At 44.9% G+C, this 71,875-nt stretch overlaps 1 protein-coding gene across 1 annotated transcript; it reads right to left on the reverse strand.

Annotated features, from left to right (window-relative positions):
- Positions 1-7,917: 7,917 nt before the first annotated feature.
- Positions 7,918-44,031, reverse strand: SYNGR2 (synaptogyrin 2). Its single transcript, XM_088475283.1, has 4 exons — positions 43,794-44,031; positions 37,997-38,234; positions 22,177-22,316; positions 7,918-9,380 (listed from the first exon to the last, which is right to left on the reverse strand). The coding sequence occupies exons 1-4, from the start codon at positions 43,890-43,892 to the stop codon at positions 9,186-9,188; spliced, it is 672 nt and encodes a 223-aa protein (XP_088331409.1). The 5' UTR covers positions 43,893-44,031; the 3' UTR covers positions 7,918-9,185.
- Between the last annotated feature and the right edge of the window lie 27,844 nt (positions 44,032-71,875).

The raw sequence follows: 71,875 nt of genomic DNA on the forward strand, positions 1-71,875 counted from the left end.
GAAGAAATTGCTCTTGGTACCATTCTTTATTCATGGCTGTGTTCTTAGGCAAAATTGTGAGTGATCCCACTCCCTTGGCTGAGAAGCTACCCCACACATGAATGGTCTCAGGATGCTTTACTGTTGGCATAACACAGGACGAAGACTTTTGGAGGATGGCCTAGTGTCAAGAAGGGCAGCAAAGAAGCCACTTCTCTCCAGGAAAAACATCAGGGACAGACTGATATTCTGCAAAAGGTACAGGGATTGGACTGCTGAGGATTGGGGTAAAGTTATTTTCTCTGATGAATCCCCTTTCAGATTGTTTGGGGCATCTGGAAAAATACTTGTCTGTTGAAGGAAAGGTGATGGCATGACACAGGACTGATGGTAGCAAACAGTAAAGCACTCTAAATTTTGCCTAAGAACACAGCCATGAATAAAGAATGGTACCAAAACATCCTCTAAGAGCAACTTCTCCCAACCATCCAAGAACAGTTTGGTGACTAACAATGCCTTTTCCAGCATGATAGATATCACTTTCGCCTAATGGCAAGGTGCTCCAAGTGGCTCGGGGAACAAAACATCGAAATTTTGGGCCCATGGCCAGGAAACACCCCAGACCTTTATTCCATTGAGAACTTGTGGTCAATCCTCAAGAGGCGGGTGGACAGACAAAAACCGAAACAAACTCCAGGCATTGATTAGGCAAGAATGGGCGGCCATCAGTCAGTATGTGGCCCAGAATTTGACAGTATGCCAGGGATAATTGCAGAGGTCTTGAAAAAGAAGGGTGAACGCTGCAAATATTGACTTTGCATAAACTTAATGTAATTGTCAAAAGCCTTTGACACTTATGAAATACCTGTAATTTTACTTCAGTACAGTATACCATAGTAACATCTGACAAAAAAATCTAAAAACACTGAAGCCGCAAACTTTGTGAAAACCAATACTTGTCATTCTCAAAACTTTTGGCCATGGCTGTACTAGCAATGCTGCTTCCCTTTTCTAATTAACGACTAGCCACACAATATATCTATATTGTATAGAGTCCTATTTTTACAGTTAACATACAGGCTTGCCTGCTTTTTTTTTTTTTTTAAATATATATAGATGCAGCCAACTTTTATTAACTTGCATTTGGCTTTTTCTTTGACCTGTATTTATTTTTTTTTTAGCTTGTTAATAAAATATGTATATAAACCCATAATGACCCTTTTTCAGTGTACATAATGCAAGTGTGTTTATTTCAACCTACAATGTATTGGGCAGATGTAGTGTGTGTGTGTGTGGAAAAATATAATTTTGGAGAGCTCTATTAGTGGGGGAGGGATTAACTTGAGAAAGTAAGTTGCCAGGGGGTCCATCTTATTTTAATAAGGAATATAAAACCTTTCAAGGCACCCAACAGTTAATGTTTTAGCGATATCCAGGGTTGAGCACAGTCGGTTAAATCAAATTGACTGAGGAACTAATTGATCCACCTGTGGTCAAGCATGGATATCCTTAAAGCCTGGACTGTTATGGTGCCTTGACCGAATTTGGGAACCTCTGCATTATCCGGTCCTAGACCTGATTTATAATTTCTTATTGCCACAAATGGACAAATTAAGAAATTATAGGATTGCCCAGATGTATTAATCATTGACAAGGACTCTGAAGTCCATCTATGATTCCTTCACTTTGGGAGTTGTGCGTACTACTGCACATGTGGTCTGCTGTTAAATGCATGTATGATTGGGGAGGGATCCTACGGATCCCTTTCCTGGTACTTTGAGATGAGTAGCCTATAGGCTACAACGTCTAACGTAATCTGGAAGTAGCGTTCATTATCAGGGCCATGCTTTGTAATGCATGGCATTCCAGAACTTTTCAAAAAAGCAGCCCCTATAGAAGCTTGTAGGCAAATATTAATTGATAAATATGCTCCTAAATCTTAAATGGTTTAATGTTTTATCTCTAAGGGGTATATTTACTCAAGTACAGGTTTTTAGAAGTGGAGTTGTTGCCTATAACAACCAATCAGATTCTAGCTATTCTCTTCTAGAACAGGGGTTCTCAAACTCTGTCCTCTGGACCCCACACAGTTCACATTTTCCAGGTCACCCAGCAGGTGCACAGGTGTATTCATTACTCACTGACACATTTTAAAAGATCCACATGTGGAACACAGGTTCTCAGGACCCCAAATAGTGCATTTTCCAGGTCTCACAGAATCACAGGTGAAATAATTAGCTCATCAGATCTTTTAAAATGTCAGAGTAATGAATATACCTGAGCACCTGCTGGGTGATCTGGAAAATGTGAACTGTGTGGGATCCTAAGACATATGAAACTGTCTGCAGCAAACCCATGTAGAAAATACTCACATCCTTTGTTTTTAAGTGCTGCAAACGTGATGTAGCTAATAGACTGGCGGATGCGATGCCGGTCTAATCCCAACCCGTCCTGCCCGACAAGGGACTAGGGCGTCGGCATTTCGACGCCCATCTTAATCCCGACTCCAGAAGACCGACCCCCGCCATCCCAATTATCCTCTAACGAATAAGTAGAACACTTAGCCTGGGGATGGCGGGTTAGGTTTAGGGAACCCTGGGGAAGGTTAGGCTAGGGGGGAGGTTAGGGTTAGGCACCCCCCTGGGAGGATTAGGTTTAGGGTGCAGAGAGGGGTTAGGCACCCCTGGGAGGTGAAGGGGTTGTATTTGATCCAGCGGCTGTTCATACCGATTCCCTGCAAACATGGACAAAGGCGGTGTGTACTGCAAAGATATGTATAACGCTGCATATGGGTGAGTACATGCATTTAGTTCTGTGCACACGATGCAGGAACAATTATAGATGATTATCATTCAACACCACATCAGGTCTGACATTTCCAGGGTTAGAGACTGCAGATGGAATAAAAACCACCTGCAAAGACTGCTGCTACAGTTACCCAACATGTGGCACGAATGTAATCCTAGACTGTTGCAACAGCATTTTTACATATGAGCTCTATGCACAGCCCCTACCCTCTATGGCACAGCCGGCCCCTCCCCCGCACGCCTCTCCAGCGGTTTGGCGATTGCAGGCAGCTCTTCTCCCTCTAACACGCCCCCTGTGAGTCCTCCGGTGGCCATTTTAATGTGCAGAAAACGCTAGTCTCACAGGGAGCTGCAGAGCCTGGGTCTCCCTACCTCCCCCTCCTCCAAGCAGGTCAGTGTATGTAGCACTATTCCTACTAGACACAAGGTCTAGTTAGTTGATTATAGTGCAGGTTTTCCTGGCATTGTACGAGTCTGTTGCTAGCGCTGTCTCTGTCAGCCATTTTAGCTATCCCTGTACTTTCACTAGCCCTTGCGGTGACAGTGCTGCTGAGGGATCAAATTACTTCCCAGTTCAGTGGTGAAGGCGGAGTCTAAGTTGAGCTGAGGAGTTTACACATACATTCATTATGTCTGGCAGTGATTCTGCTCAGGCTGGTATCCACCTTACACAGTCCTGCAACAGGTGCTTTGCTGGACAAAAGGAGGGAGAGATTATTGTGGGAGGATTATGTACTCTGTGGACCAGAAATGTAGGATCACCTGCTGGGCCCAAGCTCTTCTCAAGAGCCGCCCTGGGCTTGTTTTGCACAAGCACTAACTACCCTGATGGGTTGGCTTGCTGCACCTCCAGTGGCCCCACAATTGGGGTAAGCTCCCCAGGTTGCTATTCCATCTACATCACAGGGGATTCCCCGACAGTTGGTTGTGGCTCATAATATGTCCTTACAACCTATCAAGATGATGTGTCGATTGATGAAGGAAGTGAAAAGTTCAGCGATGGCTTTTCCCGTCGGATCAGCTAGTTGAACATCTGGAAGAAGCCTGGAAAACTCCAGGCAGGAGGTTTCACCTGCAGAAACGTTTGGAAGCCACTAATCCATTCGAGGAGAAGTATTTCTCTAATGTTTCGGACAGATAAGTGGAGGTGTGCCTAAAGTCCATTTATGCCCTCTCGGGGGGGGGGGGGGGGGGGTCAGTGTCAGTCACTAGGTAAGCTACGGCTATATACTGGGTGGCTAGGACCATGGAACATTGGGCAAATGCTTTGGAAGTGTCCTTGCCTGTAGGGGTACACCAGTGAACAAATTGAACTTGAAGGTTACCTCAGAGACTCTGCTACATATGTGAATGAGGCTACTTTGGATGTTAGTCTCCTAACATCTCGCATTTCATCAGCTGCAGTGTCGGCTAGATGCTCTTTGGTTGCGATCTTGGAGCGGATGCTGATTCCAAGAAAGGGTTAGAAGGTTTATCCTTTAATGGCCAGGTCTTATTTGGGCCAGATTTGGACAAAATCGTGGACACTTTGGCTGCTGCCAAGTCTGCCTGTTTACCTTCGGCCCCAATGCCATCAGGATCTGGAATTCAGTCCTTTCCCAGACCGTCAGGAGCTAAGAAGGTCACAAAGCGCAAGAAGCAGGCTTGGAGTACCAGGCATCCAGCTGCCAAGCCCGACGCTAAACCCTCAGGCAGACGGGGCGGGTCCCTGGGGGACCCCAAGGTGGGAGGCCGACTTCAGTTCGCCCAGTGTTGGTGGCATACCACAACAGACACTTGGGTAAGGGAAGTGGTCTCTCAAGGGTACGCCCTTTCCTTCCAATACAGACATCCTCATCAATTCTTCCCTACAGGACTTCAGATGGATCAGGAAAAGGCATTAGAACTGCAGAAAGTTATACGATCTATGCACCTACAGGGAGTTATAGTTCTGGTACCTACTCCTCAGAGGGGGATGGGCTATTATTCCACTGTCTTTTTGGGTTCAAAACCAAATGGTGCATACAGGCCTAAACCTCAAGTCCCTAAACAAGTTTCTCAGAGTGCCTCGGTTCAAAATGGAAACCCTGCGGTCAATTATACTGGCTATGGAACCTGGGGATTTTATGGTGTCTGTGGACATTGAGGATGCCTACCTGCATGTCCCAATAGCTTCGGCTCACCAGAGGTACCTCAGGTTTGCAGTGGTGCAACAACACTTCCAGTTTCAGGTCCTCCCGTTTGGTCTGTCCACGGCCCCCAGGGTGTTCACCAAACTTATGTCAGTGATGGCGGCCCAACTGCGGCTGCATGGGGTACGTCTGTTGCCCTACCTGGACAACCTACTATTGCTAGCCAGATATCTGGCATTACTTCTTCAGCATCTACAGCTGACAATAACAGTGCTACAAAGCCACGGTTGGTTGATCAACTGGAAGAAGTTCTCGCTGATGCCCTCACAGAGGATGCTACATCTTGGGGCATTTTTGGATTCTCAACAGAGGATTTTCTTGCCCAGGGACAAGAGAACCACACTGCAGCAGCGGGTTCGCAGCTGCCTGCAGTTGTTGGGTGTCGATTCACTCGGCAATGCAGTTACTAGGCTCCATGGTGTCAACCTTCGACATGGTGTAGTGTGGCCAATTCCGTTCCCGGCCTCTAGAGACACTCCTTTCCAGATGGGACGGATTTCCATGCCGGGTACGAACCCAGACACTGGTACTGTCTCCGGATGTACGTCTGTCTCTGACTTGGTGGCTCCACACAAGTCACCTTACCAAGGGCAGTCCTTTTTGGATCCCGGAGTGGGTCCCTCTGACAACGGATGCCTGTCCCCGGGGTTGGGATGCAGGTTCACACCTCTTCCAGGGAAGGTGGACAATAGAGGAGTCTGTGATTCCAATAAACATATTGGAACTCAGGGTAGTTTTAAGGGCTCTTCAGCAAGCAAGGCTCATACTTCACTGAAAGCCCGTGCAAGTCCAGTCAGACGACACCACAATGGCCTACATAAACCGCCAAAGAGGCACTTTAAGTCAGGCGGCACTAATGGAAGTGTCCCGCATCCTGACTTCGGCAGAGGAAAATGTCCCAGCCATATCGGCAGTGTTTATCCCGGCAGTCCTGAACTGGGAAGCGGACTTCCTAAGCCATCACGATGTACACCCAGGGGAATGGTCACTTCACCAGGATATATTTCAGCTTCTGGTGAACAAGTGGGGACTTCCCGAAGTAGATCTAATGGCATCTCGGCACAACCACAAGTTGCCAAGGTATGGCTCAAGAACAAGAGACGTGGGGGCTCTGCTGGTAGACGCTGTCGGTCAAATGGACCTTCCAGTTCGCATACCTGTTTCCTCCCTTCTGCCTCGGGTGATTCGGAAGTTCAAGCAAGAAGGAGGTATGCTACTGCTGGTAGCTCCAGCAGTAAGTCACTAGTACGCAAATCTTCGGAGTCTATCCATAAACGTCTGGACCTGTTGTCCCAAGGTCCTTACCCCTACCTGAGTAGTCTGTCTTTGACGGCGTGGCTCTTGAGACTGCCCTCTTGAGTTCCAGGGGTTTTTACAGCTCGGTGGCGAACACCATACTCTGAGCTCGCAAGCCTGCTTCTGCGAGAATTTATTACAGTGTGTGGCACACCTTCTTTGAATGGTGTCACCCCAGAGGTTATAATCCTCCAGACATTTGGATTATCCATGATTGGCATTCCTACAGGCAAGATCACGGTCTTCGCCTTGCTTCTCTGAAGTAGCAGGTTTCTGCCCTGTCAGTACTGTTTCACCATAGGATTGCTACTCTTCTGGATGTACACACCTTTATGCAAGGTGTGCTTCGCATCCAACCTCCCTTTATCCCACCGGTGGCTCCTTGGGATTTGACTGTGGTCCTTAGGGCTCTACAAGGACTGCCATTTGAACCACTGGGCTCAGTGGATTTAAAATGACTCACAATTAAAACTGTTTCTTCTAGCCATTGCTTTGGCCAGAAGGGTGTCGGATTTGGGGGCTCTTTCACGTCACCCTCCCTTTCTGATTTTTCATAGGGACAGGGCCGTTTTTCGTACTCTCCCTGGTTTCCTACCTAAGGTGGTATCCAGCTTCCACACTAATGAGGAAATGTAGTACCAGCTTTTAACTCCCCAGACCTTTCAGCTGGTGAGGTCTCTTTGGATGTGGTACGTGCTCTACAAACTTATGTGGACCGTACCAACTCATTTCGGAAGTCGGACTCTGTTTGTCCTTTTTTGGTTTCCGAAAGAAAGGATGGCCTGCCACTAAGCAGACTTTGGCAGGCTGGATTCGCCTGGCAATTTCAGAGGCTTACCTTCATGAGGGCCTTCCTCTACCATCCTCTGTTAAGTCTCATTCTACTCGGTCTGTGGGTCCTTCGTGGGCAGCTCGTCGTGGCGCCTCTGCTGTTCAGCTGTGCAAGGCGGCCATGTGGTCTACTGTCCATACATTCTTAAGGTATTATGCATTTGATACCTTTGCCTCTCAGGATGCTTCCTTCAGGCGGCGGATTCTCCTTTCTGTACAGGAGCGTCCCCACCCTTAAGGAGACTGCTTTGGGACATCCCCAAGGTCTCCTGTGGAGCCCTATGGACCTTGCAGTAGACAATAACAAAGGTAAGGTCTTACCATATCTCTTATCTCTATTTCTACGAAGTCCATAGGGATCCACAGGCCTCCCGCCCTATCCTGCAGATGGGCTGTGTTCTGGTCAGTGGTTTTCAGTCTCCTCTATGTGAGAATGTGATACTTGAGTGTTCCAGAATTTCTTCCTTGTCTCCTCCGGCCACTGGCTTGTTACGAAACGGAGGTGCCTTGGCATGGGGGCGGGGTATAGGAGAGGAGCCCGGTGCAAATGTAACTATTGAGGTGCTCGACGACTGATGTCATCAACCTATACCCCAAGGTCTCCTGGGGATCCCTATGAACTTCGTAGAAATAGAGATAACAAAGGTAAGGTCTTAACAGATCTCTTATTTTTTAATAAAGAACTACACCTAGAGGGCAACTGATACTGATGCAAAATAAACACTCAACCATGACCTTATTTGTTATGCAATATTTAACAATACTTTATAATAAAATGATTTTATGATGGGCTAATAGGTTTACAAGACTAAGTCAGATTTAAAGAATGTTACTATGGTGAATAAAAATCTTTATTGAAATTCCAACCTGTGCCATGCAGTAAGTGCAACTTGTTTTCAACCTCCCCAGCACCAGAATGTGATTACATCTCTAAACAATACAAAACAGAAAATAACAGCTTTAAATGTGAACAGCCACCTCTTGCAGCAAAGTGGTGTAGACACCATCCTTTCTGCACCAAATTGAGGCTCCCACACCAGTAATAGTTTGGCAGTATTTAAAAGGCAGTGGTTATATGAAAGTAAATATACTTTTCTATACAATGGTTTATGGCAGTGGTGCTCAAACTAGGCACCTGGGTTGGTGGTCCAGGACCAAAACAAATTATTTATGGTCAATGTGATTGGCAGCCACCACTGGTTTAGCCTATAGAGCAAGAAAGCGCAAACCTGTCCACCACCACATAACTGAACCTATGGATGACGGATAAGCACAATTTAATTATTTTTTGCTGAATTTCTCATTAAGAAACTTTGGCATAAGGCTGCTGTGAAAAAATGCAGTGTATTGTGCTGTAGGAAAGTTTGGGAACCACTGGTTTATTGGCAAACAAGGATAGAATAGTTAAGCTAGCAGTAACATTTTAGAAAATCATCCATATTCTAATCTTTCACTTCAATATACACAAGTGAATCCTACTTAAAGATTGTGTTGTTGTGCATATGGTTAATACAAAACTAATCTTTGGGAATTTAAAAAAAAAAAAAAACAATGTTAGAATATTTAACTATACTACAATTTATAATTGAAAACTGCACTTTAGTGCAATTTCCTAAGAATCCCACCACCATGCTTTGCTCTAGGTTACTGGAGTGGCTGCAATCTTATGAATTCTGGTTACAGCATGGTTGTGTGTCGACAGACGGTATAATATAAATATCCAGTGATCAATTGCAGGTTAAACCTAGCCACTAGTGCGAAGAGACCCCTATCTATAGCCATGTATAGAGTGAATCAAAAATGAAAACAAAATAGTTGAACATGCACTTAACATGTGTATGATCTCACACATACAGAGGTGTGGCAATGACACAAAACAGGAGGCAAGGTATCACCGTCTGCCATGAGAACAAACATCAGGCTGCTGGAACACTGCAGTGAATAAAAAAAAAAAAAAAAAAAAAAAAAAAAAAAGGGGCACACTGGAAACATGGAGCACAGCTAGGCTCCGTGGCCATTGATTTGACAGTCAGTGCCCGTAGCTTCTGGTGGAGCAGCCATATGATTGTGTCTATACAGCTCTGGATGGATTTGGGTCTACTCAGTATGTTGGTGGTTTATAGCCATCTTCTGTTTCTGGGTTTTGTGTGAATGGTGGTCGCTGGTAGTTATCAGTGACAGCGTCAGGGTAGCTGGAATATGGAGGTGCAGTGTCCAGACCGGGATCCGTGTAGTTTGTGTTGAAATCATCCACCCCCAGCTTGTACCTCTTAAAGGCTAAAGTTGCAAGTGGGAACTGTGAAAACAGGTTGGAAACAGTGTTACAGACAAGATCTTTTTCCTATTCCATATAAAAGCTCAAAACACTGACCGTTCAACTACATTATAAGCATTTCTCATTCCTTACTTGCACAAGCTTCTGTAAAAGGGACAAATGTCAGCCCTCCTATGAAACATATTTACATTACCAACCATGTAGAGCAGTGTTCTTACAGTAGACCAATACCCTACTATTGAGGCGATAGCTGAACCTATATTTATGTAAATAAATCAGGCAGGATTATAGGGAATGTCTCCACAGGGGACTTTAGCAGTGCACGACAGTGGGTGATCTGAAGGACAGATTAACAGCAGGGGGAAGGGGTGACAGATATTGCATTATTTTATACATATATTGAATAATTCAATAAATATCTTAAATAAATCCTACTGTACAACCCAATTTAGCAAGTTTAGACAACTTCCAAAATCTCCACATGTGCTACAACTGGGATGTAGTCATAATGAAGATACTTTCAATGTTGACAGTTATGATTTTGACATCGTTGAAGTGTGCTGACATTGAACATGTCAGCATCTGCAGTATATCAATATGCGAAATGTCGACATTCCATGGGGACTGGATGGTGAGCCTGCCGCCGCGAAAGTTTAGGGATATACTCACTGCCGGTAACTCTGCAGGATACACTGGACTGGAAGTCATCGCCGGACCTGGTAAGCCACCACTAGACCACCAGGGACCTTTTATCAGTGTTGACATGCTGTATATTGACGTGGTCCAAACATACCACACCCGATACAGCCTGCCCCATGCCTCAGTGATGGCATTAATTCCTTATGACCTAAACTGGATGCCTCCATGTGACAGGTGCATATTCAGGCTCTTTCTTCTTCAGGGTCCATAGGCTCCACAGGGAGACCTTGGGGTGTAGGTGATGGCTTGGACATCCAGGCACCACACAGTTAATTTTCAGATCCCAGGATGCACCGAGCCTCTCTCTCTATACCCCGAGCTAGAAACACCTTAGTTTCGATTGGTGCCCAGCCAAAGTCGGGTCACTGTAGATGCAGGGGGCTATCTAGCAGCCCTTCAACTTTTGATTTTTATTTATATTTTCTTTATACTGAGTGTACACCGCGTCTGCGCTGCACTCTGCCACCCCTTTGGGCCTCGACCCCATTACTGATCTGGGTCTCTCGGCGGACAGCTGGAGGTCATGGGGATACAGGTAAGATGGGTCACAGTGAGCGGCAGTCAATACCTCCGAGCTCAGGGGGTCAGACCAGAGGTCCCGGGGGTGGACGCAGGCGCCAGCCATTGCGCTCCACTGGACCACCAGGGACATAAACTGTGTGGGAACCGGCATCCCGGAGGTTAATAACCAGGCAGGGGAGGCAGCCTTCCCTGTTTTAGGAGCTCCTCCCCTCAGCTCAGTGAGCCTTTCCCAGGAGGTCTGATTTCACTGAGCTGCTCTCCTCTGGACATGCCCTCTCTGAGGTCTCCAGCAGCCACTTTACTTCAAGTGGCTAGTCGCAGGTCTCTCAGGACATTGCAAAATCCAGTCCCCCCTACATACCTCACCCCTTGGTCAGTGTATGTAGCACTATAGCCTACCAGACACTGAGTCTGTGTAGTTGATTTGTAGTGCCATAGTGCAGGTGTTTTCTAAACTACATGTGACTTGAACTAGCACTGTCTGTCTGTGCTTCTCTCTTATACTGTCAGCATATTACTATACCTTTTCTTTTTCTAAAATGCCCTAACAGTACAAGGTGTTGTCAGGGTGTTTCTAATACCTCACATTATTAATTATATATATTTGTGTGGTTTGTCACACACTGTGTGCGCTTGCACTTTGCCATATTTGAGCCTATGTTCCTGCAGCTTTCCTTAAAGCATTAGTCAGGAACTGTATTTTGTCTTCCTGCTGGTATCTGAAATAGTCAGGGGTTGCATTATACTCAGTATAAGAGAAATAAGCACACAAAATGGCACTATGGGCCTGATTCAGAGCTGCTCGTAAGCGGCCGCTTGTTCGTTCCGAGCGATGTTAGCCCAACTGCGCATGCGTACGGATCGTTATACGCATGCGCTAACCAGTCAGTGCAGCCGAAATTCATGTGCTCGCAAAATAGCGAATGCCTGCTATTTTGAGTGACAGAAAGAGGCGTATGTGGGTGGTAACAGGGGAAGGAGCTTGAAAACGGGGAGTGGAGATCAGAACGCAGGCGTGCTTAAAGGTCAAAACGGGCGTTTTATGGGTGTGCATATTTAAAACAGCAGCGTCATGGACCAAGTCACTGGGTTATTTTATAGTCAGAACTGCTCGCAAAATTGTGGTAGCAAACACCAACCCCAAGAATAGCGAGCAGTTCATACCCTTGTTGATGTACTCGATTAATCTAATAAATAGCGGACATGACGTAGGATGCGAGCGGCCAGGGGGTGTATTTTTCCAAAAAACGAACGCAAGTTTTGTTCGCTCGTTCAGACATAGAGACGTGAACAGACCGCAAACAGGTCATTTGAATAGCCACCCCTAGTTTTAGAACGAACGACCGCAAATAGCGAGTGGCTCTGAATGAGGGCCTATGTCTGTAAATGAGAATAATGTGCACATTTCTGCGCCCATCCTGCTGTCATGCACTGCAGGATTAATGGAGAGGGAGATGGTACAGGATGGAATTATGTGTTATAATCCTCCTGGCCCTTCTAATGTCTCGGTCACCATGCAGGAACCCCCTTGGCCTTCCTTTTCTCAGGTCCTGACATCCATTGTGGAACGTTTGGCGGTACTAGCGGTTTTCTCTCCTATGAGGTTTACTCAGCAGCCTGTTATTCCCTCACAGGGATTGCCTCAGCAGATTACAGCCATGCATGTGCCTCCACCCTGGGTAGATTCTCTGTACCTCAGTACAGATCCTGGCGGCCACCTCTACTGCACTCCAGGCCATGCTGCAGGGTGAAAAACCCCTTAAGCCATCCAAAACGTCATTGGCAGTCATCTCAGTCCACACTACGTACTGAGTCTGAAATGTCATCTGATGGGAAAATTGTGGATGCTTCTGACTCCCCTCCGCAGCAGGTGGAGACACGGTCTAAGGTTAATATTCCTGCTCTTATACGAGGTGTCCGTTCTGCCCTAGTCATTAAGGAAGAAGAACGGCCAGCTTCTCGGTCCAAACATGCTCTGTTCAAAGAAAAAGGAAATTCTGCAGAAGTAACCGTTATCAGATCAGTTAGTGGATCATATGGCGGCGGCATGACAATCGCCTGGTCTACTGTTACCCCTTTTCCAGAGGAACACTGTACTAAATGGGAATCACCCCCTGCGGTGGATTCTCATGTCACACGCTTAATTAAAGAGTGCTACATGCCCATGCCCTCCATATCTTCCCTAAAATATCCTATGGATAGGAAGGTGGAAGATTGTCTTAAATCGATTTATTCTCTGTCGGGAGCAGCCGCTCGGCAGTCTATGGCTAACTCATGGGTGGCCAAGGCTATGGAATTTTGGGCAGACACTTCTCCTACAAATGTTTCCAGAGATCAGGTAACGCTGGTTGGTAATCTCCATGATGCAGCAGCATATATTGGAGAAGCTGCTTTGGATGTCAGTCTCTTGACTTCCAAATTCTCAGCTGCTGTTGTGTCGGCTCGCCGTTCCTTGTGGCAACGCTCATGGAGAGCGGACGCTGATTCTAAGAAAGGATTAGAATGCTTACCTTACAATGGTGAAATCTTGTATGGGCCCAACTTGGACAAGATTGTGGACGTGTTAGCAGCCGCTAAGTCCGTGTTTCTGCCTTCAGCATCATCTGCTCCAAGGCCTCGGCCTAGTCTTTTCCAGTCCTTTCCTAGACAGTCAGTCCCAAAAAGACTGCCAATCCCGAAAAGCAGGCATGGAGTACCAGACGTCCTGCTTCCAAGTCCGAAGACAAGCCTTCAGCCTGACGGGACGGGCCTCCTTCTGGAAGATCCCAGGGTGGGAGACAGACTTCTTCAGTTTGCCCAGTGCTGGTGTCACACCACCACGGACACTTGGGTAAAAGAAGTGGTCTCTCATGGGTACACCCTCATTTCGCAAAAGGCCTCCCCACCAATTTTCTGCACAAGGACAAGGCCTTACATATCCAGAAAGTCATTTGGTCCTTGCTCCAAGCAGGGGTCATAGTACCGGTCCCTTTATCTCAGAGGGGGACAGGTTACTACTCTACTCTCTTTCTGGTTCAGAAGCCGAACGAATCCCATCGGCCTATCCTCAATCTGAAATCCCTGAACAAATTCCTCAGAGTACCTTGGTTCAGGATGGAAACCTGACGCTCCATCATACTGGCTATGGAACCTGGGAATTTTATGGTATCGCTGGATTTTCAGGATGCGTACCTACATGTACCGATCGCTTCCTTTCACCAGCGTTATCTCCGGTTTGCTCTTCAGCAACAACATTTCCAGTATCGGGCTCTACATTTTGGCCTCTGGTAAACACCTGTGGTGCAGTAGAAAGTTATGCTATTATGGCGGCCCATCAGCGGGCACAGGGTGTCCAACTGCTACCATACATGGATGACGACCCGTTGTTACCAAAGGTCTCTGGAGGTACTCCACCACCATCTGCAGCTAACGATTTCAGTTCTTCAGACACATGGATGGTTAAATCAATTAGAAAAAGTTGTCCCAGAGGATGCTCCATTTGGGTGACCTGTTGGATTCTCAACAGCAGAGGATCTTTCCAACAGCAGACAAAACTTCCAGTTTGCAGACGCGAGTACGCAAATGTCTCCACAGTCGCCGGGTGTCAAACTCAGCAATGCAGGTCCTGGGGTCTATGGTGTCGACATGGTGGAGTATGCTCAGTTTCATTCCAGACCTTTGGAAAGACTGATCCTCTACAGATGGGAAGGATTGCCTCATTGGATAAAAAGGCACAGACGATGGTGCTCTCCCCAGGAGGTGCGTCTGTCTATCCTGGTGGCTGCAGACAGATCATCTCACCAGAGGACGCCCCTTTTGGATCCCAGACTCGGTAATCCTGACAACAGATGCCAGTCTTCGGGGTGGGGCGCGGTATCCAGCCCGCACTCTTTTCAGGGTCATTGGACTCAGGAAGAATATGCTCTTCCAATCAACATATTGGAACTACAGGCTGTCTTCAGGGCCCTCCAGCTGACCAGTCACATATTTCACGGGAAACCCATGCAAGTTCAGTCAGTCAGACAACGCCACAACTGTGGCTTACATCAACCATCAAGGAGGTACACGAAGTCAGGCAGAGATGAAGGAGGTTTCACGCATTCTAACTTGAGCAGAAGGTAATCTCCAAGCCATTTCAGCGGTGTTCATACCAGGAGTGCTCAATTGGGAAGCAGACTTCCTCAGCCGTCACGACGTGCATCCCAGGGAATGGTCTCTTCACCAAGAAGTGTTTCAGCTCCGGTGGACCGGATGGCCTCCAGCCACAACCACAAGCTGCCTGTGTACAGGTACAGGACAAGAGTTGCCAAGACTCTCTTAGTAGACGAAAAAAGGGAGGCATTAGTTCTTAGAACTTCAACAAAGGAACTCTTTGTGGGTACACTCTAATAGCTGGAGTCACATGAATAAAACATAGGATCTCATTCAGAGGCGGTCGCAAGGAGCAATCGCTCTCGCTGAATGAGGGCGGGCGCTTGTTTTTTGGTGCAGTCTCCTGGTCGCAAGCTAAGCTGTGGGTTAGCACCCACAGCTTAGCTAGCGACCAGGGTGGTGGTTGCGATGGTGATGACCATTGCGACCATCGGGGCTTGCGACCAGACCCTAAGGTTGGGTCTGGGCATTCGCAAGCCCCAGGGAGCTTTCTGCTCTGATGGAGCAAGAAGTTCCCCACTGACATCACTGATGTCAGTGCGGCCACCCACAAAACGGTAGGCGTTCATTAAGGAACGCCTCCGTTTTGGAAACCACCCCCCCAGCCCGCCTACAAACAGGGGTGAGCTGTCGATCAACATCGACAGCTGCCCCTGTTGTAGCGAGCTCCGGAGCAAGAGAGTTTCTCTCTCGCTCCGGGGCTTGCGCATGCGCAGGGCTACCCATCGACCCGGTTGCGAGCACATCGGTGCTTGCAACCGGATCTGAATGACCCCCATAGTCTTTTTTTATACCTAGTTTATTGCAGATATTTAATAAAATGTTGACATACCAAAAAGACTGACAGAGATACCAATCTTTATCTGACAAAAAAGGGGGGTTTCGGTTGTAATAACCCAGATAAAGATTGGTATGTATGTCAGTCTTTTCTATACCTAGTTTATTGCAGATATTTAATAAATGTTATGGTTTATTCATGTGACTCCAGCTATTAGAGTGCACCCCAAGGAGTTCCTTGGTTGAAGTTCTAAGAACAAATACCTCCCTTTTTCTGATTCCTACATATTTACTCTGGGTAGCACCACCATCCTAATTACTATCAGCATTATTGTATTCAATTACCCTTTAGAGGTGGCTATAGCAACCACAATACATTATATTTATTCAGTTCTACTTAAGATCGGTGCAGTGAATTCCAACCCCCTCTTTTCCCTTCCCCGTTTTTCTCTCTTAGTAGACGCTCTGTCAGTCAAGTGGACATTCCAGTTTGCGAATCTGTTTCCTCCAGTTTCCCTTCTTCCTCGAGTTCTAAGGAAGTTCAAGCAAGACGGAGGCACGGTCCTGCTGGTGGCTCCAGCATGGCTTCGACGTCATTGGTACTCAGATCTTCGGAGTTTCTCCATAGAAGTTCCGTGGCTGTTGCCTCATTGTCCGGACCTGTTGTCTCAGGGTCCTTGCCTTTACCAGGCTCTGGGTCATCTGTCTTTGACGGTGTGGCTCTTGAGACATCCCTACTCAGGTCCAAAGGATTCTCCAGCTCTGTAGTGAACACTATGCTCAGAGCGCGGAAGCCAGCCTCTGCACAGATCTACCACAGAGAATTGCATACCTATTTTCAGTGGTGTCGTCCCAGAGGTTATGATCCTTTGGTGTTTTGGCTTTCCTCCAAGCGGGTTTGGATCTCGGTCTCCGCCTGGCCTCACTGAAGGTGCATGTCTCTGCCCTGTCAGTTTGGTTTCAATGGAGGATTGCGCCTTTATCGGACATTTGCACATTCATGCAGGGTATCCTTCGAATTCAGCCCCCCTTTCTCCCTCCAGTGGCTCCTTGGGATTTGGCTGTGGTCCTTCAGGCCCTCCATTTGAACCATTGGACCTCAAATGGTTGACAGCTAAGACTCTTTCCTGGCCATAGCTTCCGCCAGAAGAGTGTCAGATTTAGGGGCGCTCTGTTGCTCCCCCTTTCTGATTTTTCACCAGGACAGGGCAGCGCTTCAATTTCGCCCTGGGTTTCTTATGAAGGTTGTTTCTAGTTTCCAAATTAATGAGGAAATTGTAGTCCCGGCTTTACAATCGCCAGGCCTCTTGGCAGGTGAAGCCTTGTATGTGGTTCGTGCCCTCAGGATTTATGTGGACCGGACCAGCTCCCTTCCGCAATCAGACTCCTTGTTTGTACTGGCCAGCCAATAAACAGACATTGGCTAGATGGCTTCGTATGCCGATCTCGAAGGATTACACTCAGGAAGGCCTTCCTGTTCCGCCTTCTGTAACTGCTGGGAGACCTTGGGGATGTCTCAAAGCAGTCCTCTTAAGGGCTCCTGAGCTGAGAGGAGAATCCAGCGCCCAAAGGAAGCATCCTGGGAAGCAAAGGTATCAAAGACATAAGACCTCAGAAAGGTCTGGACAGAAGGCCACCTTGCAGAGCTGAACAGCCGAGGCGCCACGGCGAGCTGCCCACGAAGGACCCACAGACAGAGTAAAATGAGCACCTGTGAAGCCTATAGACCCTGAAGAGGAAAATGAGAGTTATGGTAAGAATTTACCTTTTGTTAACTCTTTGAAATCCATAGGGTCCACAGGGCACCCACCCTGACTCACCTGGCTTCAGATGGGCTTCGCTCTGATCACCGGTTTTCCGTCTCCTACTTTGTGAGAATGTGATTCTTGTGTGCTCCAGACTTCCTTCCATCTCTTATGCTCCTCCGGCCTTTGGCTTGTTACGAACTAAGGTGCCTCTGGCTCAAAGGCGGGGTATAGGTAGAGTGGCCGGGGTGCATCCTGGGAGCTGAAAATTAACTGCGTGGTGCCGAGATGTCCAAGCCATCACCTACACCCCAAGGTCTCCCGGTGGACCCTAGTTCTCACCATAAGTAATTTTTTGGGGATAGTAACAGTAATTATTCATGCAGTACCTACACACAGTATACTTTCCTACAAATATGTGCAGGAATAATGTTATACCATTTTGGAAAATAGGCAACTAACCACAGCAAAGGAGATAACCTCTGTGCTGATGTTGGTGTGATTGTGTAGATCTTGGCATTAGGAAACCCTATCTCTGGATTTCCTAATGCTTTCTGTGGTACATGATGTAATTTTCTGGAGATCACCGGGAGGGGGGAGAATCACTACATGTTAAGTATCCTCACAATTTTCTGGCTCTAATAGTATTTCTGTAGAGTAGGTTAATATTGTATGGTAATACCCAAGCTCACAAGCACTAATGTACCACATTATTTGAAAGGGGGGGGGGAACTTACCTCTTTCAAACAAGAGTGGCCCTGGGTTTGTGGGTGCCTGAATGTAGGAGACAGAGCACTTTTAATGATCTTTCCCTTATTTCCTGGCTTGATGGTCTGCATTGATTTTCCTAGAAGGCACAGGGCTTATGACATAACAGCCCCTACATGATGATATGATCAAACCCCACCCCCTACTCGGCCCAAACGACCACAATATAAAAGGGTGAGACTTAACAAATTTTCCCAGTTCCATTTAAACCCCTGCATTGCTTAGGACAAGTCCCACTGATACTTAGCAGCAATGATGTTCATAGAACAAATTTGTTTTGAGATGCATCTCCAATTAATCACAGGTGTCAGACAGTGACACCTTTAATTATAAACACTTTTGCCAGCCTTCACGGCTGAGAATTTTTCTGCTCTCAACTAGGACCAAGGGGCAAATTTATCTATATGTACCAAATTATGATTAGCTATTTATTTTTTGGTGTGTTGCATATTTTTCCAATCCATCAGCAAAATTGCCATGTTTTGAATATTCCTGCCTTACAACAGAATCTGTGTCAAATTTGGTAATTCACAAGTGGTCAAGTTTATTTAATATTGTGGCACAAAAGTCACAAGTGCTGTTATCCAGTTAATGTTTACTAAAAGTATGATAGAGGGACGGTGACACTCTCAGGCAACCAGCATTTCCCCATTCACTTCAATGGAGCGACCCTGTCTTTCGGTACAGGACTCTCCATAGAAACAGTATGTCATTTTGCCAAAATCCCGGGATGTCTACATGGGGTATCCGTTCATTAGGTCTACATTGTCTATCTAGACAATGGAAGATAGACAGGGTCTGAGGGTTGACTAGTAACAAGGTCGACAGGTATGAAAAAAAAAAGTCGACCTTTTGACTATGAGTGTCGACCTACTGCCAGTCAACCTTCTGACCAAGTCAACCTTTAGTGTGTCGACCTTCAGTCGCTGTCTATCTATTGCCTGTCTATCTTCCATTGACTACCCAAACATTGTCCATCTAGACAATGTAGACCTAATGATCCACACCCCCTTCATGGACCGAAGGGGACAATATTCCTGTATTTTGTGAATATTAAATTGGTGAAGGAGGACTGTGTGGGAGAGTTACTTTTTTAATAAAAGGTATACAGTACTCTAAGCTTCTCGTCTTTATTTTAATATTTTCATTACAGGTGGGACTACAGCCCCAGCGGGTCCTTAATGTCCAGGCATGCTAGCACTTGTGGTTCTAATAGTGCCATCATGCCAAGGCAGGCTTACTGGGACTTATTAAGCACTGAATTATTTTGTCACCTATCCAAAGCCCAAGGGGTGAGAGGAAGAACTTTCAGCCCAGGGTTGGTTGTCCCTCAGTATGGGGGACCCGACTTTCTGTGGGATTTCAGCCCCGGAGTGACCAGTTTGTGTTATCGTTATGGCAGCAGGACCCCACACTGTGCCTCCCTGCCTGATGCTGGTTATTGGAAAATGGGGGAACCCTCACACCATTTCCCCCCCCCCCATTTTACAATACCAGCCCAGGCTCAGAGGGCCACAGCTGATATTGGTGATGGGCTTTTTTTTTTTTTTTTACATTTTAAACTATTTATGGTCATATAGACATTCTAAATATATGCAGGTCTATATTTCGATTGTCTATTTTGATGGGGTCAGTGTCAACAATCAGTGTTGACATTTCGAGTGTAAATTTTCATATTACTTTGTTCATTCCCTCCTCCACACCTTGCTGGTCATTCATTAAGTTTTTGAAAAACCTGTCTCCGCCACCCTCTTGGAAAAGGCAACATTTCATCAATCTAGAACATGCTGTTATGAGCTGGAGTGGGTGTCAGACCTCAGTCTGCCTCTGGGTGAGTATACATGACAGGAGGTCAGGGAAAGAGTATACCACTTGATCTCAACACGTATCAACGTAAAATGCTTACTACATTTATGATCACTGTATTATACTCCAGATAGTCTGAACGTTTACTCAGTGGACCCGATCTGCTGGAGGGGAAGAGGCCACAAGGGAACATTCTATCATATTTGGTGGACATGTCCTAAAGTATCCCTATTTTGAGACAAAATCCAGACTTACAGAAGCTCAGATCCTTAAGGACCCATGGCCTTTTGAAGCACTCAACAAAATTGGTTCCTTATATCATAGCAGCTGCTGAATCAATGGCTGTGACCCCAGACCTCTCTTTTACCCATACCTCTTCCAAGAGTCCTGACACTGCAACCATTTTACTTACAAATAATCAGATCCCACCCCTTAACCAGGACTCAATTTGATGAACAGCCTCTGCTTCATATATTATTTCACACTTTACGCTATGTCCATTCTGTGATCCCTTCCACTTCTCCCCCTCCAGTTCCTACCCCTACCTTCAAGAACCTTCTCTGTGAGTTGTTACTGTCTGACCTCAACTACTCTACCAGTCAAAAGTTTTAAAAACACCCTAATTTTTCCAGTTTTAAGTAAAATGTAAGCAATTTAATACCAGTGAATAACCTGAAATGGTACCAAGGTAAGTGGTAATCTGCTAGTGGTTGAAATAAAATAAAACATTTTGGTTAGCAAAATCAAATAATGTAAATTTCACAGTTTAAAAAAAAAAAAAAAAAAAAAAAAAAAATGGTATTTTTTCATGGAAGTAGTAATGGGTTAAGAAATAACAGCTGTTCTGTAGCAATGAGAGAGAGGTTTGCCTGGGCCATGAAGGACTCCAGCAGACTACTGAAGACTGGAAGAAAGTCTTAGAAAGGACCTAAGAATTAAATTCTGAAATCTTTGGTTAATCACAGATGGTCTTTGTCCGCGAACAAGTAGGCGAAAGAGTGGCTCCTCAGTCTCAGTGGCGGCTTGTAATAATCACGCCAGTAATCAGCAGTTAAGTCCAAAATTTAAAAGGGCACTGCTTTTAATAGCAAAACACCCCATGTTTTGCTATTAAAAGCATAGCACTTGTAAATTTTGGTCTTAAACACGTCTGGAGGTCCGCTGCTTAGTAAATAAACTCCTGCAACACCAACTATCAAACATGGAGGAGGAACAGTGGTGATCTGGGGCTCTTTTGATGTGACATGCGCAGTCATTTGCACCCTGAACCAAAAAGAGTAACCACAACATTTTGCAGCACCATTAAATGACCACTGGGCTATGCTTAGTTGGTCAAAGGTTCATCCTACAGCAAGAAAATGACCTAAAACGTTACCGCCAGGCTATGTCAGAACTATATTCAAGGTAAAGAACAAGATGGTAGCAAGTGCTAAAGGGGTTATGTCTCTTCAATTTTCTAATTGGAGCCCATAAACCGTATTGAGTTGGTTTGGGATGATCTGTATAGAAGGGAGAAAGCAACCCACCACTACAGAACATTTTGCGGGAACTGCTGCAACAATGTTGGGAACAATTTCATGAATAATATTTGATTTCCATTGTAGAAATAATGCCACTAGTGTGTCTGTGGTTATATCTACAAAAGGTGGCTACGTTGAGGAGTCAAAATTCAGACAAAATTTTGTGAGACTGGAGAGGGTGGCGAGCTATCAATTTATTTTTTCTATGTCGTCTTTCTAATGATTTGTTGTACTATTCTAATTTACTTTATATGGCAATTATTTCATATATAAATAGAACCTACTGGTTCCCCTTTTTGCTGTTTAGATGATGTACAATAGTGCAAATGGTGTATAACTATTGTGATCATTGCTTTCCTTTTTTTTTTTTTATGAACATTTGTATTATTGTTCATTACGATGTCTGTAAATATGACACTTCTATAAAAAAAAAAAAAATTGTGAGACGAAAAGATTCTATAAATTTCCTTTTTTTAACTCCAATAGTTTATTGTCCTATGCTTTAATTTCTGAGTACACTAAGGCATCAAACTGTATTAATTTTAATAAAAACGAGGGAGTTCTAAAACTTCTGACTGGTATTGGAGGTTATACATTCTTCCCGCTTCTTCACTTAAAATGGTGGTCCTTGTACACACTGTCCTTCACTACATGTCTATACTTTGTATTTATCATTTGTGTTCTTTCAAAAATAAAATATTTAATAAAAGCAGGATACACTTTATTTTCTAATCTTTCACACACTTTTATGCTGCACTGCGCCAAGCTAGGCATTTGCTTCTTTTGAAGCATGGCATGCTAGACAATTCCTTGGAATGAGTGGACTTATGTATTCATGTCTTAACTTACCCAGGAGAGGATGGAAAAAAAGCTGAATGCAATGGCTGATCTGGCACTGTCGAAACCAGTCACAAATAGTTTAGTGTCGGTCCATGCCCACTGATTGGCCAGGAAGCAGAATCCCACAAACCACAAGAAACTCCAAATGCCTGAAGCAACACAGTAATGGAGAGTACATGTTAGAGAGCTCCCAATTACCATGTTGGACCTTAAAACAAGACAAATCCAGCAAGTAGTCGCATACATCAAGATGTAAATTAGGAGGACAGAAGATAACAGTTCTTTGCATAACGGGGAATCCATTAGTGGATGTGTGTACTGAGGGTTGAGGCATTAGCCTAAAGCGAATCTGCATAAATAAAATCTTTCTCCAATTCCAGAATGTAATATGGCCACAAGTTATTAATTTGGATTGTGTAAGGTGCACATCTGGATAACAGATTAAAATTTGAAAAAAAAAAAAAAAAAAAGGAAGATCTTCTATTAAATGGAGGCACTACTATTTCTATGTAGGAAAATCATACACAGTCAGGTGCATAAATATTGGGACATTGACAGAATTTTCATATTTTGGCCTCTATTTACCACCACAATGGCTTTGAAATGAAACAAAAAAGATGTGCTTTAACTGCAGACTTTCAGATTTCATTTGAGGGTAATTACATCCAAATCAGGTGAACAGTGTAGGAATTACAACGGTTTCTATATGTGCCTCCCACTTTTTAAGGGGCCAAAAGTAATGGGACAAACTAAACAATCCTAAATCTAACTTTCACTTTGTAATACTTTGCTGCAAATCCTTTGCAGACAATTACAGCCTGAAGTCTGGAATGCATAGATATCACCAAACGCTGGGTTTCATCCCTGGTGATGCTCTGCCAGGCCTCTACTGCAAATGTCTTCAGTTCCTGCTTGTTCTTGGGGCATTTTCCCTTCAGTTTTGTCTTCATCAAGTGAAATGCATGCTCAATCGGATTCAGGTCAGGGGATTGACTTGGCCATTGCATAACATTCCACTTTTTAGCCTTAAAAAACTCTTTGGTTGCTTTTGCAGTATGCTTCAGGTCATTGTCCATCTGCACTGTGAAGCGCCGTCTAATGAGTTCTAAAGCATTTGATTGAATATGAGCATATATTGCCCAAAACACTTCAGAATTCATTCTGCTGCTTTTGTCAGCAGTCACATCATCAATAAATACAAGGGAACCAGTTCCATTGGCAGCCATACATGCCCACGCCATGACACTACCACCACCATGCTTCACTGATGAGGTGGTATGTTTTGGATCATGAGCAGTTCCTTTCCTTCTCCATACTCTTCTCATCACTCTGGTACAAGTTGATCTTTGTCTCATCTGTCCATAGGATGTTGTTCCAGAACTGTAATGGCTTTTTTAGATGTTGTTTGGCAAACTCTAATCTTGTCTTCCTGTTTTTGTGGCTCACCAATGGTTCACATCTTGTGGTGAACCCTCTATATTCACTCTTGTGAAGTCTTCTCTTGATTGTTGACTTTGACACATATACACCTACCTCCTGGAGAGTGTTCTTGATTTGGCCAACTGTTGTGAAGGGGTTTTTCTTCACCAGGGAAATAATTCTTCTGTCATCCACCACAGTTGTTTTGCGTGGTCTTCCGAGTCTTTTGGTGTTGCTGAGCTCTCCGATGCTTTCCTTCTTTTTAAAATGTTCCAAACAGTTGATTTGGCCACACCTAATGTTTTTGCTATCTCTCTGATGGGTTTGTTTTGATTTTTTAGCCTAATGATGGCTTGCTTCACTGATAGTTGCTGTCGACTCTCAATATGAGATCCAAAGAGCTGTCACACCTAGAATCAACTCCAGACCTTTTACCTGCTTAATTGATAATGAAATAACGAGGTAATAGCCCACACCTGTCCATGAAATAGCTTTTGAGTTGATAGTCCCATTACTTTTGGCCCCTTAAAAAGTGGGAGGCACATATAGAAACCGTTGTAATTCCTACACCGTTCACCTGATTTAGATGTAATTACCCTCAAATTTAATCTGAAAGTCTGCAGTTAAAGCACATCTTGTTTGTTTCATTTCAAAGCCATTGTGGTGGTGAATAGAGGCCAAAATATGAAATTTCTGTCAATGTCCCAATATTTATGCACCTGACTGTATATAATTAATAAAACTGGAGAGTTGTCAAATATCGATATACATGGAGAGAGTATTAAAAATTAGCATAATATACTGTATCACTTTTATACAATTCTCTTAATACATTATCAAGCTGGAACTTAATATTTGAGTTTACTGAAGTTATAGGATATTTCTTCTACTCCAAATTGTAAAATATAGAGATTCTAATATCTAATAGCATAAGTTATAATTTCCAAGTGTATAAAGATCTGGGAATATCATGAATTGTTTTCATACATTCATGACAAATGAGTAAGGTCATCAAGATTATTGTGTGGGGGCAAAATTTGTTTTTTTTCTTAATTAAAGCGAGTTTTAAACTTTTTTTCCTGTATAAAACCTGAACCTCCCACACAGTATATAGACAGAAATTTCTAATGATTCTGTGTCTTTAAATGCAGAGAGTTTAAATGCAGTCTTCAGTTCCAATATAAAGGATTCATAAAGTCTGAAAAAAAGGATACATTTATTCGTTTTCTGCAATACACAATCTCATCAAGGGCGCTAGAAAGAAAGTGGACGGAGATAATGTACCAATCAGCTCCTGTCACTTTACAGGCTGTGAGCCGTATTCAATTAGCGGCGATAAGATTGGCCGATTTTAATCACACCAGCGATATTTTCTGCATTTTTATAGTGAGAAACAGGAGTTAAGTTTTCTCCATCTCGGACCTGGAGAAAACAACAAATGCAAAATCCCTATTTTTGCCTAAAAATATGGGGATTTCTTTCAGAGCCCTTTGGACCCCCCCTAATGATAAATTACCACAAAAATTTGCATACTTTGGCGGGGAAAAAAGTTGAAAACGGGTTTAAGTATTGGGTCTGGTTTTTCGGGGGGGGGGGGCAGTATGGTTGTGACAAGTATTTTAAACTTTGTAAGTTACCGCAGCAGGAATTTCTTTAACGGTTTTAAAAACAAACATAAAAAACAAACCAAGAGTCTCCCCGCACACCTTACCTGGAGCGGCATCCATGACTGAACCTGCACCGCCGACGAGGTGACCGGCTTCCCTGCTCGTGGACGCCGCAGGAACTCACAGCCGCGTCTCCATCCTCCCCCCTCGCCGTGTGCTGCAGCCGGCACCTGACGCTTCCGCGTCCGGGACTCCCGCTGCCCGCTCCTAGCTAACTCGCTGTGGTTTGCGGGCACATCGCCTCCTGCCCCCTACAGATCCTCCCGCTGGCGACACTCACCTCTGGTGGACCGGACTCCCTGCTGGGCCAGCTGACAGGGCCACTCTCCCCTTACAATCTCCGGACCATTGCCCGCTGACGGAGACTCCATGTGAGGCCGTATGTGTCCCCAAAGGGCCCCCTGAGATACCTGCGATCAATACCGCGGGAGGAAACCATTTTCCCTGCACATTTCCCCAGCCCAGTGGCGATTCTGTCCGGAGTTTGACCTCACGGGTGGCTGACTCACTCTTGGTGACTCTCAGTGGCTTTACTGCTGCAGTGCTGCTATTAGGTGAGGGTCAGGTGCTCTTACTGGTGCCCAGCTCGGGCTCACTCACTCACCCACCCCGGGATATTGGAGCTGAGGGCTATTCCACTCAAAGTGCCTCTCAGTCCATATTGCAGCCCTGCAAACCATGTGGTGCCCGTTTTGCAACCAATACTGATAAGCCCCACATAGGCTTTCATATTTGATGTCGCAGCTGATGTCCCCTGTGATCCTTCATACCACAGAGGTCTAAACAATCAGTCCCAATAGACTGCAGAATAAAAGCATTGTTCTTTTATTATATTGCTGGTCATATAATACAAACAAAAACCAAGAACAACTAACTAGACCATATTAAAACCCTCAGGAGAGGGGGAGGGAGAGAGATGAGAGAGAAAAGAGGGAGAAAAATAGAAAAAAAGTGCCTCAATTTACTGCTATATCGAAATCATTTGCTTCCATTACTGAGGTTCTGGCTCCCTCTTGTGGCAATTTGTTATAATCTCTCTATTTGTACAATTATGTCACTCTTTAACAGCTGCATTTGATATCTTCACACCTCGCTTATGGCTCCCTAAACACCAGATTTCATACCCTCTGAGAGTCTAATCACTGGCCTTATAACCTTAACCATCTCTCTGACCTCTCTCAGACGGTGAATTGCCTTAGCCTTTACCGCCATGAACAGATCCAATAAGAGAACCAAGAAACCAAGTGGCGATATCGCTCAACATTTCACGAAAAACGACAATGTCACAACCGCAAAATCCTACTTCTCCCTCACTTCCGTTTCAAGATGAAGATAGATCCTCTTCCCCTGCCCTCTCTACCAAGGACGATATCCTAACCCTAAGGTCACTAATTACTGATTTTAAAGATTCCTCGGAGACCAAACTTGACAAGGCAGTTTCATCTATTAAATCAAACATCTCCTCCCTGGCCTCTAGAATGTCTAAACTGGAATCACGTCAGGATCTTCTTCATAAAGCTCAGTCTGAGACCCACAAAGACCTAGATCATATAGCTCAAGAACTTTCTGATCTTCGCACGAAAAACGAAGATCTTGAGAACCGTGAAAGAAGAAATAATCTACGTATTTGTAATGTACCAGAATCAATAACCTCAGAATCTCTGGAGCCCTACCTAAATAAGATGTTCTCATTTATTCTCCCGGATTTAGGCTCTCGTCATATGCCTCTGGAACGAGCACACAGAGCACTCAGACCCAAACCTCGGGAGGGCGATTCCCCGAGAGATGTCATTATAAGATTTCTTAGTTTCAAAGATAAAGAATCTATCCTAACCCCAACCCGAGGCAAACCTCACATTCTATACGAGAATGCCAAACTTCATTTCTATCAAGACATTGCAACTACCACAATCAAACGAAGAGAACTAACAAGGGCTCTATGTGATCGTGGAATTCGATACCGCTGGCGGTTCCCTTTTAAGCTTATTATCGATCTACATGGCAAAACAATTGTCTGAGATCCTAGAGAGGGTAAAGACTTGCTGACTCACCTTGAAGAATCTGGACCCCCTCCTCATTCAACTAATGACAACACTTAAACCTTTCCTTCATCGAGAAAAAACAAATACTAGTCTCATAGATCTTGTTATTTTACATGAATCCTATTTAGTCATACCTATTGCCTTGGATCTTTGTCTCCCGCTCTTCTATCAATACCCAAAACGATCTATGTCCTTTTTGCTAATATAGACTATTATTATTTCAAAATTTATACGCCATGATGTTTTTGTTTCCCTACCTATATGTTGTTGTTTATCCACAGGTTGTTCATCGGTCATTTACCAAATATTCTGGAAAAAGTTATATAGCTCTTTTAAAATTACTCTAGCTTCCTTTCACAGCCAATATCTCATTTTATGGTTCTTGAAGTTCTTATTGTTGGATTATATATAATAATTGTATGTTTTTACTAATACAATATAGGCCTTACCATATATTCATTACTTTTAGAACACACCCAGAGGGTTCCATCTAAATTTAATTTTGTTCAGATTCACCTACATTTAACCAGTGAATATTTTGTATACTAAAATTCTCTATTGTCTGATTTCCTTTGTTTTTTTTTATGTTTATTATTTTCATATTTTCTAGAGGTTATAGAAATTTGGTTTCTTAAACCTCTCTGGACTCTTAAGTCCTAATCTCTGTGTGTGTTATCCTCCGCTGGACTCAGGGATTTCATAACCGGTCTTCTCCATTACCTGCCCCCTTTTGTTTTTTCTCTCCTCTTCTTCTTTTCTCCCCCCCCCCTACCCTTTAGGCGAGGCGGGACCCAACGTCCATTTACTTTCCCTCCAAACCTAGTCTTGTTTTTTAAAAATCCGTCGAAATGCCTCTGACCTTCGCTTCCATGAACGTCAAGGGTCTTAATACACCTCAGAAGCGATCATTATTATTTTGCTCAATTCGTGGCCTTAAAGCTGGCCTTATACTCCTACAGGAAACCCACTTTCGTGCCTCCTCTCACCCGTCTCTTCAATCTAAACATTTCTCAAATGTGTTTTATTCCTCCAGCTCGACTAAACACAACGGTGTAGCTGTACTAATCAACAATAAACTACCCTTTGTTCAAGACTCTGTCTTTACCGACACAGACGGCAGGTTCATTATTATAACAGGTAAATTGGGACATTTAGATTTAACGATAGCTAATATATATGCTCCTAACACAAACCAAATTTCCTTCTTCAATTCATTTTTTTCAACTCTAAACCTACTCATTGTAGGTGGGGACTTTAACGCTGTCCTCAATCCAGTCCTAGATAAATCGCACTCTCCAAACCGTCCCCAGACAAGTCAACTAAATAAATCTCTTAATAAACATTTACGAGAATCAGGACTTCGACGCTTGGCGTGCATTTAATCCCTCCTCTCACGACTACACACTTTTTTTTCCCCCCCCCTCATCAAACCTATTCTAGAATTGATCTATTTCTCTGTTGCACTCAATTTTCAGAACATCTAATCGATTCCTTTATTCTACCCAATACATGGTCGGACCATTCTATTCTTACAATTGCTCTCAATCTCTTAGATACACCTATATCTAAACATTCCTGGCGCTTAAATAAAACACTACTGAAGATATCCCAATTCCAAGAAAAATATTGGATCTGCACTGGCCGATTATTTTTCTATTATTAACCACTTAACTGACAAATTTTTTTTCCAAAAACCACTCCGAAATTGTAGTTTTTTTTTTTTTTTTTTTTTTTTTATGATTGAATTAGGTCAACAACATCTTTTTAAAACGAATGCAACACAATTTTTTTTTTGCAAACACCATATACCATAAAAATTTACATTTTTATGGTATACTGTAGTTCTGGTCATTGACAGCTGTACCATCGATGGCCGATTGTTTCTATCGATGGTTGAATCTATCGATTGACATCGGTTGGGGCTCCACACACACTATGTATGTATGCATACATATACACAGTATATGTATATATCCATGTGTGTATATATATATATATATATATATATATATATATATATATATATATATATATATATATATATATACACACACACACACACACACACACACACACCTAGGGCTTTGCTGTATTATAATATATATATATATATATATATATATATATATATATATATATATATTAGTGGGGCTCTGCTCTCCAGAGGTGGGAGAGAAGGACAGTGCTATCAGCGCTGCCTTCTCTGCCGCAGTCAGCAGCCGCCGGGCTGCTGTCGGGGGTGGGTGCGCCTTCGTTGGGCTGTCCGATCACTGCTAGCAGTGATCAGCCAGGCCACGGGGAGGGACAGTGTGCAGAGGGACCAGGAGGTCCCTCTGTGATTGGCTGCTGCTAGAAAATTATTTTCCAGCAGCTGCCCACAGAGCTTTCCTGACTGGTCGTATTAGATATGACCACGTCAGGGAAAGCCCAGTCTGGTATGGTCGTATCTGATACGACCATGCCAGGCAAGTGGTTAATAAAGCAAATTCCCCCTGTTCACCTTTGGTTTGGGAAGCCCACAAATCGGTCATACGCGGACGTATAATTAGCTATGCCTCCTATAGAAATAAGACTAATAAACTTCAATTAGCTCATTTGACTGAAGAAGAAGTTCAAAGATTAGAAACCTCTCACAAAAACAATCCTTCTTCCCGCATTTATAAAAAAAAAAAATTACCTCAGTTAAAAGCGATCTTAACGCCTTTCTGGCGGAAAAAAACTGAGAAATCCCTCCGCTGGCTTAATCAGCATTTCTATGAAAAAAGTAATAAGGCGGACTCTCTACTAGCCAATAGATTAAAATCCCGGAAAGCTAGATCTGCCATTCAAACCCTTAAGGATGACAATGGGGAATCTCAATACAACCCAGTTGCCATAAATGCTATTTTTAAGACCTATTATAGCCACTTATACAATCTTTCTGGATCGGCCAGCCCGACCCCAATGTTGAGTCTCAAACTGTAGATTTATCCTCATGTGATCTTCCCCGTATTGATCAACAAATGTCGGGAACACTTGGACTTCCCATTACAGAAGAGGAAACTTGTAATGCCCTGAAAACTCAAAAACCATCTATAGCACCTGGCCCTGATGGATTCCCATTATCCTATTACAAAACATTCCAAGCTTCTGTAATTCCACAACTCACTGAAATGTTTAACCAGATTTTGAATGGTGAAACTTTTCACCCCTCTACCACTAGAGCTACCATCACGGTCATTCCCAAACCAGATAAGGATCCACTCTTCACCTCTAATTATCGACCCATTTCATTACTCAATGCAGACTTAAAAATCTTCGCCAAGATCCGGGCAAACAGACTTAATCCCCTTTTACCCAACCTTATCCATCCAGATCAGGCGGCCTTTGTTCCGTCCAGGCAGGCACTTGATAATACTAGGCGAACAGTGGACATTATTCACTATATAAATAATCATCAACTTCCTTCTCTTGTGCCTGCTGTGGACGCAGAGAAAGTCTCTCTCTCTCTCTCTCTCAGCATGGGAGGCAGATTTGGTATACCCATTGGCCGATGACGTCTGGGAGACAATATATCTTACTATTTCTAAATGCTCCATTAGTGTGGCAATCAAAGAAAATTCATAACGTATTCACCAGATGGTATTTAGTCCCGGAACGCCTCCATCATATGTACCCCAACACCTCTAACTTGTGCTAGAGGCAATGTGGTCATGTCGGCACATTTTTCCATATTTGGTGGTCATGCCCAAAAATAGTACCATTCTGGAATATGGTCTGTTCCCTCATATCATCTGTTGTTACCCTGCCTATCTCCCTTTCCCCCGCCAACATTTTACTCTGTGTCCCGGTTGACCAGGTTTCCAAAGATGTTAACAAATTAATTATCCACATCTCCTGTGCAGCCAAATGCCAACTAGCAAGCAACTGGAAAAAATAATACCCCATCTGAACCAGAACTTTTAAATAGAATCTGGTTTGTTTCTAAAATGGAGTATACTACCAGCCTCTTAAATAACTCAGTGCATAAATTTCATTCAATCTGGTCACTCTGGTACTCCTCCCAGGCAATTCCTCTTCCAGATCTTTCATGAACCACACCCCCTTTATCTACTTCCGATGGTTTCATGTTTTCATTTATTATTTTACGCCATGTTGTCCCTACTCGCTTACATACTTCCCCCCTCCTCCTTTACCCTTTATACTTTCCCTTCATTCCAAATATCCTCTGATTGAACTTTTAATTTTTACCACATCTTACCAATGCTGTTATGAATACTTAATTTGAAATTGAGAAAATTATTATCTTAACTGAAGTATTTTTTCTATTGTGATGTCACCGGTATATTCTTTCTATACGACTATATATAATTGTTTTTGAATAATATATCTATTGTGACACCGGATTGTGCTGTTGTTTACCTCTAATTCTAATAAACGATTTAAAAAAAAAACAACCAAACCGCGCCTGCTTCGGCCACATACGATGTTTAAAACACTTAAACACTTGTCGCATCCATACGGCCCCCCCGAAAAACCAGACTCGATGCACTAACCCCATTTTCAACTTTTTTTTTGCCAAAAATTTGCACGGGGGTGAGGGGGTTGTGTATGTAGTTGGAGTAAGCCAGTGCACCAAACAGCTACAGCTTTCAAGCTTCCAGCATGCATAGGGTCTCCTCCCTATATACCCCACCCCCAGCCATTCAATTTGTAAACAAGCCTTACGGCAAGAGACGGCCAGTGGAGAAGGAAGTACAATGTACACAAGAAACTCAAAAATGAAGAGGGAAATCAGTGACACAAAAATAAAAGAACAGATCCCAACTGGAGGTCAGATGCGCCAGGGTGGGTGCCCTGTAGACCTCGAAGAACAAAAAAAAAAAAAAAAAAGTTAAAACTATAGGTTATACCATAACTCTTATTTTCTTAAGGGTCCATAGGAACTACCTTGGGGGATGTCCTAAAGCGGTTCTCTTAAGCGTAGGGACGCTCCTAAGCAGAAAGGAGAATCCGCCGCCCAAAGGAAGCATCCTGGGAGGCAAAAGTATCAAATGCATAGGATTTGATGAAAGTGTGGACCGAAGACCAAGTCGCTGCCTTGCACAATTGTTCTGCAGAGGCGCCATGTCTAAAACACCCACGATGGTCCCACAGAGAGAGTAGAATGTGCAGGTACCGTGTTTTGAAGAAATCGGTATGATTTACCGCCGGACCCATGTCCGGCGGTTTGAATCCCGACAGCAGCATCCCGTCAGAGGAGGAGATCCCGATCGTCCTAAGGTAAGTATTGACTAACCTATTTCTACCCCCTAACCCTCTCTTAGGAGTGCCCTAAACCTCACCTACTGGGGAGGTGCCTAGCCCCAAGTCCCCCCCCCCCGGGAACCCTAAACCTATCTCCCCCCGGCGGCTATCCACGCTCGGCGCCCCTGCGATCGGGATGCCAGGCGCCAGTCTCCCGGCGTCTGTAAAATGACGTGCATATAGATTTAGGTGCCTGTCATTTAACCCTCGCTGGGATTAAGCAGTCGAGAAGCCGGCTGTCGGGATTAGGTCCGCCAGCTTCCCGATTGCATACCGTTTGAAACAGGGAGATCAGCCTGAGTATACACATGAGAAATAGTCATCTGCAGCCACCGAGCTAGAGTCTGCTTGTTAGCTGGCCAACCTAGGTTTATGAAGGCAATAAAAAAAAAAAAAAAAAAAAAAAGGGGAGGGGTCTTCGCTGTCAACCATTTGAGTTCCACTGCGTCTAAGAGTCCTAAAGGGGGGAGCCTGCAGTGCTGGTGCCACCGAAGGGACAAACGGAGGTTGGAGACTGAGAACATCTGAAAAATGTTCTAAAGTTTGGCAATTCTGCGCTGGAACAAGAAAAAAGAAAAAGAAGAAGAACCAAACCCTGTGATAGATGCGGGCTGAATCGGGCTTCCTTGCCCTTAGCATCTTCTGGATCACGGAAGTAGAAAAACCTTTGGCCCTTAAGACAGAAGACTCAAAAGTCATGCCGTCAAAACCAGCCGAAGTAGATTCGGACATAGACAGGGACCCTGCACTAGCAAATCCGGCTATAGAGGAAGTGGACTGTCTATGGATAGATGTGTCAGATCGATGAATCAATGTATCCTGGGCCATGTAGGAGCTATTAGTATCATCCTGTCACCTTCTTGCTTGAATTTTCTGACAACCCTTGAGAGGAGAGAGATCGGAGGAAACAGGTATACCATACTGAAGTCCTGCCTCACCGCCAGAGCGTCCTCGAAGGCAGCTGAGAGGTTACTGGTTCTGGACCCGTACCTGGGGACCTTGTGATTGTGACGTGATGCCATGAGGTCTACGTTCGGTAGTCCCCACTTGTCCACCAGGCTCAGAAAAACGTCCGGATGAAGAGCCCATTCTCCGGCGTGTGTGTCCTGACGACTTAGTCTGCTTCCCAATTGAGGATTCCTGGGATGAATATTGCAGAGATTGCCATCTTCCAGCATTCTGCCCAAACTAGAATGTTCGCCACTTCCCTCATAGCTGCCGGACTTAGTGTGCCTCCCTGATGGAGGATCTGGACAGGCCTGCCGTGGAGGTCCTGCGCCCGAAAGAGCGCCCTGTGCACCGCAAGAAGCTTCAAAATATTTAAGGGCAGGTGACTTTCCTGAGCTGTCCTTCTTCCTTGAAAGATGTGATGACCTGTCACCGCGCCCCATCCTCACAGACTTGCATCTGTGGTGAGGAGCACCCAATCAGGGATTCATAAGTGCGACCCTTGTCTAAATGAGTCATCTGCAGCCACCACGCAAGGAAGAGGCGAACTTCTGGCAAGATGCGGATCAGACTTTATCAGATGATACCGACCATCTTAATGAGACGGAATCGATCATTGCAGGGTCCTGGAATGGAACTGGGCATAAGCCACCATGTTGAAGATGGATACCATGGACCCCAGCACCTGCATTGCTAAGTGAACTGACACTTTCTGATTGCGAAGCAGTTTGCGTACCCGTACTTTTAGGGCAGTAATCTTGTCCACCGGTAAAAGAATCCTTTGTCCCAGAGATTCCAGCAGCGCCCTCAAATGTACTATCTGCTGAGTTGGAGAAAGAAGACTTTTTCTAATTGATTATCCAGCCGTGCTCTTGTAGACAGGCAATGGTCATTTGGAGATGGTGTTATAAAACCTCCGGAGATTGAGGCAATATCAGGAGGTCGTCCAAGTATGGTAGTATCCTGACTCCTTGTCACCTGAGATGAACCGCCATGACTACCATAATCTTGGTGAATACCCGGAGGCCCTGTAGACAGACCGAAGGGTAGAGCCTGAAATTGACAATGTTCCTGACCCATCGCAAAACACAGAAACTTTTGGTGAGAACATGCAACTGGTACATGCAGATACGCATCCTGTCTGTCTAGGGAAACCATGAAATCTTAAGGCTCCATTGCTAGTCTATTTGACCGTAGGGTTTCCATACAGAACTTGGGTACATGGATGAATTTGTTGAGATACTTTAAATTCAGAATAGGGCGAGGAGACCCATTTGGTTTCAGAATCAGAATTTGAATAATAACCCCTTCCCTGTTGAGTCACAGGAATGGGGATTATAACCTATGACTTCAGGAGGACCAAGGCCTTGACTGGGTCTGAAGGAAGAGTTGTACAAAAAAAAAAAAAAAACTCAGAGGGGGATGCCCCAGGAACATGAGGGCGTACCCATGAGAGGCCACTACTCCAACCCAAGCATCAATAGTTGTCTGATGCCAGGGGTAAGAAAACTGGAGAAGTTGGCCTCCTACCCTGAGATCCCCCAGAGGGAGGCCCGCTCCACCGGGCAGTGGACATATGACTTATACTTAGGGGTAGATGTAGAGGGCAACCCAGCAGATTTAGATTCTGCCAGAGCAGTCACTATGTTATCCAATTCCGGCCCAAACAGTACCTTCCCGACAAAAGGTAAAGACTCCAGGGCTCTCCTGTACCTGCCTTCCAGGTTCTTAGCCACAGGGTCCTCCGAGGAACCACCGAAGTTGCTTATACTTTAGATCCTAGAAAACCTGCATCAATAACTGCTACCCCAACATACGCAGCTGCTTCTCGCATTTGGCAGAGATAAGACAGCTGTTCTCTGGTAGTATCTGGCATACTATCTTCCAGAGATGTCGTCCATTCTTCCATAGCCTTGGCCACCCAGGCTACAGCTATAGCCGGCCTGGTAATAGCTCCAGATAATGAAAAAAACTGATTTCAAATAGTTTTCTATCGGTAGCCTCCTTAAGTGAGGATGCGGCAAGGATAGGTAATGTAGAACTCCGGATCAATCTGGTCACATGAGCATCTACCGTTGGAGGAACTTCCCATTTGCTACATTCACCAGGTAAAAATGGGTACCGAGAAGTTAAATTCTTTGTCGCATGTAAACGCCTATCTGGATTATTCCATGCTTCAGACATGAGATCCGTCAGTTGTTCAGACTGATGGCAATAATCCTTTGCCACCTTCTGACGCCTAAAGGCCGAAGTCTTAGATTTAGGCGGAACCTCCTCTTCCTCTATACTTAGGACATACTTAACTGCTCTCACCAGAGAGTGGACATCTTCCAAGGATTGTTGGTCTTCCTCAACCGAGTAAGAACCGGAATGCGGAGTATCAAAGTCTGATGATGATGCAGTGTGAGGATCCTGAGGCAATGCCTGAAGGAATACTCCTATTTTTTTTCGTTTTATCACAACTGGACTAGTCGCTTGCATTACCTGCTGTGCGACTATAGACGGCAACATACTCGGACTAGAGTGAGCATAAGCATCAAACCAAAAAGGATTCATGGGAGACATATACATAGAAGGATGTAAATGTTGTGGGTACACCATAGAGGGATGCAGCACCGCTGCAGGAGCCTGTGAAGCTGCTGCACGGTCCACTAAATTCAACAAAACCTGAGACCAAGAGGCCACCCAAGGTGGTTCTTGTGCAGGTGCACCAGATTGGAGAAGACTATTTATAACAGGTTCTAACACAAACCATTTTGCACAAAATCGTGTTCTGACAAGCTTGTCGAATGGGATCTACATGATACCAGCGTAGAAGGCTCAACCTCCTTCTTTCCCGTGCTTTTAGACATAACAATGTATCACAGGTATAAATGCAATTTGACCGTCTTCACAAGTAAATGTGTAAGAATGAAAAACCCCACATACCTGTACAGAGGAATGAGGAGAAACACAGTGATAGATATATCTGACAGTTTAGAAATTAAAAGTGTGTCAATACAGCATCTAGCATTAAAGTCACATACAACGCAAATATAATTTCATATGCCAACGCAAATGGGCTCTGAATCAACTGACCAAACCCCGGGGGCTTGGTAGGATATAGAGCACTGCACACCTGACCCAAGGGAGAGGCGTACAAGGAGACTGACCCGCACCTCTGAGAACCAACAGCTTTCAGCAGCGCACCATAGGTGAACTGCGAGCGTCTCAATACACGAGGTGGTCATAAATAACAAACCAGACTCGGGAACCCACACAGGAAGTTGCGTCTTGGGGGGGGGGGGTGGGGTGGAGGAGCGGCTGGGAGAGTGCTGATCTCCCTTAAGCTGCAATTTTGATGGCCGGGTACGCTGGCCTCACAGTAGTAGACGCTTACTAGTGCATCTACTACCCATCCCCGGTGTCAGACGATAAGGCCCCAGCGGCCTTAGTGAGGCACTCCGACGAGCCCTTCACCCGCAGCAGCCTCCAATGTGCCTCCTAAACCGGAAGCCAGGACTGCAGCGCACGATTTCTCGCATGCGAGGAATTGCCTTAACATGTCACCTCCTTGGATCCGATTGCAGTCTGGGCCCCAGCGTCGCTGCTAGCTAAGCTCCGCCGAAATCCCCGAGCCCCGTTCAGGAGCTGGCGTTTCAGCATCAGTGGAGGTAGTAGGAGTTGTAGTACATGCGTCCCTTTGGACACTTAGTATTAAACTCAACTCAGTATATAAAAACTATGGTAAATCAAAAAATAAAAAAAGCCTAGGACTGCCTAAGCAGTCCTGCTGTTATAAGAGGTGCGTCTGGACACTTGCCGAGCACCAAACAAAACAATTGAATGCCTATTGCTGGGGGCGGAGTATATAGGGAGGAGGCCCTATGCATGCGAGCTTGAAAGCAGTAGCTGTTTGGTGCAATGGATTACTCCAACTACATACACACACACCCCCCCCCCCCCCCAGGTAGTTCCTGTGGACCCTATGGACCCTGGAGAAGAAAAAAATTGCTTATACCTATCATTTATCAAGTACATTCTTTAAAATGACAGCTAGAAGCTGAAGTCCTGTGTCCAATCTTCTAAACAACTCCTAGTGCAGGAGTATTCAGCTTGCAGCCCTTCAGTACACATTGCAGCATGCTCTGCCAGTTTTGCCTTTAAGGCATGCTAAAACTGTGGCAAGGCATGCTGGGATGTGTAGTTCAACAGCGGCTGGAGGGCCGCATGTTGATACCCCTGTCCTAGTGTCTTTTGCAGGTGCACAGACATAGGACTCTCACAGTTTTACTACCTATGTAAAGGAGTGTTATATGGAAAATATTGCCACATCCAGTACAAAGCAGATTATGTGATTCATCATGTATATATTTATGCAGATGATGTAAGTCAGACAAATAAGGTATTGAGGTATTGGCAAAGGATTAATTTAAAACAGTGACAAACCCAGATCTCCCTTCTCCAGAATAAAACAGGGGTACTTACTTGCAAAGCCCAAGTCAGACATTACAATGTACTTTCTGGTGTTGATGTTGCTGAGCGTTGGGAAGTAAGCATCTAATCCCAGAAATAGCAGTGACCCTATAAAGGCCAAAATTCCGATCCACTCCCCATAGTGACAAGCATCACTATTTTTATTAAAAATGCAGTATAATTTTGAGTCATGTGGAGGATTAACGTAGCCATCGGTTAAAATACAGGCAAAAACAATGAGTGCAAAAACCTATAAAAGGAAAAGGACAAAATTAAGAAAAAGAAAAAAACAGATTAAAAACCAACAATTCTACTTAAACTGCTGCAATTAATGTAAAGTGTGGTCACTGGACATAGCTTATAAGTATCCCAGACCTTTGCACAACAAGTTCATTCTGTATTTCCTTTTAGTTACTATTTTGGTGACTACTTAAGCTCATTATGCTTATTAAACCATAGCTGATCGGAAATAAGGCAGTTGTACATAATACAAGTCTTAGCTTATTGGTTGCTAGTACACATTTAAATAGAGGATCAGTGAAATAAAAACTAAAATAATCTGCAGCTTTTAGGAGACACATTGATTTATTTTTGTAGGTACCAACTGTGCTTTTCAGCAATGTATGTCTATTTTCCAACAGAGTTAATGAGATTTGTTTTTCTTTGATAGGTCATAAAACTGCTTTGTGGATACATTTGTACGCAATGCAGAAAGCAGAACAAAGCTTGTACTATCGTTCACAATTTCAGCAAGTGTGTATGCTAAAAACTAGCAGCGATGCACGCTCCCACTGTTACAATATCCCCTCCAGTCAGCTGTACAAGTAGCCCAATCTGGGGATATCGTGAGTGATGCCATGCTGCTGAATGCAAAATGGCCTTGCTCCCCGCCCCTGCAGTCGCTGGTCGGCATCGGCAAGTGTGTATACACTTGCTGATGCTGGCACCCCCGCCGATGACGATATCACCACATACACACACCGTCTAGTGTGTATGCAGCTTAATCCCACGAAGAGAAAACACTACCTCAAACACTGAAAATGCAAAAAAAAAAAAAAAAACAAACACACACACACACAGTTCCCAGAGCTATTCAATTGGCCACGCTGTTAACCCACAGTTAGAGGATTTCTGCATCACGGTATTCAATTACAAAAATTTGGTTTTAAAGTTTTTTTGCAGCCAAAAACCTACAAAAGGACAAAAAAGAAAAAAAAGGGGGATGCAATCACGGAACACCCGGGCACTTACCAATGTGTTCCTGCCGCTCCTGGTCTGCTGTGCCTGGCTGCCGTATGCCCCACACACCTGGGGGGTTTTTTTGGAAGGGGGGAGGGGGGGGTGGGGGCGGACACACACACACCCAGGGGCTCTCAGCATGACACAACAAACGACACCAAGCTGGAAGACATCACTTTAGCATCTTTAGGAATGCGGAGGAGGAGGACAGTGCTGCAGAAGGTAAGCAAATTTGGACTAATTAAGACAATTGGAAACTTCCCATTTTTTAATTAGTCATTGGGGGGAGGAGTGTCCTAAAGGTGCCCATCCAGTAGACGATTAAGTTCAGCGATTGAACGATAATGATTGTTCAATCCTTTGCAAAAATGTCTAAAACGACCAGCGATGGGTGTGCCCGCTGGTCATTTAGACATCTATCATCGTGCAAACATGCTGGTCAACCTGACGATAACGTCAGGTTGAGCATGTTTGCAGATGATTGATGAGCCTGCACTGAACGACTGCTCATTCATTGCAGGCTCATCACAGACTGACAAATGACTGCACGATTACAATGTCATAATTGTGCTGTTGTTTTCATGACTGCTAGGGGATGGGCACCTTAAGGTTTCCGAGCAAGCTCCTACAATTTCTCTTTAAGACAACAATTTAAGGAAAAATTAGACTTGCACTGGGGCTGCAAGAAAAAAGTTGTGGCGATTTCTATAGAAATCACAGCGGCTCATTTTCTCTCCTTCAACTGAATAGAGAAAACCCTGTAGCGCGACTTTTCCTATTATTTCGCCCCCAATTGAATATGTTGACAGTTATGATGCAGACACTGTTGAAATGCCGGCATCTGCAGAATGTCGAAAATGCTCAGTGTTGACATGTGAAATGTCAACATTCTGCACGGACTGGCAACTGAGGGTTAGGATTAGGCAATAGAGGGAGGGATAGGGGTAGCAATACTTACCACTGGAAGGACCCCCGTGTTCTGCCGGAACACATCATGCATCACCGCCACATCCATAGGACACAGCTGGAGTCGCCAGACCAGGTAAGTCACCACTAGACCACCAGGAACCTTTTGTCGACATGGTGCATGTCAACAAATATACCACACCAGATTTGCACACTGTACTGCCTGGACCCCTCAGCAATGTGGGTTCCCATTGCCACACTTCTGATTGACAGACAGGTAGGAGGTAGCAAATATTTAAACCAGGTCACACAGCACAATGCGAGGGGTTAGAGGTATATTATCGATGGTACCAGGTGGGTGAGACTAGAAGAATGTATGTTTGCAAGGTTTCAAAGGTCTTTTAATCCCACTAAAATGATTAACCTAATGCGTCTTCCATATGGTGGTATTGATGTTCACTGTAGACTAAGGAAAACAATGAAAGTGTTGTAAGACGATTTTCCAAGCTTACAGCACTATTCGAGGACGTTTTTTTCCCCCTTGGGCTCTCCACCCATTGTTGATGTAACCACTGTTTGGTTGCATGTTAGTAGGTTTCTGTGCTGCAATAACCCAGATGCCCATGAAAAGCACAATGCCACTGAAGGGACGTGTGGAAGTACAGTACAACTAGATGTATATAACCCCTGTACAATCAAAACTTGCATTTAGTACTAGTCTCTCAGCTGCAGTGTTTTACCAACTTACCTCATTAGGTTGTTATCCATTATTGTATGCTATTGTTACAATGTTTACCTTTCTCACTTCCATAAGGCATGTTAATCATTTCTAGGGAGCAGTTCAATAACTGAACCATCCGTATGTGCACAATGATCTTTCAGCACTTTCTTGTAGTAAGGGAGCCCTCCAGCTGCTTTAGAAGGGAAGACCAAGCTCAACAATCAACCACCATCACCAAGCATAGTGCCAGTATAGCAGATTTCTGAATAGTTTCTTAGATGCTCCCCAGGGGATATGGTCAAAATGGCGACCCCCGGTTTCCTGACTGTCTAATCCCGGCAGGGGTCTAATGACAGGCGTCGAAACCCTGATGCCATTCATTTTACCTACGCCGGGAGCGCGACGCCCGGCATTCCGATCGAAGGTAAGTCTGGCACGGACAACCACAGAGGAGGGTGGGTGTATTAGGTTTGGGCACCCCTAAGGGAGGGTTAGGGCTTAGGTTAATAATAGTTAATATACTTCCCTGTCGAGATCTTCACTGCCGGTTTTACGCCATCGGGATTAGAACCGCCGGACCTATAGGCTTGTATACAATAATGTATTTGCATCATAAACACACACACAATTTTATTCAGACTGCAGTCAGATGAAAGTAACAGGACAGCAACTAAGTGCAATGTGCAGTTTGATTACACTCAATGTGCAATCATTTCATGTGGCTCCGGCTCTGTATAAGGTCCACTGCTAGTAATAATATAAAACAAACATCTACAGATGAATACTGCAAAATAAATATCCATAACCAAGTTAGGGGTATATGCATCAATAATCGCGGTAGTGCAAAAAGATTACGTTTTATTTAAATTTTCTTCCTCTGTGTACTAACTTTAACTCGCAGAGACTGAGGTAGCGATAACCACTGTCCCTGTGAGTTACATCCCTAGAATATCAGAGAAGTCTTTTACATTTTCGATAGACTCCTCCTGAGAAAGTGAAATAGCACATTTGCAGCGTCAGTTATCGAAGCCGGACAAAGGCTGCAACGGAAAGTAGTCTCCGGCATTTGGGGTACTGGAGGTCAAAATACCAGCACCAGAATCCAGACAGCCAGCATCCCGACAGTATTAGGGTTATGGGCTAGGCACTAAGGAGAGGAGAAGGATTAGGGGATAGGCTGCAGGAGGGGAAGGTTAGGAGTTAGGGTACTTACCTAGTTTGATCAGGATTCTGATGGGATGCTGACGAAGGGATTCTGTACCCAACCTGCTGCAACTGTAAGCAGCTGCCTGTGATTGCATCCAATCATAAGATCCTTTTACTGCGAGAATGCCTCCATAGGCGTAAAGCAGTTTATGCCATCAGAGAATTTAGCAAAGCCACAGGGTCAAAATCTGAAAACCTTTTCTTTTCGGAGTTTGGTACATAGGGGTCAGACTGTAGTACCCATTTAGAATAATGGGAACTGATGAAATTAGCCTTTCTGTGAAATCTCCTGCATTAGGCTATTAGTACACAACAACTCAAATGTATACAGAAACTGGTTTGTACATAATTTTGTTTAAAATAATTTTGTTTAAAATATAAAAATAAAAAAAACCCTTGATGAATAGGCCCCTCAGTACTGCCATATTTTAGGGAAAGGTTACCGTTTGATTACTATGTTCTGAACGCAAAAAATGTACTAGAATATTTTTAAATGAAATCAGGTTTGTTTGTGTTTTCAGTCAAATCATGAAAAATTTACCATCTTTAATTAAATATTCTATTTGAGAAAATGCATAAGCCCTTGTATTTTTCAGCAGTCTGTCAGGTAGGAAGTCTCTGTTAACACAACCTTATTGGAAACATTTACAAACAATCTTTGTCATAGGTTTAGTTGTAATTACAGAGCACTCCAAGAATTATTAGCCTATAAAATAGTGTCTGCTACAAAAGGCCACTTCAACAGATTAATAACCATTGAACAGTTTCATTATGTCGGGGCAAAAAGACAAGACAGAAACACAGTGTAATGCTAGAAATGATAATAATGCTGTACTGTTGATATGTCTTCCATGTTACCTTCCAAATTACCCCCGATGCCTCATCCTCATTACTGGTAGAGAAACTTTCTATTTCCTTATACTAGCACACCTTTGCTAATTGTATTTTCACAGTGAGAATTGGTCTATGCAAACAATGGTGACTCTGTTCCAGATCTCCTACCAGGAGTGTACAAGTACAAATTAATGACTCATGATCTTCATCATTTCACACTTTTTATATTTTTGAGGGAATATGAAAAACTGAGCTTGCCCATAACACAAATTATTCACTGTTATATGTATGTATGTATGTATGTATGTATGTATATATATTTTACACACAAATATAAATTGAGGGTTTTGAGATATATGTAAGTATGTTCTCATTGCACATCCTGAGCCAGGGCACTTGGCCTTGAATAACAACCTAGAACATGCACCCCCCCTCATAATATAATCCTTGGGCTGTGTATGGAGGACCGGCCAGCAGCAGTGAGTCTCTCTCTCTCACCCCCCCCCCCTCCCTAATGTTATCCCCTGTAAGTAAACAGACCCCACGTGTCCAGCAATCACATGCCAGGATAATAATCTCAGCATATGACACAGGGTGGAGGAGTCACATGATGATGATATATATCCTGCTAATGGAGAATTCATGTGTGATATTATGCATTACAAGTTCCTTGTAACCCAATTGCTACTTTATTCTCCGATTGCGGCAATATGAGCTGCTACTTAATGACTAATCATGCTGCCTGTTAGAGACACGCTGTGCAGATCATGGGTCATGGGGTATTATTATACAGTGACGAGGCTGCTGCAGTGTGTTTAGGGGCGGCTAAAGTACAAGAACTGCCTTCAAAGTATCTACAGGTGTTTCCATAGGAGCAGGGAATATAAAAAGGAGTGTACTCACAGCACTAAAGATCCGCAATATCGTCTCAGGCCGCTTTAGAAAGTTCTCCATATTAAAGCTCCCCCCGGCCTTGGCCGCCCCGTATGCCCCGGTCTCCATGCTGCTGATGCGGCTGCTAGGCTGGGCTGGCTGCTGAAGCTACACAGGCACTTCCTGGAGAGAAGAGTTGTCGGATACGCCCATTTGCCAGAGTGACATGACGTGGCCACGCCCGTCCCAACCTGCACTCCACGAGTCCACGCCAGGCCCAGTAGCCGCCAGTGTGTGTATTAGGAGGGTAAAGGTCAGGAATTAGTATTCACTCCCCCTGCCCGCTCCCTTTTAGCGCCCCTGGGAATCAGGATGTTCCTAGTGACCAGACCGGACCTTTACCAGCTTAAACCAGTAACATAAGTAGTTCCTGACTAGTTCTCTGACAGAATAACGTCTGTACAGAAATAGGCATCATAGATAACACTTATTTACCTCTTACAAGCAGCTGCGTTTTTATAGACAACGCAGCTGCACAAAATATGCTAAGATCACCTGAGCATAAATACGCCCACTGCTGCCTTCTTACCTGCATAAATATCGGTACCATCGATGAACATCGGGGGCCATCTTGCCCTTGCGGCACATCTGACTACCCGCAGACTCAGGAGCTCTCCTCACGCAGAGGGATCTCATGCTGCATATGCACTCGCAGGGGCTAATTTATGCACACCCATGTAACAGCGTTTAAACGTACAGGCACGCCTGCATTTTTTCTGCCACACCCCCATCGCTCCCCCATGTATTCCAAAGTGCGTTTGTAATCGCAATGTGAACACAGCGCATGTGCAGTGAGGCTTGTATGCATGCACAATGGTAAACAATCGCTCGATCTGAGTACGTAATTGCCATTACGTTCATATCTGAATCAGGACCATTATCTAGTAGGCATTCAGGTGTCACTATCAGGGGTATTCAATTTGGAGCGAAAAGTCGGTGCTGGACTTTTTGCTCCACATCGGAGCTTTTCTGGGGATAAAGTATCAGGCACGAGCCCGATTTATCCCCGTATTCAATTAAAAAGTTATGACAACGGGAGTCGGTGAAAAAAAACGGGATTTATCTGGAATAAATTGTAGGACCTCCCTAAAGCTGTCCAGATATGGGGGATCACTATGGGTACCCCCGTTTAGCCTGCAAAAGAAAGTCGGGGTTTTAAATAGCTGCGGCAGGTGTTTTTTTCCCAACATTGAAGAAGTGATGCAGAAGAGCACTTAGGTTATTTTTTTAAGTGGTCCCATCAAATTTGGGGTACATGAAAATGGATACTAGCATATTTTTAAGTCCCTAAAGTGTTTTTTAAAAAATTCTGCAAAAATGCACCTGCCGCTAATAATCTATTCTATAAAACACCTGCCGCATACTTACAGAATACCCCTGAACCTATTTCCCTATTTTTAAACACTTTTTTTATATTCTATTTTTTTTTCACCCCAAATTTTTTAATTATTTTTTTGGGGTGTCCCTATTTTTTTTAAAACTTTTTTTGACAATTATTATTTAAATGTCATTCCCTGGGGAGCAGGCTATTTTTATTTAAGCCTGCACCCCTAAACCCCAATTCTGCACTTTTTTTCGCCATGTAAAACATGGTGAAAAGTTATCCCCGTTTTTTTTCAAAGACTTTTCGCACCTACGAAAAGTCTTTGAAATTGAATACGGGGATAATTGAAATCGGCGCTCCAAATTGAATACCACTGTAAGACTTTAGAGCTATAGACCACACATTTTAATTGTTCTTTTATTTATATACACTACCATTCAAAAGTTTGGGGTCACTTAGAAATTTCCTTATTTTTGAAAGAAAAGCAGTTTTTTTCAATGAAGATAACATTAAGGGACTGATTCAGAGCCACTCGTAAGCGGCAGCTCGTTCGCTCCGAGCGATGTTTGCCCAACTGCGCATGCGTACGGATCGTTATACGTATGTGCGAACCAGTCAGTGCGGCCGAAATTCATGTGCTCGCAAAATAGCGAATGCCTGATAATTTGAGTGACATAATGAGGCGTATGTGGGGTGGTAACAGGGGAAGGTGCTTGAAAACGGGGAGTGGAGATCCGATCGCAGGCGTGCTTAAAGGTCAAAACGGGCGTTTTATGGGTGTGCATACTTAAAACAGCAGCATCATTGACCATGTCACTGGGTTTTTTTTAAGCCAGAACTGCTCGCAAAATTGTGGTAGCAAAAACCAACCACAAGAATAGCGAGCAGTTCATACCCTGTTCGATGTACTCGATTGATCTAATAAATAGCGGACATGACGTAGGATGCGAGCGGCCAGGGGGCGTAGTTTCACAAAAAATGACCGCAAGTTTTGTACGCTCGTTCAGACCTAGAGGCGTGAACAGACCGCAAACAGCGAACGGTTCATTTGAATAGCCACCCCTATTTTCTGGACAAGCGAGCGCAAATAGCGTCCGGCTCTGAATCAGGCCCTAAGTTCATAAGAAATACACTCTATACATTGTTAATGTGGTAAATGACTATACTAGCTGCAAACGTCTGTTTTTTAAGGTATGCAGTCGGGAAACCGGCTGCCTTAATACCAACAGCCGGCTTCCCGGCTGCTTTATCTCGGAGAGGGATAAATGACCGGCGTCTATATCTAGACGCCTGTCATTTACCCGACGACGGGAGACCAGCACCCGGCATCCCGATCGAAGGGATGCCGGGCGCCGCGTGCGGACAGCCGCAGGGGGGGAGGGTTAGGTTTAGGGCACCCGGGGGGGACTTAGGGTTAGGAACCCCCTGGGAGGGTTTAGGTTAGTCTAGGGGAAGGGGGGGTTAGGGTTAGGCACCCCCCGGGGGACTTAGGTTTAGGCAGCAGGGAGGATGGGGGGGTTAGGCACCCCTAAGGAGGGTTAGGGGGTTAGGTTAGTTTATACTTAACTTAGGGACGATCGGGATTTCCAGCGCCTTCGGGCTTCCGCTGCCAGGCTCTGCTGATCTGTCAGGCTGCCGGGAATCGAACTGCCAGCCATGCGGCAGCCGGGATTCCAAACCGATTCCGTTTTTTAAAGGAATATCTACATAGGTGTATAGAGGCCCATTTCCAGCAACCATCACTCCAGTTTTCTAATGGTACATTGTGTTTGCTAAGCATGTTAGAAGTAGGGATGTGCAGGCTCGGTTCCGTTCGTTTTTTTTTACCGAATCTTATTGGCTATCCAAAACTCGTGACAGCTGATACCCAATAAGACTCGGTAAAAAAAAACGAACGGAACCGAGTAGAACCGAGCCTGCACATCCCTAGTTAGAAGACTAATGGATGATTAGAAACCCTTGTGCAAATTATGTTAGCACAACTGAAAACAGGTTTGCTCGTTAGAGAAGCTATAAAACTGGCCTTCCTTTGAGCTAGTTGAGTATCTGGATCATCGGTTCGATTATACTCTACAAATGTCCAGAAAAAGAGAACTTTCATGTGAAACTTGACAGTCTATTCTTGTTCTTAGAAATTAAGGCTATTCCATTTGAGAAATTGAACATTTCCTACAGCGATGTGTACTACTCTCTTCAGAGAACAGCACACAGACTCTAACCAGAGTAGAAAGAGAAGTGGGAGGCCCCCGATGCACAACTGTGCAAGAAGACAAGTACATTAGAGTCTCTAGTTTGAGAAATAGACGCCTCACAAGTCCTCAACTGGCAGCTTCATGAAATGGTACCCGCAAAACGCCAGTGTCTACGTCTACAGTGAAGAGGCGACTCCGGGATGCTGGCCTTCTAGGCAGAGTGGCAAAGAAAAAGCCATATCTGAGACTGGCCAATAAAAGGAAAAGATTAATACGGACAAAAGAACACAGACATTGGACAGAGGAAGATTGGAAAAAAGTGTTATGGACAGACGAATCGAAGTTTGAGGTGTTTGAATCACTTAGAAGAACATTTGTGAGATGCAGAACAAGTGAAAAGATGCTGGAAGAGTGCCTGACGCCATCTCTCAAGCATGGTGGAGGTAATGTGATGGTCTGGGGCTGCTTTGGTGCTGGTAAAGTGGGAGATTTGTACATGGTAAAAGGGATTTTGAATAAGGAAGGCTATCACTCCATTTTGCCATGCCATACCCTGTGGACAGCACTTGATTGGAGCCAATTTCCACCTCCAACAGGACAATGACCCAAAGCACACCTCCAAATTATGCAAGAACTATTTAGGGAAGAAGCAGGCAGCTGGTATTCTGTCTGTAATGGAGTGGCCAGCGCAGTCACCAGATCTCAACCCCATTGAGCGGTTGTGGGAGCAGCTTGACCGTATGGTACGCAAGAAGTGCCCATCAAGCCAATCCAACTTGTGGGAGGTGCTTCAGGAAGCGTGGGGTGAAATTTCTTCAGATTACCTCAACAAATTAATAGCTAGAATACCAAAGGTCTGCAATACTGTAATTGCTGCAAAAGGAGCATTCTTTGACGAAAGTACAAAATTATTATTTCAAATAAAAATCATTATTTCTAACCTTGCCAATGTCTTGACTATATGTTCTAGTAATTTTGCAGCTCATTTGATAAATAAAAGTCAGTTTTCATGTAAAACACGAAATTGGGTGACCCCAAACTTTTGAACAGTAGCGTATGTCAGAGGTAATCAACATTCTTCTGCTTGGGTGTCAGACTTCCCCACTACAAGCCAAAACAATATCGAGAGTGCTAGCACTCTATTCTGATATATATATAAAAATCTGTGTTACTCCTGTTTGTCTGCCCCCTCCCCTTTAGAATGTAAGCTCTCACGAGCAGGGCCCTTTTCCCTCACGTGTTTCTCCTTCACTTACTCCTACCTTAATTTACAACAGCACCTAACCCTTGGTTGCTGACACCATGCTTCTTATTTAAGTTAAGCAGCAATGTATAAATCATGTATTTGTCATGCATTGTTTGTACTGTTTTTCTGGTTTTCTTGTGTGCTCATTTGTTTATGTACCTTGTAAGGCACTGTGGAACCCTTGTGGCACCATATAAATAAAGGATAATAATATTTTAAAATATACATTTACAAGAGTAGTAGCTCGGTAATAAAAGTAATTAAGTGCGGCTATATCGCTTCGTGCTTCGCCTCTTTACTGAGGCGAAGCAGGAAGCACTACCGATAAGATGTATGAACATTTCATCGGCCGGAGCGAGGGAGTGTTAACTCCCCCCCTTTGGCAATCCCCGCTAGAGACCACAGCACATCAGTCTAGTGCTGATGCGCTGTGTCTCAGTCCCGGCTGGCTCCACTGAGCATGCGCGGGATATCGCAAGATCGCGCATGCAGCCCTGGAGCCGGCAGCCACCGCAGCATTTCCCTGCTGTGGGGATAGGGCATCGCCAGGCTGTAGCTGTTGATAGTGACAGCTGCAGCAGGCAGAACGGTAAGGCAAACTGACTGTTCATATATGGCCCAGGCTATTGGCGCTGTTATCTTGTAGATAGCAGCGCAGATAATGACAGGGGCGCATAGCGTACCTGTCATCTACCGCCAAACCCCCCGATCATCCATCAGGAAGGAACTATCAGCGCACATAACGTGCGCTGATACCGCTTCAGCACTTCTTACATCTCCCCCATTGGCTAACTGCATGCGGCATCGACATTGTGTGTGACCCAAACTATGGCCCAGGCTTCACTTGTTATGTAGGACACGCTTGGGTCCTCCATGAAGATGGACATCGGATACCCATTGGTTAACAATCAATGTTCTTGATCCAATGGAAATGATTTTTTCCATCGAATACTTTGTTTTCCATGGTGGGCATCCATCAGATGCTGCTCTCTGATGCCCGTCCATTGGCTGACTGTTTTTATTCTGATGCGGACACTTAGAAGTGGAACATGTGCACATGTGTGACGCTCTGAGTTTAGGTGGTTTGAGCCAGGACCTCTTCAAAGTTTTTATTGAACAGCAGGTTGGAATGGAACTGAATATATACTACTGAATGAATTAGCAGAATCGGATTGGGGCTGATGATGCTGGATCATTTTGAGACCAATGTTCATGATTTGAAGAACTTGATGGAATTGAATCCAAAGTTGAAGAATTGATTAAGTTGATTGGTTTGAATCCGATGTTGAAGAATTGAAGAACGTAATTGATATGAGTCCGATATTAATGAATTGATGAAAGTGATTGGTTGGGACCGATGTTGATGTATAGAGGAACTTAATTGGTTGGGACCGATGTTGATTAATTTATGAACTTGATCGGTTGGGACCGAAGTTGATAAATTAAGGAACTTGATCGATTCGGACCGATGTTGATGAATTGAGGAAATTAATTTATGTGTTCGATGTTGGAAGCATCGGATGAGACTGATGGACGGAGGTATCGGCTGGAACCGATGGTTGCTGGTTGAACAAGTCTCAGTGGTAAAACCAGACTAGTGTGCAAGATGGTATAGGAGAGTTGTTTACCAGGTCTAGGAACTGGATATAACAGACCGGGACCGTTCAAATACGGAGTACCTGGGAGCTCAGTACTGAACTGTAGCTTCAGCAAGAAGCGATGTTGTAATGGAACTAGGGATGGGAATCATTTGATGTTTCATCGGAAACATCAGTCAGATGGTTTCGATGTTTGACCCTGCAATGTTTAGGAACTAATGTTTCATTACCATCGCTAGATCTCTCCCCCAATGTTTTTCCCTGCTTTTCCAATGGTTTTTTTTTTGTGACAATGTGTGGTGCAGTCACTGCTTTGGGCTGCCAGCAGGCTCTCTCATGTTTTTTAGTCAATCACAAATTAAGATAATAGTGTACAAAACACACTGACTAGGCTACTATTGGTGGGGGTGGTGGCTGACAGAGTGAAAGACATTCTGGTTAGCCAATTAGCAGCAGCACATATGATGGTCTCACCCCTGGCTCACTGTCACTGGTGCTACTCAGTGAACACTGATTGTGTGCTGGGGTGTCTGGCTGCTGCAGCTATTGGCAATATGGTAAGCAGCAGTGAGATGTTTAATTAACTTTTTCATTAGTTAATGCATCACATTTTATTTCTTCAAGAACAAGTTTGATTCACCATGGTGTCACCTTTTGAGAAAGTCATGTGAACGTGACGAAACGCGTTAAAGGCTGCACGGAACTATCCTTTCATCTCTTGCCCGATCCCGCTAACTGCACTGCAGCCGCCGGTGGAGGTATTGCCCAGCACAGTCTCCGAGGATGCTCGGACAGACTTGCTACACATCTGTGTTCACATTAACAGGTTCTCCCTCCCCGCTACAACAACCGCCGGATTACTCAATTCCGTGAGTGGGACTCCAGAGACAGACGGAGGGGATAAAAACTGTGAGTCTCTAATTACTTGTTTTAACAAGTCTGCCTATTAAAATTGGAACCTCAGATCTTTACGGAGGAATTATATACCTATTGCCATTTGCTGCTAATAGAGAGACTTTCTTACTCATATCCACAGTTTTAATCCATTTATACTTCAGTCCAGATACATTGGAATATATGTATATCAATGCCGCTGATGGGGCAATGACACCCTGCTTATTTTTTGACTCATGAGCACTTGAACTTTTTTTTTTTTTCAGGATATCCCTAGTTTAGCAGACTGCTGGTATTTAAAAATTTTTTATTTATTTTTATTTTTTCATACCTTCTTGAGATGTCTATATAATTTTATTTTAGATTGTATGTTATTTATTTGATAACTTTTCTTTTTTCTGTTTATTAAATTAATATATTTATGAGACACTTCTGTTTATGTGAATTTCCTATGCGCAGGCCTTATATTTCCTTCTGTTGTTTTTGAGAGTCCAATATGGCTGCATTCATAGTGTTGTTCTGGAGGGAACTCTGGCATGTAGTATGTATACCATAATGCTGGAAAAACACGCTGTGAGCAAGTGACTGTGGAGAGCCATCTCCATGCTCAGTGACAGGACACTGAGCAAATGGGGCAGGAGTAGACCTCAGCACCAGCCAGGAGCGATGTGCAACATGAGCGGACCTCTGTCCTATCTGGGAGTGATGCACTGTGTGAGTGGACCTCAGCACTAGCCTGGACAGGCACCAGAGAGGTAAAAAGGTGGTTTTAAGTGTCCGGAGCTTGACAGCACCTCCCCATGACGGGTGGCCCCAGGACAACTCTTAGGCTTTCGTGGAAACTTGCCATGGAACACTCGGATCAACTGAGGAGCATGGATGTCAGAGGAAAAAGTCCAGGAACGTTCTTTTAGGCCGTAGCCCTTCCAGTCAAGTAAGTATTTCAGATGTCCATAACGGATTCTAGAGTCCCCAGTGTTTGCCACTTCGTATTCAACTCCACAATAAGTCTGGACTTTGGGTTCCTTTGTAAGTGTTGAATGAAACCGGTTGAGTATGAGTGGTTTCAATAAAGAAATATGGAAGGAATTTGGTATCCTCAGGAAGGAAGATAGCTTGAGTTCAAATGAAACTGGGTTGATTACACATTCAGTGACGAATGGCCCAATATAGCGGGATGCAAATTTCATGGATGGCAGATTTTGTGTAGAGAACCAACTCGATCATATTCCTTGTGACTGGGAACTGCTCTTTTCTTCCTGTCATCAAACTTCTTGTACCGCTCAGAAGCCTTCACAAGGGAGGAACGGATCTCTTTCCAAATCTTAGAGAAGTGCTGCAAGGTGCAGTCAGCAGCTGGAACCTGTAAGGCAGGAAGAGACTAACACTCAGGAACTCGAGGGTGAAGACCATAGATGGCATAAAAAGGCATGGAACCAGATGAAGAATGGTATTGATTGTTGTGACAAAATTCAGCCCAAAGAAGCAGTTCAGCCCAGATGTCCTGAGAGGAGGATACAAATAAACAAAGAAAAGCCTGAAGGTCTTGGTTGAGTCTTTCCGTCTGACCATTGGACTGGGGGTGATAGGCAGTGGAGAAATTGAGTTTGACTTGAAGTGAAGAACACAAGGAACGTCAAAACTTGGCGACAAACTGTATTTCCCGGTCAGTCCATAGAGTGTGAAGATTGAATAATTAAGCCAACTTGGGAGCTGACAGAAGACCGGAGAGGGGTATGAAGTGAGCCATCTTGATGAACCGGTGAACTACCACTCAGATGGTGTTGAACTTGTTTGAAACCGGAAGTTTGGTAATGAAGTCCATCGACAGATGTGGAACAGAGAGAGGAAGTAACTGCCCAGCTGGAAACTGTCAAGGCACTTTATGCTGGGCGCACCTGTTACAAGAGGCAATGAAGTCTTGAACGTCTTTTCTAAAAGAGAGGGCCACCAGTAAGATCTGGAAATTAACTTTTGTATGCTTGCATGACTTGCGAAGTGGGAAGCACTAGTCCAATGTAGCAGTTTCTTGCGTAATGCAGGCTTGACAAGAGTTTTCCCAACAGGTGGTGAGGATTCTACTAGGACTGCAGAGAAGGCTACTGGATCAATGATGAGATGCTTCTCAGAGGATGTAGTCTCATTTTCCTGCTCCATGGAGCAAAAGAGGGCATCTGCCTTTCGGTTCTGGACCCCTGGACCAAAAGACAATTTTAAGTTAAATCATGAGAATAAGAGAGCCCATCTGGCTTGCATCGGATTCAGACAATGGGCTGTTTTAAGATACGAAAGGTTTTTATGGTCTGTGAGAATGGAAATGGGATGCACAGCTCCTTCCAAGAGATAGCGCCACTCCTCTAAGGCTAACTTAATAGTGAGAAGTTCTTGACCCCCAATAGAGTAGTTACACTCAGCCAGATTGAATTTTCTGGAGAAAAATCTGCAGGGGTGGAGAAGACCATCTGGAGCGGGTTGAGAGAGCACAGCTCCGACTCCTATGGCAGAAGCATCAACTTCCAAGATGAATGGCTGTGAGAGATCAGGTTGACGAAGAACAGAAGCTAAAATTAACTTCTGTTTGATTTCTTGGAAGGCTTCCTTTGCTTCATCTGACCAGCTGGATCGATTAGCACCTTTCCGGGTGAGCACAGTGATAGGTGCAATGATGGTGGAAAACTTCTTTATGAATTTGCAATAGTAGTTCACAAACTCAAGGAAGCGCTGTACGGTCCTCAGAGTATTAGGAAGCGCCCATTCCTGAATTGCTTGGAGTTTTTCTGGGTCCATTTTGAGATCAGAACCTCAAATGATATATCCCAGGAAGGGAATAGACTTGACCTCGAATACACACTTCTCCAATTTGCAGTAGAGATGATAGGAACGGAGAGGTATCAAAACCACTTTTACTTGCCGGCGATGTTCTTTCAGATCATTGACAAATATAAGAATATTGTCAAGATAGAAAACAACATGTTTGTACAACAGATCGCAGAAGATCTCATTGACATAGTGCTGGAATAATGCGGGAGCATTGCTGAGACCGAAGGGCATAAGAAGGTACTCGTAATGACCATCGCGGGTGTTAAATGTGATTTTCCACTCGTCTTCCTCCCAAATTCGGGATGAGATTATATGTTCCTCGCAAGTCCAATTTGGTGAAGATGGTGGCTCCAAATGGAAGGAATTTGGTATCCTCAGGAAGGAAGGTAGCTTGAGTTCAAATGAAACTGGGTTGATTACACATTCAATGGCAAATGGCCCAATATAGCGGGATGCAAATTTCATGGATGGCAGATTTCGTGTAGAAAACCAAACTCGATCACCTTCCTTGAGACTGGGAACTGCACTTACCTGTAGTTAATGCAGGGGTGTAGATCTCCATCCTTTTTTTTTTTTACGAAAAAGAAGCCCGCACCAGCAGGAGAGGTGGAACGGTGGATGAATCCTTTTTCCAAATTCTCTTGGATATAGTCAGTCATGGCTTTTGTTTCTGGGAGCGATAGCGAATAAGTTCGCCCTCTGGGAAGAGATATCCCAGGCATTAGTTCAATTGGACAATCCCATTCACGGTGAGGAGGAAGAATATTCTCACCAGCTTTACTGAAAACATCAGTTAATTCTTCATAAGGAGGAGGAAGGGTATCGGTTCTCCAGTCAATTTGAGGATTATGCAGACAGGGCCAGCCCAGAACTATGGACTATGTGAGTGCAGAGAACCAATCTTAACTCGCAGAGGTCAAGTCTGAAGTGTAATGGTACCCCCTAGGATGCAGATAGGATGAAGTAGACTGTTGGTTGGTAATGCCCATCGCTGGACCAATTCAGATGTGATGAAGTTACCAGCTGCGCCTGAATCCAACAGCACAGAGACTTTCTTGAAGCACATGGCTACTTGAAGAGAAACCACCGGTTTTCTTTGGAGAGGAATGAACTACTAACTTAGCCTCTCCTTGCTGAGTTATTAGCGGAACTTTCCCAGACGTTTGGGACAATTGTTGAGCTGATGAGAAGGAGCAGCACATTATAAAAAGATTCTCGGACTGTCACCTTTGGTGTTCTCCCTGTGACAGGTGGGAACAGTTGATTTTCATCGGTTCCTCTTTGGGATGAAAAACTGAGACAAGACAAGACTGTCGCTGAGGCTTGGAATTAATGAATCTCCCTCTCTCGTAAGACCACCTTGGTGCACAGGGAGATCAAGTCCTATAATTTGTCCGGGAGATCACGAGTAACAAGAACATCTTTAAGCCGTTCCAGAAGGCTGCATAGAATGTTTCATCATGCCAAGAGAGTTTGCCAGTATTTGAAACTGCACCAGATACTGACCTACATAATTTGAACCCTGACGTAGACGTTGAAGGTCTGAAGATGCAGATGACACTCTCCCAGGCTCGTCGAAGATTCTGCGGAATGCCGTGACAAATTCTTTGTAAGATGTTAGGATGGGATCCGATCTTTCCCAAAAGGGTGAAGCCCAGTCTAAGGCGGATTCAGATAAAAGGGAGATGATATATGCCACTTGGGTACGGTCTGTAGGAAAATTGCTGGGTTTCCAAACTATTTCAGTTTGATTTAGGAAACCCCTACAATTTTTGGGGTTCCCATCAAATTTTGCAGAAGTAGGAATGTGCAGGCGAGGTGCCACTGTGGAAACTGGAACCAGGGAAATTGGAATAGATAAAGTGGCAACTCCTTGGCCTCTCAGGGTGGATTGGATGTTATCTAGCCAGTTAGTCAGTTCTTGGAGGAACTGTACCACCTGACCCTGCGTCGCCTCTTGGTGTTCTAGGCAAGCAACAAGATCAGGTGTAAACCCAGCAGCTTGTGCCTGATTCTCGGCTGGATTATTATTATTATCATTTATTTATATGGCGCCACAAGTGTTCCACAGCGCCTTACAAAGTACATAAATAAATTGTAGACAAGTGACTTACAGAATACAATACAGGACATGGATAATATATATTGCTACATTAGCGACCATATCACCCAGATAAGCAACAGAGCATAAGCAACCAAGTGTTAGGTGCCCTAGTGGTGAGTAAGAAGTAAATTACATTATAGTAAGGAGAAGCACAAGAGGGTAGATGGCCCTGCTCGTGAGAGCTTACATTCCAATAAAGGTGGGGGAAGACAAACTGGGTTGACACAGATGGGGCAGATGGAGACGAAGGAGCATGTAGCAAGGAGTTAGAATGATAGCTAGAAGGCTTTGATGAAGTAGTGGGTCTTGAGAGCCCGTTTGAAGGATCGCAAACAGGTGGAGAGTCTGATGGGGAGTGGGAGAGAGTTCCAGAGGTGGGGAGCAGTGCAGGCAAAATCTTGGAGGCGGGAGTGGGAGGAAGTAATCAGCTGGCATGAAAGGCGGCGTGCATTAGTAGAACGAAGAGGGCGGAGAGGAGCGTGAAGGGAGATGAGATCAGAGATGTATATGGGAGAAGATTGGGTGAGGGCTTTGTGAACGAGCGTAAGAACCTTAAATTGGGTTCTAAAAGGGAAGGGGAGCCAGTGGAGGGCTTGTACGAGAGGGGAGGCAGATGTAGAGCATTTGGAGAGCAAAATAAGTCGTGCAGCAGCATTAAGGATAGACTGGAGAGGAGAGAGATGGGATTTGGGGAGGCCAGATAGGAGGAGGTTACAATAGTCCAATCTGGAGATGACCAGTGAGTGTATGAGTGTTTTAGTAGCATCCTGGGTGAGATAGGGTCTGATCTTAGAAATATTTTTGAGATGGAAACGACAGGACTGTGAAAGGTTTTGGATATGTGGTTTGAAGGAGAGGGATGAGTCCAGGATAACTCCAAGACAGCACACCTTAGGACTAGATGAGATAGTTATTCCATCAATTGATAAAGAAAAAGTGGGAAGGGAGGTGATGTGGGAGGGTGGGAAGACGATCAGCTCTGTCTAAGACATATTAAGTTTAAGAAATCGCTGGGACATCCAGGAAGAGATAGTAGAGAGACAGTTGGAGATACGACTCAGAAGAGAGGGGGAGAGATCAGGGGAGGAAAGGTAGATTTGAGTATCATCAGCATAGAGATAATGGAGGTCAAAAGAGCTGATGAGTTCACCTAGAGAGGAAGTATAGAGGGAGCATAGGAGAGGACCAAGAACAGAACCTTGGGGAACACCTACTGTAAGAGGCTGTGGGGGGGGGAAGAGGAGTCGTGAGAGGAAACTGAGAAAGATCGGTCAGAGAGGTAGGACGACAGCCAGGAGAGGGCAGTTTCACGTAGACCAAGGGAGTGAAGGATATTCAGCAGGAGAGGGTGGTCCACAGTGTCAAAAGCAGCAGAGAGATCAAGGAGAATGAGAAGAGAGTAGTGGCCTTGGGATTTGGCAGCAAGGAGGTCATTGCTGACTTTTGTGAGGGCAGTTTCAGTGGAGTGGAGAGAACGGTAGCCAGACTGAAAAGGGTCAAGTAGGGAGTGGGAGGAAAGAAAAGTGGTAAGGTGGTTGTAGGCAATCCGCTCAAGGAGTTTGGAGGCAAAGGGGAGGAGAGAGATGGGTCGGTAGTTAGAAAGAAGGTTAGGATCAAGGGTAGATTTTATAAGAATGGGGGAGACAAGGGCATGTTTGAATGCAGAAGGAACAGTGCCTGATGAGAGGGAGAGGTTAATGAGGTGGGCAAGATGAGAGCAGGCAGAGAGAGAGAGGAAGCGGAGGAGGCGGGAGGGATCAAGGGGGGAGGTGGAAGGGGGGGAGGACAGGATGAGGGCCATGATTTCCTCTCCAGATACAGAGGAGAAGGATGTTAGAGTTGGTAAAGTTGATGGGGAGGGGTGATTTGGGAAAGGAGAAGGTGGAGAGCTGGGGGACTGGTTGGAAATTATGTCATGATGTATGGAATCAATTTTAGATGTAAAGTAGGTAGCAAAGTCAAGGGCAGTGAGCAAGGAGGGGAGACGAGGAGGGGGGGGGGGGGGGCGAAGGAGGGAGTTGAAAGTGGTGAAGAGACGCTGGGGATTAGAGGACTGAGAGGAGATGAGGTTCTTAAAGTATGACTGTTTAGAGAGGGAGAGCGCAGCACTATAGGATGAGAGCGTAAATTTGAAATGGAGAAAATCTGCCTTAGAGCGTGATCTTCTCCACTGTCGTTCGGCAGTTCGAGAACACTTTTGCAGGTATCTGGTGCATTTGGAATGCCAGGGTTGAGGAGTAGATCTGCGAGTGTGAGTAGTGATTGCCAGAGCGACAGAGTCCAGAGCAGAAGTAAGGGAGGCGTTGTATAGGGAAGTGGCTTGTTCAGGGCAGGAGAGAGAGAGGATAGGGGAGAGAAGTGAGTCAAGCAGGGAAGAAAAGGAACCTGTGTCGATAGCATCAATGTTACGCTTAGTAATGGAGGCTCTTGGAGGTAGAGGAGGGGAAGGAAAGAGGGACAGGTTAAAAGAGAGAAGGTGATGGTCAGAAAGTGGGAATGGGGATTGAGGTGGTCAGAAATATCACAACGGTGAGTGAAGACCAGATCAAGCACATGGCCATTCACATGGGAGGGTGAGGAGGTCCATTGGGAGAGACCAAGTGATGATGTGAGGGAGAGGAGTTTGGAGGCAGAGGATTCTGTGGTGATATCAATTGGAATATTGAAGTCACCTAGGATAATGGAGGGAAGGTCTGAGGAGAGAAAGAGAGGGAGCCAGGAAGCAAAGTTGTCAAGGAACTTGGAGGGAGGGCCAGGGGGACGGTAAATGACAGCTACTTGGAGGTGTACTGCGTGGAAGAGGCGTATAGCATGGACTTCAAATGAAGAGAATGTGAGGGATGGTTCAGAGGGAATGGGTTGGTATGAGTAACCAGGAGATAGAAGGACCCCAACACCACCACCATGGTGACCCCCAGGTCGTGGGGTGTGGGAAAAGGGGAGGCCCCCAGAGGAGAGAGCTGCAGGAGAAGTGGTGTCAGAGGGTAAAATCCAGGTTTCAGTAATGGCTAGGAGATTCAGGGAGTTGGAGATGAAAAGGTCAATTGGCCAGTACAAACTGTCATGCTTGAGGGTTGGATTTGGGTTGGAACAGGCGTGGAGACTTGAGAGGTGTGGATGAACTTAGTTTACTCAGTTTTAAGCCTCCCAGACAGCTTTTTCTGTTTCAGTTAATGACTGTGCTTCAACCTACACATGAAAATAATGATCATTATTACCTGTTTGGTACTATTGTTCTACAGTATCCCTGACATTGTGCAAGTGTACCTTGGACAACTGATGCTGTTTTGATGTCAAAGGGTGGTCACACCAAAAATGTATTTGATTTAGAATTCTCCTCTGTTTATTCACTTTGCATTTTGTTAATTGCTAAAACTAAGCTATTAACACTTCTATTTTTGAAAGCATTCTTCCCAGTATTTTTTCCTCACCTCCCTAAAACATTTGCACAGTACTATGTATGTGTGTGTGTATATATATATATTAGGGATGTGCAGGCTCGGTTCTACTCGGTTCCGTTCGGTTCTTTTTACCGAATCTTATTGGCTATCCAAAACTCGTGACAGCTGAAACCCAATAAGATCCGGTAAAAAGAACCGAACGGAACCGAGTAGAACCGAGCCTGCACATCCCTAATATATATATATATATATATATATACTGTGTGTGTATATATATATATATATATATATATATAAAACCAGAATGTCTTTAAAGGGAAAGGATTAATACGGCCGTAGAGTAACTGGAGACACATGAGTTTATTACACAATACTCTAATTTTGTTAGTTGTGACAGGCATTTATGTAGCTTCATTGGCTATCTTATAATTTCTGAGCATGCATTTCTGAGCATGCATAATCGTTACTTAACAGTTTGATTAAAGTCATGTATACACTGCAAATTTCTATTTGTATTAACAACAGGGGGCAGCATTGTATTAATAAGCAAATAACTACTAATATCTAGCCTTTGTTCATGAGAAAGGTACAGTGAAATCCCATTGCAGCATTGTATATATATATTTGCAATTGCAAACAATAAGCACACAGAAATTCTTGGTGAGAATGTGAAATCTCCTGTATCTCCATGTCAGCATATATTTGAACAAACCAATGTTCAGAGTTTAACTCTACCAGCCCCCTCTTTTTGTTCAAATTACTATATTCTAAATAACCTGCCTTTCCCAACATCGATTGGCCCCCATAGTGAACCATATGTCACGGCTTAGGAATGAATTCCAAGCAGTGGTATCAAGGATGTCGTTTGCTCCCATACATTACCAGATCTTCATTTCAACCAGCCAGATTGGACAGATATCTAGATTGTAAGCTCCTGGGAGCAGGGTCCTCCTCCCCACTGTCTCACAGCCTTCTTCTCTAGAATTTCTATGACAGCCTTCACCTTTAGAGCTGTATTATATATGGAGAATTGTGTTGCTAACTGTTACTTGTGTTCTGTTTATATTTTAGTTACTGTATTGTAATGTAATGTTCTGTGTACCCTTTACTGTATGTACGGCACTGCGGACCACTTGTGGCACCCTATAAATAAAATGTAATAATAATAATATCTGTATAGTGTATGCCCAGCATTAGTGATGGTCTTCTTGATACTTGGTTATTGTGCACGCATAATGAATACTAATTTTGATGAGGCTAGTTAAATAATAAAATCAATTAATCTACATAGAAAGACTTGTTCAAAGGCATTTCATTTCCCTATCAATCTGTGCAAATGAGTACGGTATGTGTGTATGACATTTAAATGAGAAATATTATAATTTATCAATTCCAATATAAATTTTACTCTTAATTAATATTAACTTTAATTTTCTTTTTATTTTATTGTTTACAATTTGTGTGTATTATGGCTGTGCAGAATGTACCTGTGTAAACTCACACAGCCTCTTTGATGCCTCTGCTGCAGGTTTGTGGCCTCGTAATTCAGCCAGCCTGAGTAAGCAGAGGCTTACTCAGCTGCCTGGAGTGGTGGCACCATCCTCCATTTCAACCAGCATTTGTCACAATGGTTATCCCAGCATGTGACTTTGGTTGCATTGCTGGGTTAACAAATGCAGCAGGGGTTGTTATGCACCTTCTGGTGTATTTTCATATTCCCCAGGAATAGCAAAGCTGCCTGCATGCAGTTTTTAAATAACTTCAACTGACAAATCACACACACACTAATTACAAAAAAAAGCATTTAAAATATATATATATATATTTGCCTTTTATCACATTTAAATCAAAAACACAAAAAAATTTAAGAAAAATAAAGGCACACATGAAGTTATACAATATGGTCCTTGCAAATATGCAAATGCAGCAGAAGGTGTCTGACACTCATTCCTGCATTTGGGAGGTCAGCACTGTGAGCAAGGTCACAGGCTGGGTTTACATTAGCAATGTTTGGGTCACAATGGTGGAGTCAGGCTGTCAGTCAGCTGATCAAGCTTCACCTTACTCAGGCTGGACAGCTTGCAAGACCAAGAATCAGGGTCCATCGACACAGTTCCAGGCCTTGGCACTCCATGTAAATGGGGTGTAAAGTCACCCATTTGCTGCCACAGGCCACACCCCCACCCCACCCTTTCAATGCCTCTACCTATCAATCAGCCAGACACATTGAAGAGGCTGCGTGCACTTAGCCAGGAACCATTCTGTTCACTTGCTGAATAGGTCCTGTGCAGATTCCCCTTAATTTTTAATTTTCATTCAGCATTGCAATAATTACTTAATAACTATACTAAGCTGTGTCAAGGTTTGGTTCAGTGTCTCATACACCTGGGGAGAACAGACAGTGATAAACTCGGGAGTGCTGTGTTTGTGCCTATGTTTTGTGGTGAGGCAATAGGCCCTGCCACTTTGAGAGAGGAAGTAATTTGTTTAGTTAGTGCCCAGACGGTCTAGGATTTATTTTTATGTTTTGTTTATTTTATCTATATTGCACAATAAAAACTGGTTCGGACCAGCTTGCACAAAAACCCTGGACTGGTGTGCTGTTTCCTGGCTGCTGTGTATAAGGAGGGGTCCATCTACCCCAAGATAGGGACCCCCTACACCAATCATATCATAAGTGGTGGAGAATGTGGGCAAAATCACCCTGAAAATTGCAGCAAGAGGAAAGGGTCTACATTTGATATTTAAAGTGATAGACACCAATTTGTTGTGTTGGATATCAACTCGTGGTCTGTACAATCCATGAAGGTGGCGTCAACAGATGCTTAGGGAAGCCAGATTCTGCTTCCAACCTGCACCCAAAGACAACATGGTGGACATTGTAAAGGCCTTGCTCCAGGCTAAGGCAACTCAGCAGGAAACTAACAAAATTCAGCAGGAATCTATCAGAGCTCAGTAGGAAGCTACCATGGCTCTGCAAGAATCCACCAATGTGCAACTATTGGCCTTTGAGGCAGCCCAGAGGCAACAAGTCGCCATAGAGGAAACCCGCCAGGCCGTAAGAGAGGTGGTACAGCAGCTAGTAGTCCAGTCTGGAGATGCTTCCACTGATCTTCCCACCAACACTCGCTCCATACGAGCCAGTCTCTTTCTGCAAAAGATGACCCAGAGTGATGATGTTGAAGCGTATCTTACTGCCTTTGAAAGAACCACAGAGAGAGAAAATTGGCCTAAAGAGCAGTGGGCAAGTCTTGTGGCAACCCTCCTGTCCTGGGAACCACAAAAAGCATTCTATGTTTTGTGCCTGGCTGATGCTAAAGACTATGATAGACTGAAACAAGAAATCCTAACTCGGTTGGTAATAACAGAGTTTGTTAGCACCCAACGAGTCCACTGCTGGGAATTCCAAACAGAAACACCTCCACGCCAAATGCATTACCTCGTCCATCTGACCACAAAATGGCTGCAGGCAGAGATTCTAACAGGACCACAGTTTGTGGAAAGGGTCAGCATGGATCGATACCTGCGATCTCTACCTGCAACTCTGCACAAGTGGGTGAGCCATAAAGACCCTAAAACAGCAGACCAATTGGTTGAACTAGTGGAGAGGTATGTGGTGGCTGAAGAACTGTTGCATGTGCCCCACCAAGCCCCAATTCCGCAATGGCAATCTCCCGTGATCACTGGTAAGACTGTTCCAGGGGAGAGGAGTGCTGGGCGGTGGAATGAACTTAAGACTGTGGGTTTGGAACCTGGGTATAGGCCCGCAAGGCCAGGATGGTTCCTACCTCGTAAAAGACTTGATAACAATATGATCCAATGTTTTCAATCAGGTGGTTTGGGCCATATTGCAGCTAATTGTGCGTTTACCTCTGAACCTCTGCAATGTGATACTGCTTATGTCAGTCACAGAGTGTCTTTCGTTGCACAGCCAGACTGTACTGATGAGTGACAGGTTGAGACAGATAACCAAATGTGTATAATCACTATAGAAGGAAACCGGGTAGAGGCTCTGTTAGATTCTGGTAGCCTGGTTACTCTTATGAAAGCTGAATTGGTGAACCCCTTAAAGCAGGGATGGGGAACCTCAGGTCGAAACAAAGGGGTGGGGATATGTGATAGAAGCACTGGAAAAGTGCTGGATGGCATATACTGTATGTGAGTTCCAGATTTCTGACATATGTTTTTAAAAACCTCAGGAAATGTCTGTGCTTGATGAGAGTTGGGCTTTAAGTAAAATCTGGATAATGGGTCCTGGGGGTGTGGATGTGAGAGAGAAGGGAGGGCTCCATCCACATGGACCATTTCAGGTGTTGGACCTTTCGGCCTGAAAGCAGGCTGATTATTAATTGCACCTGGAAGTGGCTCATATAAGCTGTGTCAAGGTTTGGTTCAGTGACTCATACACCTGGGGAGAACAGACAGTGAGGTTTGTTCAGAGACACTGTGATATACTTGGAAGCGCTGTGTTTGTGCCTATGTTTTGTGGCGAGGCAGTAGGCCCTGCTACTTTGAGAGAGGAAGTAATTTGTTTAGTTAGTGCCCAGACGGGCTAGGATTTATTTTTATGTTTTGTTTATTTTATCTATATTGCACAATAAAAACTAGTTCCAACCAGCTGGCGTGAAAACCCTGGACTGGTGTGCTATTTCCTGGCTGCTGTGTGTAAGGAGGTGTCCGTCCTACCCCCCTACCCCAATCACATCACACACTATATATATATATATATATATATATATATATATATATACACACAGTATATATAAAGATACTACATGGGCAGCACTCCTCCAAATGTGCTGTAAGCAAACAATAATGCAGGTGTCCTCCAGTGAAGCCAGAGACAGTTCAGGCAGACAAAGACAGGAATCAGCAGGTCGGCGGCACTCGTTGCAATAAAAAAGACTGCAGGCAAGATTAGTTTACCAACATTTCAATACTTGATGTATTTTCGTCAGGGTGCAAGACAACAAAAACAGCAAACTTACCAACTTAAATCCCCTTAAAGACTGTCCATGGCGCCGAGCGGCCGACAGGTCCCGGCAAGCTAGGAGAAAGAACGAGAACAAAGAGAAAGCAATTCATATTCAAAGAAAACAAGATAATCCAAGATGCTCGTTAAGGCCTTTGGGGGACAGGGTTTCTAAACGATGAATCCATCTACTCTCAGCCTGTAGAAGCATCAATGAACAGTTGCCTCCACATTTGGGTACAGGAATATGATCAATTATACGATATCACAAGGTAGCAAGGCCATGTCCTGCCTCCATGAAGTGTCTGGCTACGGAATGTTCACTCCATCCTGAAGAGAGGGCCAAATGAATGGTAGACCGATGGATGGCCATCCTCTCTTTAAAAGCTCGCTCAGTCTTCCCAATATAATTGCGTCCAAAAAGGGCAACTGATGAGATATATCACGAATTTGCTATGACAAGAGAGCCGGTGTCGTATAAAAAATGTTTTCCCTGTGTAGGGATGGTGGAAAGTGTCCCCAGATATCATGTACCTGCACCTAGTGCAATTGATGCACTTAAAGCAACCACGTTTGCTGGTGCTCAAAAAACTTTGTAGCAAATTTGCCAAGTTCAGGTGGGTTATTCTTCAGAATGCTGGTATGGACCTCAAAATCTCTGATGTCGCATCCTCTCTGGTAGGCTGTTGTGACCGGACGCCTTTCGCCTAGGCCGTCCCTGGTCACGGGTTAGCGCTTTTGGACTCCCACTCACCGTCAGTGACCGCCTGTCACTGACTCCGCCCACTGCGCCATGGGCGTGTAACGATGCTGCCACCACCAAACTCTTACCATCGGCGTTTGGAACCGCTGATTAGGTACACTCAGGTTCCTGCCTCAGAACCTGGAACCGCTTCTGCTGCGTATGCGTTTGACTAACTGCGGACACACCTCCTGTTTGGTGTCGGCTGTTCCCACCTGATCCCTCGCAATGGACCAGGTCTGCACGGTAGCTTGGCAGAGGGCTTGAACTTGGAGACACGGAGCTCTTACCCAGAACAGCAGGAGAACGGAATAGCATTGTGGCGCAATTCTGTTGGTCGCAAGATTGAGGCAATTGAAGTAAAGGCAAACGGTGTTTATTTGCTCAATGTCTTAAAGAAGACCTTCCCTTCCGTCTGAAGGGGAATATCACACAGAAATCAAACAGCAATTCTCCACAAAGGATTTTCAAAGATGTACCACATACAGGAATCTTATCAGCAGCTCTTCTCCTCACAGAAGTTACAGGGTTGTACACATACAGGGCTCACAGTCCCTCTTTTTATGTCATTCTTACAACATCACAGGGGGTAAGTCTGCCCTGTGGTTTCCAACCAATCACCTTAAGTGCATGACCTGTACATGTGCTGGCCACATGCACTGAGCCTGAGACTACCTGGTGTTTTGGTCACCACCCAGGAGTCAGCTCGTCTAGGGCCGGGGGAGGTTTTCCTAAAAAAAAACATACTTCCAGGAATCTGCTAAGGGACCAGCCCAGCCACCTAAACTTTAAACACAACTGATTACAGTTACAGATACATTATACAGTCTCCTAAAATGTTGATATAACATTTCACAGGAAATGGTAAATGACATTCATCCTTCCCAATGGAATTATCAATCAGTTTAGCATTTCCAACCTTAACACTATTCAGTGACATCCAAAAGGTTCTTAAAAACAGATTGTATTTTCAAAGGAAGTTCTGTACATGTAGTGTTTGGCTATATGACACCATTCACACCTTCACACAGAGAACTTCCAGTCAAGCCTCTTCATCAGACCTCCTGCTAAGGGAATCACAATCAGCATCTAGTATCTGCAGACACAGAGGCTGGTCATGTCTTATAGAGACATATATTCAAGAAGTGCATTTTCTCTACAAAATATACATGTAAACCATATAGTGCATAGCCTATTAAATATTCATTGCTTCATGCACTAATGCATTGCAGATCATCTACAGTGCATTACAGCAATACATATATACTTTAATACAGTTTATTATAAACCATGTGCAGTGTGCTTTTACACTGTCTTTTTAAAAATGACGGCACAGCACGGGGGTTAACCCCTTCAGTGCTGTGGCAGCCATTAACCCCGTGTGGCCTGCCTCCGGCCACACTTCTCCCCCCCCTCTCAAGCGGGCCACCAGAGGGCCATATCCCAACAATTTGGCTCCTGGTCCCGCAGTCTCTTGGGGGGTTCAGGGAAACTACCTGGGGGGCTTCGGCTCCGGCCTAGACAGTTTCCAGTGGGCCTTTCCTTGTCAGTGCACAAGGTCCAAATAGTCACACTGCAGTCCAAGGCTCCACCACAACAGTCTGTCCGTTACCCTTTTGGAGGACCAGTCACACACATAGTGCTGAAGGTGATCCAATGCCCAAACAATTGCCAACCACTGTGTTCCAATTGTGGCATACCCCACCTCCCACTGTAGCAGTATCCTGCTCAAACAAGCCACAGGTTGCTCCGGCCCATATGGCCCCTCCTGGCTCAGTACTGCTCCCAGTCCGTGCAATGACGCATTAGTTCGTACCACAATGTCCTGGTCCTGAAATTGCGCCATCTGCACTGGAGCTGGTACCAGAGCCTCCTTCAATGATTGGAATGCCAACTCACAAGCGGGTATCCAGTCCACTGACTTGGGAAGTCCCTCCCTGGTCAACTCTGTAAGGGGTGTCACTACAGTACTACAGTCAGGGACAACTCGTCTGTAGGGCCTTACAGTTTCTGAGGTCAGTATCCGTCTTGGGGTTGGGGGCCGGGGACAGTCTTTTGTTGCCTCCACCCCCACTGGTCTGGGCCTACCACTGTCTCCCCCCACACTATACCCTGGGCACTGCACCTCAGTCATCTCCACCTGGCATCTGTCTGCACTACCTGTCAGACCTGCCCTACCATCCTCCTCCAACGACCTATGACTAGGGAAACCTACCCTGTCACCTAGGCCTTCTCTCACCACCTCGTCCGCTACCTGTTCCACAGTGATGGCAGACAGATCACCAGCCTCTGAACTCCGGGTGACATCCACCACGGGTAGGCTGCGTGTCTTCCCCAATCTACTTGGCACAAGCAGGGGACCTTGCTCCATAACTGGACTATCCCCTTCTACCTTCCTGGCTACCCTGTACCTTAACCCTTCCCGCCAGGTCACACTCACTGCCGCTATCCCTGAAAGGCCGCTACCAGCTTGGCACGATATGCCTTCCAGATATGGGTCAGCAAGCTGAGCTTCCCTGAACTCCTGTTGGGGCCCTCACTTCCTTCTGAGTAGGGACAGTCTTCAGGGGGATATGGGTTGGGATCACTAGGGTCAGTCTAGTTGAGGTCAGTCAAAGGGAAGTCAGTGTGGTCATTCATACTCACCGCCAGAGTTGGCAAACCACTAGGGACAGGAGCATCACTGGGCACCCTCACAGAATCCAACGAGCCGGAACCAACATCCTCTGCGTTGCTAGGGGACATAGGCATACCAGAGGCAAAAGGCATGCTGGGTATATGTGCTGATCTAGCCGCTGTAATCTTTGCCTCTGGGCTGGTTGATGCTGTGGTAAGCTGCGCTGGCAGTTGTCTAGCCGCAGTGGTCTTTTCCTCTGGGCTGGGTTGTTCTGGTGCAGTTTATGTAGACTGTGATCTGGAAACTTGACTCCGGGCGATGGCGTCAGCAAACGTGGTAACGATTCCACCACCAAGGTCATTCCCCAGGACCACATCGGTTGGAAGGCCATCCATGACAGCAACATCCCTCAACTCTGGGCCAGCTCCCCAGTCCAGGTAGAATCTCGCCACAGGTACCTCTCGCTCCATTCCGCCTGCCACGGTCACTTTGGCAGTGCGACCTGGCAGTACTGTGGCAGGATCAATTAGGCAGGGGCTTACAACAGTTATTGAGGCCCCAGAGTCTCTTAATCCTTGTCCCTGCAGGGGCCCCACTTTTACCGTCTGCAGGTGCCGCCACATATTTTGGGGTGGCCCCTTGGCCATGCAGGTGACTCTCTCCGTAGAGTCCACCTGATTCTCCCCACACTCCATTGTACTGTCTGGAGTAGGAACAGTCTCTTTGGGCTCACCTCCCCGGGTCAGGCAAGCAAGCCGGGCTCCAGCACTCGGATTTGGGGCACGAGTCTGGGGTGCTTGGGGTGTGGGACAGTTCATCCTCAGATGTCCGATTTTCCCACAGTCATAACACTTCTTGACCAGTCGGGGCCCCGGTGGTCTCTGATGATTTTCAGGGACAGAGCGGGGCGATTGCTGGCCAAGAGCACCCGGGTTGGAGGATGCCCGCTTTGGGGGGTGATGAGCAGAAGAGGGATGTTCCCCTGGTTGTACAGTCCATTGGGTTCGGCTACTAGTTGGGCGCTTCTGCCCTTGTGGCCGAATTGCCACATACTTGTCTGCTAACTGGGCCGCCACCTTCAAGCTGGGTGGCTCCCGGTCTAGCACCCACTCCTTCACCTCTGGGGCGCACCTGCGGTAGAACTGCTCTTGACATAGCAGATCAATCAGTGCATCCCAGGTAGTGGCACCAGATCCCTTCACCCACTTCACCACGTACTGCCTCAGCTGAGTGGCGAACTGCTCATGGGTGCTGGTAGGGTTCTTGGGCAACTCCCGGAACTTTTTCCTGTAGGACTCAGGAGTGACAAAGTATCGCTGTAGGAGGGCCCTTACGACTTCGTCATAGTTACCGCAGTCCTCGGTGGCCACTCCTCGATAGGCTTCCAGGGCCTCTCCATGCAGGGTGGGCACTAGGTGTCTGACCCACTCCTGCTTGGGTAAATCGTGTAGTTTACAAGTCCTTTCAAATACTTGCAAATGTCCATCAATGTCCCCATCACTGTCTGCAAAGTTGGCAAACTGGATACGATCTGATCCCGGTACAGCAGTCTGCAACGGTGCTTGGGGTACCACGGCCCGTGGTGCCCTCTCGTCATGCCACATCCGAATGATGAGCATACGTTCTTGTTCTGTTGTCTTTTCTCCCAATTCCGCTAGCCGCTCCGCTAGGGTATCCATTCGTAGGGATCCCTGCCATGCTGGGGAATGCAGAGAAACATAACTGCTGCAAGAGGGGGCGGGACTTGTTGCTCTCACCACGTTCTGAGGGGCGTCCATTGTTACGCTGGCCGCACTTTCCACCTCCGTCTGATGCAACTCCATTCCGCTGTTATCAGTCATCCTGCGCGTTCTCCTGAACTGCAGTTACTCCTCTCCTGAGTAACTCGGCTTCTCTCGTCGGGTGACCGAAAAGCCGCCTGGGATTATCCCACCGCTATGCCACCAGATGTGACCGGACGCCTTTCGCCTAGGCCGTCCCTGGTCACGGGTTAGCGCTTTTGGACTCCCACTCACCGTCAGTGACCGCCTGTCACTGACTCCGCCCACTGTGTCGTGGGCGTGTAACGATGCTGCCACCACCAAACTCTACCATCGGCGTTTGGAACCGCTGATTAGGTACACTCAGGTTCCTGCCTCGGAACCTGGAACCGCTTCTGCTGCGTATGCGTTTGACTAACTGCGGACACACCTCCTGTTTGGTGTCGGCTGTTCCCACCTGATCCCTCGCAATGGACCAGGTCTGCACGGTAGCTTGGCAGAGGGCTTGAACTTGGAGACACGGAGCTCTTACCCAGAACAGCAGGAGAACGGAATAGCGTTGTGGCGCAATTCTGTTGGTCGCAAGATTGAGGCAATTGAAGTAAAGGCAAACGGTGTTTATTTGCTCAATGTCTTAAAGAAGACCTTCCCTTCCGTCTGAAGGGGAATATCACACAGAAATCAAACAGCAATTCTCCACAAAGGATTTTCAAAGATGTACCACATACAGGAATCTTATCAGCAGCTCTTCTCCTCACAGAAGTTACAGGGTTGTACACATACAGGGCTCACAGTCCCTCTTTTTATGTCATTCTTACAACATCACAGGGGGTAAGTCTGCCCTGTGGTTTTCAACCAATCACCTTAAGTGCGTGACCTGTACATGTGCTGGCCACATGCACATTTAACATTGTCCCCTATGGACAGTTGGGAGTGGTCACTCCCCTGAGCCTACCTGGTGTTTTGGTCACCACCCAGGAGTCAGCTCGTCTAGGGCCGGGGGAGGTTTTCCTAAAAAAAAACATACTTCCAGGAATCTGCTAAGGGACCAGCCCAGCCACCTAAACTTTAAACACAACTGATTACAGTTACAGATACATTATACTGTCTCCTAAAATGTTGATATAACATTTCACAGGAAATGGTAAATGACATTCATCCTTCCCAATGGAATTATCAATCAGTTTGGCATTTCCAACCTTAACACTATTCAGTGACATCCAAAAGGTTCTTAAAAACAGATTGTCTTTTCAAAGGAAGTTCTGTACATGTAGTGTTTGGCTATATGACACCATTCACACCTTCACACAGAGAACTTCCAGTCAAGCCTCTTCATAAGACCTCCTGCTAAGGGAATCACAATCAGCATCTAGTATCTGCAGACACAGAGGCTGGTCATGTCTTATACAGACATATATTCAAGAAGTGCATTTTCTCTACAAAATATACATGTAAACCATATAGTGCATAGCCTATTAAATATTCGTTGCTTCATGCACTAATGCATTGCAGATCATCTACAGTGCATTACAGCAATACATATATACTTTAATACAGTTTATTATAAACCATGTGCAGTGTGCTTTTACAGTCTTTTTAAAAATGACGGCACAGCACGGGGGTTAACCCCTTCAGTGCTGTGGCAGCCATTAACCCCGTGTGGCCTGCCTCCGGCCACAGCTGTCATGAGCTTGCATCCTTGCAATGTCGAGAGCGCCGGATCTGACTGTATGATGGGCCAGTGTTTTTTAGACACCCAATTGATGTAAGAACTGTGTTGATTAAACTTATTGACCCAAATTAATTTTTTATCGATATTGATTTATGGGATCCATTGATGGCCACCTCCTGCGGTAACTTTTTCACCCGTTCCATGGTGTAGAGCAGTTGAGATCTGCTGTACCCACGAGCTTCGAATTTGTCCAACATATTGAGAAGTTCACTATGTAGTGTGGATGCATCACTCGTTATCCTTCTGACCCTCAACATCTGTGAATATGGCAGTCCATGTTTCAGAGGGGTGGGGTGGTGACTTGTTGCAAGGAGAAGATTATTACAATCCGTACTCTTTTGAAAGATGGCTGTGGATATTTGTCCATTACTGACAGAAATTGACAATTCCAGAAAGTTAACACATTTTGTGCCGATATTGTACGTGAGTTGTACAGGTGACAAGAATGCATTGTGTGTTTCAAGGAATTGTATAAGGTCTTCGCGTACACCCTTCTATAGCAGTAGGAGGTCATCAATAAATCGTGTATAAAAAACTACATTTTCCATTACAAGTTAATTTTGAAAAAACAACACCTGCTCAATATCAACCATGTAGCTGTTGGCAAATGAGGGGGCCACGTTTGAGCCCATGGCACAGCCAGACATTTG

Source organism: Taudactylus pleione, unplaced genomic scaffold, assembly GCF_031769625.1.
Source record: "Taudactylus pleione unplaced genomic scaffold, aTauple2 ptg000016l, whole genome shotgun sequence".
NCBI lineage: Eukaryota > Metazoa > Chordata > Amphibia > Anura > Myobatrachidae > Taudactylus > Taudactylus pleione.

Excerpts from the sequence above, each read along its gene's own strand:
- SYNGR2 (XM_088475283.1), bottom strand. The coding sequence starts at position 43,892 with ATGGAGACCGGGGCATACGGGGCGGCCAAGGCCGGGGGGAGCTTTAAT. Across the intron at positions 38,235-43,793 it reads TATTGCGGATCTTTAGTGCT|GTTTTTGCACTCATTGTTTT; the intron begins GTGAGTACACTC and ends TTCCTTTTATAG. Across the intron at positions 22,317-37,996 it reads GTCTGACTTGGGCTTTGCAA|GCATTTGGAGTTTCTTGTGG; the intron begins GTAAGTACCCCT and ends GTGTTGCTTCAG.